Source organism: Cynocephalus volans, chromosome 4 (genome assembly GCF_027409185.1).
Source record: "Cynocephalus volans isolate mCynVol1 chromosome 4, mCynVol1.pri, whole genome shotgun sequence".
NCBI lineage: Eukaryota > Metazoa > Chordata > Mammalia > Dermoptera > Cynocephalidae > Cynocephalus > Cynocephalus volans.
Genome location: NC_084463.1, coordinates 35,388,864 through 35,460,952, shown reverse-complemented (window position 1 = coordinate 35,460,952; position 72,089 = coordinate 35,388,864). Strand labels below are relative to the sequence as shown.

Sequence of the window (72,089 nt, the reverse complement as noted above, 5' to 3'; positions counted from 1 at the left end):
TTTCCTGTAAGACCTACTTAAGGAAGTACATATTTTTAAAGCTGTAGGATGGAAGCCAGCCACACAAGGTAAAGATCAATGAATCATATCATTTGCAGCTGAAAAAGAAAATTAAATTGTTCCATGTGAAAAGCAGAGATTTAGGAAGCCGACATTGCCTCATAGATGAATGTGGGCCTAGGAAATAAAATTCTGATCCAGGAGAAGGCTGTCCTGGTAACCTTCTCATAAAGATCAGTGTTAAATCTCACATGTAGGGAGAGTCCGTGTGCCACACGTGCTCTCAGTTTCCCCATCAACAGATCTTTTCCAGCTCTAACTTCTCTAAACTCCAGAATCACAGCCTGAATTTCCGCACAAGCCACCATCCCTGGTGCTTGGAACTATCCGTCTTTCATGTGTCAGAAGTGAACACCCTGCTGGTTGCTAGAGGATAATAAGGAGGCTTTTTCCTGTCTCAGCTTTACTGTTTGATTTTTAGCAACTAGCTGGGGAAATTCTGGACTTAATGAGCCCTTCTTTTGTCCTTGGAAGAGTCACAGAATGCAGCTGTCAGGCAGCAAGAGTTGTACAAGAGTCTTACAGATCCTTCGTAATTCTTCAGATAACATCATATTTTACATTATCAATTGCGAACTGCCTGACAGCTGAGGTTCTACCGCTTATAAATTCTCCAACAAAGGAGGAGCAGATGTGTCTTCTTTATCAGCCACATTCTCCAGCACATGCTGAGAGGTCTTTGAAGAAAGCAAGATTTCCCTTTTTTTTTTTTTTTTTTTTTTTTTTTTTTATAAGCAAGGGAAGGAATAGCATGTATTAATGGACAGTTACCAGGAAGCACTTCCTAAGTATCTCCTTTGACCAGGCACTGAGCTAGGATCTATAGATCTGGTTCAGAAAAGTATAAATAATTCTAGGCACAATCTGCCTGGGTGAAAACAGCTCTGTGCAGAGGAGAGCTCTAAGCCTCAGGACATGTGTGAGAGCCTTTATTCTGACAGACCTATAAATGCCTAAATCAGGACTTTTTAGTAAGAATAAACATTTTACTGAAATGTAATGGTTAAAAAACATTCAAGGCAATAGTTTCAACAATCAGATTTTGCCTTATTCCAATTGAATTTATCTTGCTGTAATAAAGTCACGTAAATTTTATCTCAAATTCTTACTTTTTCAAGGTTAAACTTTTAACTGTATGTGTCTGGGGTCAACAATGCCATAGTATGTCTCTGTCATTCTCATTATTATAAAATATTTATGCACATCCAAGATTACTTGAAAGCTAACGAGATTATTGGGTAACTTCTGCTTTTTCACCCACTTTGTAGAGAAGCCCACATCCATTTGTTGTCAACCTGTTGATCATCTTGTCATTAGCAATCCAGGTGATATGATGAAGAACAGGTCAGCCCAGGAGAATCTCTCAAAGCAAATTTACACATCGATTCCCCGCTCCCCCTATCTCTTTTTGACCAGATTGGAGGCTTGTTGTGATCTAGAGACACTTGGGAGTATATGTCTTTTTCAAATAGAGAAAACCTCAAGTCTTTCACAAATATTTTTCAGGATAAATTTTACTCTTGAAACTTTATAGCAGAATATGCTTCTAAAAGAATAAATAAAATATTTTAAAATAAATTGTTTCCCTTCCTATGGACAAGAAAATGAGCTTCATGTCAGTGTTTTTATGACAAAGAAAATAGTTAAGAACTTTATCAGTATCATTTTCCATTTGTGCAAATTGCTACAAAAAGCTAGAATGCTTATTATGTATAATTTTATTGAAAACTCTGAAGATAGCTTACTACCACCTTCCCGAAATTTCAGATGTAATTCTCCTTCTTTCTTTCATTTCATTTTCTTTCATTTATTTCCTTTTTTCACAACCTTCCAATGCAGTTCTTACTGATTCCTAAGAAAACCCTAGAAGGCATTACCTTGGTGACTGATTTCTACTTTAGCAACAGAAAAATCAGAATAACAATGGTACAATTCCAAGTAAGGTCATATTTAATGACATATGTACCAATTGTGCTCATTTCCAAACTATCCGGTCTGGAATGAAGAAGAATGTGAATTTTCCATTGAGAATTTTTTCTTCGTACTTTAATAATTACCCTGCAACTCTTATTTTCTCAAAAATAGCTCCAAAATATTACTAGCTAGGGGTTTCTTTTGCATTCAGTTTCTCAAGTAAATGAGGCATGCTGCTGTCTAGGACATCTTTCACTAATGAGCTTCTTTACTTGGGCTGAAGCAATCATGACCCCCAAGTGGTGACAAGCAATGAAAATAATTGCTTGGAACCCAAACAGTGTGTCTGTATGCTTTTTCTTTCCTTCTGTATTCCCACCCTGCCAATATTTGCCATCACATATCTTTTTTCACACTTATGCCATATCGAGTCTTAAAAATTCTTGCAGTAGCATTTTAAATGGAGGTCTATGTTACTTAGCAAGATCTATCCTTTTCCACAAATAAAATAAATAAATAAATAAATAAAACCCAGTTCAAAGTTGTTATTTCAGGATATGGGTTGGTGGAAGGGGGTTCTTGTATTATTCTCCAGCTTAAAAATGTATGTATTTCTGCAGTATGAGGGGATTTAGTCTCAAAGCACGGTATTGCTTGTGAATTTGATTTTTAACTCAATCCTGCTTTAGTGAATTTATGAAATATGGTGAGGTTTTGAGAACAGGCACCAGTTAAAATTGCTTAAAGATTTCCAGATAGCTAAACTCAAATCCATGAGATTTTGTGCATTCACCTTAGAACTGGAGGAGCGCCTGTCTGCCCAGCAATAGACTGACATGTGTACAGAAAACACAGACTAAAAATATCTTGCATTTGGATGGCATGTTACAGTTTATATTTACATAATTCTTCACAGTTATATCTGCCTCATATTGCACCTGCCTTGAAAAGCTGCGTGGATTAAATTAAACAATGCAGTAAGTTCTCCACACATAACTAAGTCACAATAAATAGGCACTCTTTTTCTGATTACTCCATTTTCTTCACTGGGTGGCAAACATTTCTATTTTATCTATCTTCATAAATCTGTCAGTATTTTTTTTAAGTTAGTGTTAACATTAAATAATAGCCACCGACTTTTACTCACCTAGGGTTTTCTTTTTGAAGGGCATTGAGTAATTGATAGTGCTTGAACTCTTAGACTATATTCTATGTTTATACCAATTTCTTTTTTATTTCCTGACTCTAGATTTCACTAGGATCAATTAGAAATAATATTACATTGACTTTGTATGAACTTTTTAAAATAAGTTTTTAGTTTGTGTTTAGTTATCCAACTCATTGAAAACATATTTCCTCTTCCAGATACTTCCCTCTGTTAGTGATCTCAATTAGTCTTATTTTCCATAATTTCCCATTGCAAAGCTATAATTTTAATTTCTTTTAAAAGAGTTATTATAAGACTGTCACAGTGAAGAAAAAAAAAGTTTAAAAGTAAAGGAGCTGTTGCTTCTACGAGCTGACAGTCCTCCCTTCGGAGCAAGTATGGAGCACTTCTACATAAGGCCAAGAATCACAGATACAGGATTAATCTGGAGCTATGCACAAATTATTATTTTTTAAACAGGCTTTAAGAGAAGGAAAATGTTAATGTGGTCAGCAGAATAGCTTATCTTGCTAACTTTTCCCTACAAAATGTTTGCTTGATCTTTAGCTTCAAGCCACTACTTACTCAAGCATCTCAACTATCTTGAGAACATTTTCAATGGCATAATAACAACATCTACTCTCAGAAAGAAAATGTTGTTGACTGTATATATCAAAAACACTTATACTTTAATAGTGTAAATGGACACTAGTAGTTGGTCACACAGAATATTCCCCACAACCACCTTCTTCATTGCTCACAGAATCCTACTTTTGTTCAGCTCTTGCTCATAAAACTGCAATTTTTACCAGGTATCAAGTCCTCCATCAGCTTCAGTAGAGGTAGCCCCGCCTGTAGATCCAGCCCCAGCCCTAGACTCTGGGGGTGAATTGCAACTTTTTCAGTTTCTCTTGCAAGTGGTTGCTTTGTGCTGGAACATGTGATATTATAATTCAAGTGAATCAGGAAGGAGAGAAAGTCTGATGAGAAGATTCTAAGAAGAAATGAAAAGGAAGAGCTTCTCTTCTGTTCCTAGATGTTGTCATTTCTGCATCTTGTTAGGAAACTACAGCAGCCATTTGGGGACCATGAAGGAAATCAGTCAGCATGAAAGGAAATGCTGAGGTTGACAGAGTGGGAAAATGGAAGTAAAGTAGGATTTTGATGGTGTTGAAAACTCCTGAATTAACTAACCTTATAACTGCCTTATCTCTAAAGTTCTTGTGATGTAAGATAATGAATGGCCACACATTATTTAAAACATTTAAGTTGGGATTCCTAATAATCTCAGCCAAAATCAACCTAACAAAGCTACAGCGGTATCATTTTAAGAGATTCTTGCCAAGCACTATAACATGCCTAACTCTACTGCTAGGGCAGGAGTCTCCTTCCCTTGCTTGACAGCATTCCAAGATCTGTTTTCTATCAGCTTCCAACTCTGTAGGCATGTGTTGTTATAACTTAGAAAGGAAAGGTGATTGAAAGCATTGGGCAATTAACAGATTTGTCAAATAGGAAAGAGTGAAAGCAATGCATAACACTCACCAGAGAAGAGCAGTGATGGACAGACCTGAATCCATAGCTTTTGTCAAATTTGCCATTCTGTAACACCTATCCAGAATTAATGAATCCTTAGGGTTATCTGACTAGTTAGAGTAGCTATAGGTTCACAGCAAAATTTAGTGAAAAGTACAGAGTTCTAATATGCCACTGCCCACACACACTGACAACCTACCCCATTATTAACAGTCCAACCTCCTGCACCATCAAGCCTGCACTAGAGTGGTGCATTTGTTACAATACATGTCTACACTGACACATCATTATCACTCCAAACCCACAGTCAATGTTAGGGTTCCTCTTGGTGTTCATTCTATGGGTTTTGACATAGCTGTAATGACATGTATCTACCACTGCAGTATTGTACAGAATAATATCACTGTTTTAAAAAATCCCGTGTACTTCACTTATTCATCCTTCTCTCCTCCTTAATCCCTGGCAACCACTAATCTTTTTACTGCCTGTGTAGTTTTGCATTTTCGAGAATATTATTTAGTTGGAATCATACAGCAGAAAGACTTTCCAGGTTGGCTTCTTTTGCTTACTAATATTCATTTAAGTTTCCTTCATGTCTTTTCCTATATGGATAACTCATGCCTTTTTAGCACTGAATAATTTTCCTGAGTCTCTGAATTAATTTGAACTTGTAATTGCAGCCTAGTGAGAGTGTTTTACAAAGTTTCCTGACTACACAAACTCCACTTGATGATAACAGCCAAAGGGAAAGGCAGAGAAGACAGCAGCATGACTGGGAACCTCAACAGGAGCCCCAGGAAACCCCACCCAACAGAAGACAGAAATCAAGAAAGCAAGCCCATTTTCAATAATCACACATGCGCACATGCCCCCCCACAATATATATATACGTATATATATAAACGTATATATATATATGTGTGTGTGTGTGTGTGTGTGTATATATATACGTATATATATATATAGCAATCAATTTCACCAAGGAGGAGAAAGATCTCTAAAATGAGAACTACAAATTACTGCTGAAAGAAGTTAAAGAGGACACAAAAAGATGGAAAGACACTCCATGCTCTTGGGTTGGAAGTATCAATTTTGTGAAACTGTCCATAATACCCAAAGTGATCTACAGATTCAACACAATCCTCATCAAAACACCTATGCCATTCTTTGCAGAGAAAGAAAGAACAATTCTAACATTCATATGGAACAACAAAAGACCTTGAATAGCCAAAGAAATCCCGAGCAAAATAAATAAATAAATAAGAAGAAGAAGAAAGCTGGAGGCATAATACTACCTGACTTCAAATTATGCGATGAAGCTATAATAATCAAAACAACAAGGTACTGGGATAAAAATAGACAGTGAGACCAATGAATAGAGAAACCATAAATCAACCCACATACTTACAGACAACTGACCTTTGACAAAGGCAACATGAACATCCACTGGGAAAAAGAATGCCTCTTCAATAACTGGTGCTGGGAAACTGGAAATTCATAAGCAGAAGAACAAAACTAGACCCATACCTCTCACCATATACCAAAAGCAACTCAAAATGAATTAAAGACTTAAATATACATCCTGAAACTATAAAACTCTTAAGAGAAAACATACAGGAAACACTTCAGGAAGTATGACTGGACAAAGACTTTATGAATAAGACCCCAAAAGCACAGGCAACCAAAGAAAAAATATGCAATTGAGATTATATCAAACTAAAAATACTTCCACAGAGCAAGAGAAACAATTAACAGAGTGAAAAGGCAAAATATTTGCAAACTATGCATCTGACAAGGGATTATTATACAGAATATACAAGGAAGTCAGACAACATAACAGTAAAAAAACAGGTAACCTGATTAAAAAATGGGCAAAGGAGATAAATAGGCATTTCTCAAATGAAGACAAACAGATGGCTGACAGGCACATGAAAACATGTTTAACATCACTAATCATCAGGAAAATGCAAATCAAAACCACAGTGAGATTATCATTTCACCCCAGTTAGACTGGCCACTATCAAAAAGACAAAGAACAACAAATGCTGGCCAGGATGCTGAGAAAGAGGCACCCCCCTACACTGTTGGTGGGACTGTAAATTAGTGCAGCCACTATAGAAAACAGTGTGGAGGTTCCTCCAGACAACTACAGATAGAACTGCCATTTGATCCATCAATTCCACTTCTGGGTATATACCCAAAGGAATGGAAATCATCATGTCAAAGGGTTACCTGAACTCCCATGTTCATCACATCTCTATTTACAATAGCCAAGAGTTGGAACCAACCTAAATGTCCATCGACAGAGGAGTGGATAATGAAAATGTGGTATATCTACACAGGGGAATACTACTCTGCCATAAAAAAGAACAAAATTCTGCCATTCATAGCAACATGGATGAACTTAGAGAAAATTATGTTGAATGAAATAAGCCAGGTATAGAAAGAGAAATACAACATGTCCTCAATCATAAGTGGGAGCTCAGAAAATAAACAAATAAATAAAAAAGAAGGAAAGAAAGAAAGGTTCAACAATCACAATAATTTGTTGAACTTTCAAAAGGAGAGAACAAAGTGGAGGCCACCAGAGTTAGTAAAGGGGGAGAGGGAGGGGAGTTAGTGAGAAACTAGTAAAGGGTCGCAAAATATGATTACATTGTGTAATGTTGAAATTCGAATTATCCTGATTTTAGTACCATATATTGCACACAGGTATGGATATTATTATTATTATTGAATGCTGTATCCAACAGATATGTACAATAGATTATATTTCAATTAAAAAAGAAAAAGAAAAAAAATTTCCTTTTTCTGGATTTGCCATAGTTTATTCATCCACTCACTTACTGAAGGGCATCTTGGTTGCTTACAAACTTTGGCAATTAAAAATAAATCTACTGCAAACATTCACATGCAGGTTTTTGTGAGTTAGTTCCTATCGCTTCTTGGAACTTTTAAAAAATGCTGATAGCTGGGCCCAAAGCCAGACCTAGTGAAGCAGAATACTTTGAATTGAACACGGCTTCCTGCATTTTGTAAAATTCCACAGGCAACAGCCAATGATGCTGGTCTAGATTTTAGATCATTCAAGATATTCTGAATTTGGCTCTGAATACATCTCATCAGTGGGACATTATTTAGTTCTGGGAACCATAGTGTCTTAAGAGACATTTAAAAATTGGAGTGCAACCCAAGGAAGCCAGGAACGAGATAAGGAAAGCAACCTCGGAATTCACCTGTTAAAGGCCCTTCATTGTATAGATAACAATTGTGAATACTTAATGAACAACTACAATGTGCCAAACCTTTCATGCATGTTATCCCTAATTCCTACAGCAAGCCAGAGAGAACATATTGCTATTCTTATTATATAGATGAGGAAGTCAAGTTTCTCAGAAGTTGGTTTGACTTGCTTTATGTATTTAACTAGTTAAATGGAAAAGATTGCACCTGAACCAACGTCTTGCCAAGGCCAAATCCCCAATGACTTCTCAAAGAATATCTACAAAATAAACACTATACTCCTTGTATTGTATTCAAGATATTCTATGGTCTGTCGCAAACCTAAATTTTCAACCTTGGTTTTTAAAATTACCCTAATTCATTTTAGGATGCAATTCAATTGAATTACTTGTTTCCTGCACACAAGTTTCCAGGCAACAAGGCTTACATTAAAGCTGCTTCTTCTGATTCTAACAACCTTTCTTATTTTCTTCACATCTTCCTAAAACCTTAACTGTATTTAAGGACCAGTCCAAATCCTTCCTCCTCAAATCTTCAATGACGTCAACTTAAAACAAATTCTTCATCCTGAAAATTCTTACTGCATTATTCACTAGCTCTCCTGTATTATTTAATATTCTCTGCTTTGCCAGTATTATGTGTGTGTGTATGCTTTGCCTAACAACAATTTTTTGCATGTGTCCATTTCTCCCACTAAATTCTAAAATTCTCCCCTAAATCCTCCCGAAGTTGGATACAACACCACACACATGGTAAATAGTCAATATGTTTTGATCAAATAAATGAATGGGGAAAAAATAAACTTGAGCCACAAAGAGGTTCAGTGATTTTTCCAAGATCACAAAGATAATCTGTATCCCAACCAGAACCAGCCCCAGATCTTTTATAGAGCTTTTTTATTTGTTACTTTTAAAATTTTCTCATGAAGCAATTCTGCTGCACATTTAGATAACAGGAAACAAACAAAAGAACATGTGGACTGTTGATTCAGTTTCCAAAGGGTCAGAAAAAAGGGGGCAAAAATGTTTAGAAAAAGTTCTCTGATTTTCTTCTCTATAAAACAAAATAATACAAAAAAAAAAAACCCAGAAAATGTATTTGTCATATTATTGAATGATATTTTTTCTGAGATAATTAGAGCCAAGCTCAAGTACCTCAAACCAAGATCTGTCCATGCAGTTACTAAATGTATGGCTGCCAAAGTTCACAAATATCCAGAAACCTACATTTCTAATTAAGTAGATAGAATCATGGAGTTGAGAAAACATTCCCTGAACAAATAAATCTAGAAAATGCTGCTCTTATTCCATCATATTAAAAAAACAGCAATAAATCATTTTAACAGCTTCTCTACCATGTCATACATGGGAAGACAAATAAAATGTATTTTACGTAACAAAAGAGATACACAGAGAAGAAAGTAAAATCAGGGGACTTGGTAGAAAAACATAGCAAAAATATATAAATTATTGTGAAAGGTTATTGTTTTACACAAACTGATAATTTACATGAATGACCAGCACTATACTTGAAGTTAGTGTCAACATTTATAAAAGACTTCACAGCCCATTCCAGAGAGGAAATCATTTAGGCTGAAGAGCTGAGATACTCTAAGGAGCAATAAATTATGCTGAAAATACTTTCAATGACTGACTCAAAAAAAAAAATAAAATAGGAAAGTCATGTTATAAAGAAGCCCAATATATAAGAAATGCTAGTTGCAAAAAATAAAAGCAAATCTAAACATGTTAATGCTTCCAACTGTTCTTATAATAAATTCTGTATAAAATCACTGAAAATCAGATTTTTTATGAAAGTATTCCCTGAACACACCATGCTTTCTCTTTTGACACTGGCCTACCAACGGTGTTAACACATCTAGGAATATCTTTGTCAATTATTCCTCTCCACTCCCAATTCCTCTCCTTTGCCTAAATCGCACCCATTCTTTAAGTTTCAGTTAACTTATTACCCTCATGAATTCTTCCTGGAAGCCTCTTCAATAAATGGTGTTGAGAAAATTGGCTATCCATCTGTAGGTCAATGAAACTAGACCCGTACTTCTCACCATATACCCAAATCAAAATGGATTAAAGACTTAAATATTAGACCTGAAACTATAAACCTCCTAGAAGAAAACATAGATGAAACACTTCAGGATATAAGACTGAGAAAAGACTTTATGAACAAGACCTCAAAAGCATAGACAACAAAAGAAAAAATAAACCAGTGGGAATATAACAAACTAAAAAGCTTGTGCACAGCAAAGGAAACAATCAACAGAGTGAAAAGACAATCTACAGAATGGGAGAAAGTATTTGCAAACTATACATCTGACAAGGAATTAATATCCAGAATATACAAGGAAACCAAACAACTTAACAGAAAAAAAAATCCAATTTAAAAAATGAGCAAAGGAGCTGAATAGACGTATAATTTCTCAAAGGCAGACATACAAATGGTCAACAGGTCCATGAAAAAATGCTCAACTTCAGGAAAATGTAAATCAAAACCACACTGAGGTATCATCTCACCCCAGTTAGACTGGCTGTTATCAAAATGGCAGAGAATAACAAATGCTGGAGAGGATGCAGAGAAAGAGAAACCCTTCTATACTGTTGGTAGGACTGTAAATTACTACAGCTATTATGGAAAACAGTATGGAGGTTTCTTAAACAACTACAGATGGAAGTAACATGTGATCCCACAATCCCATACTGGGTATATACCCAAAGGAATGGAAATCATCATGTCAAGGGGATACCTGCACTCCCATGCTTATCACAGCTGTATTCACAATAGCCAAGAAATAGGAACAAACTGAATGTCCACTGATGGATAACTGGATAAGGAAAATGTGGTATATATAAGCAATGGAATACTACTCTGCCATGAAAAAGAATGAAATTCTGCCATTCGCAGCAGCATGAATGAGCTTGGAGAAAATTACATTAAGCGAAATAAGCCAGGCACAGAAAGAGAAATATCACATGTCCTCACTCATAAGTGGAGCTAAAAAGTTGAAAAGATGGAAGGAAGGAAGAGAGGAAAGGAGGAAAGGAGGAAGGGAGTGAGGGAGAGAGGGAGAGGGAGGGAGGGAAAGAAAGAGAAAGGAAAAGAAAGAATCCAATAAAAACTTGAATTGTCAAAAGGAGAGAACAGAACTATGGTTACTAGAGGAGGGAGAGTAGGAGGGGGAGGGAGCTTAGTGATAAATTGGTTAAGGGACACAAAGAGTGATTAAGTTTTATAATGATGAATATATTAATTATCTTGATCTGATCATTACATATTACACATAGGTATTGACATTCAACTCTGTACCCCACAAATATGTATAATCAATTTTTTTTGAGTCCATAAGAAATGTATATACATAGCAGAGCCAGCTGTGTGGCCAGATTCGTCTTGCTAGCTAATGATTCAGCTTGCTAGATTCTGATTTTCTAGAGTCTACAGAAACCTTGACACAATTAAATTTAAAAGAAAAATGTGTAATATAACTTAAGCCCATGGCTTAGGGGTTGACTGCCCTTATTCTTCTCAGGCAGAGAAAGTTGTCTGTGATGATGTGCATATGCCAACTTCACACACACACGCACCCATACTTTTCCTCATTTGTTTAATTTGATGCTCTCTCTGTATATCTGTATTACATGCCCTTGTTCTCATTCTGTTTCCTCCTGGCATTCCGGAAGCATTTTAGAGCCTAAAATTCTCCTGGAAACACTCTGGTTGATAATGGAGTGGAGAAATAGGAATCCACAACCACACCCACTTCACTTCTCAAACTGCATCATCTCTACCCACCTACCCACATACAAATGCATATGCACAGATTTTGTTAGAGTTCAGAAGAAAAGCCTTGAGAAGATAGATCATCTTAGTGATAAAAAATTCTCAGTACAACTCTGGGAGCCACCATAATTTTTAGGTGAGTTCCATCAAGAGTAAAAATAGCTGTCCTGAGCTACTCCTCCTCTGATTAAAGCTGACTTTTGGCATAATGCCGAGCAGTAAAGCTACCCTGTGGAAGCATTTTGTAGCAAGCCAGTAGCCTTACACACTGAACTAAGATCTGAAACAGAAAAACCTCCTCCACATCCTTACTGTTAAGAATCTTGGATGCCAACAGGCTTATTATAGATTGTCCTGGCAAAGTCTCCCGGATATAATGCAGACAGAGTGAATCAGACCTTGGAAATATACTAATGGTGCACAGAAGAAAATCAAGGAAGTAAAAATTTGATTTGTATTGGGGTTTCTTGCAGAGAAGTAAAGTTTGCAAGGAGCGATTGAAGAAATGAGGTGTGTTGGAGGAATGGGAAGGTTAGTAACTGAGTTTAAGCCCACAAAGGTAATCTTTATTCCACTTACGTGTTTTCTTTTTGAAAACTGAAAAATATACAATATGCAGATTTAACTGTTCATCCTATTTGTTAGTAATTATCACAGTTAATATGTTAAAAATTTGTATACACTGAAACGTCAAGTGTGATGTATGCAGGAGTGAAAATAGACCTTTTTCAAGGAAGATTCATTCTATTTAGCAGTCAGCAGTATATGAATAGCAGACACGACTGACCAAGGAGTTTTATCTGTAATGACTTTATAATATATCTTAAAATATGATCATGTAAATTCCTAAATATTTAACTGTTACTTTGAATTATTATAATAAAAAGAGATTTGAGGTCCCAAAAAAAACCCAAAAGGCTGGGTTATCATCTATTTGATACCTGTCGAGCTAGGGCTAGGGTCTTGAGCTCACAGACCCCTCAAGCCCATTCACAAACCCTTCACATGCAGGTTCATGGGCTAGGTAACCGGCAAAAAGGTCCCTGGAGCCTTGGTTGAAGAAGGAATAGTCTTTATTCAGCACACACACCACTATGCGCCAAGCAGTCCACAGAGAAACTCAGAAGCTCAACTGCTACCAGCAAAGTCCAAAGAAAAACTGAAACTGAGCAGCTGCCAGCAGAGTAAACATGCTCTATTTTTAGATGTGAGCTCTGCTGCCCCTCTGCTTCAGGAAAGGGAGGACACACAATAGCAATTAACTAGAAAGAAACATTGGTGCAAATGCGCACTAACTCCAACCACACACTTGTTTACAAGAAATGTTGAGGGAGCCTGGCCAAATCATCCTATTCTCCGCACACTACCCAATGTGTACATTGCTAAAATATCACAGTCTGTAAATGACGGTGCTTAACGTGGAGGTGAAAATGTTGAAAAACAAAGAGGCATATTTTCCTTACTGAATAGAGAGTTTGAGATATCATGCAAATAAAGATACCTGAGTCCAAATTAGAGATTTATCACTATGAGATTGGAGGAGCGGGTGGTCAGAGCTTTGTTCTGCCCCGCTTGATATCTCATAAGAAAGACAATAAAGAATATGAATCTGTAGGAGGCCAGAATGAACTCAAAGAGGCTGAGGATGAACAATTTCTGTGAGAAACAAAATTATTTCATACACAGAGGTATCCTAACAGGAGAATATCAGGATAGCTGGGATCTCATAGAAAAAGTACAAGAATTAAGACCATAATAGAAACCTGGCTGAGAAACAAGAACATGGGAATATGAAGTCAGGAATAAACCCACATTAGTGGGATCAGGATTGTGTCTCCAGAAAGGGTGATAACGTAGCTCAGGAGACCGATGTAGATAAAAAAGCTCATATAGCTCCTGTTGGAAAACAGTCAAAGGAAAATGAGGTCTGTAGGTGACACATCATTTTCTCTCCTCATGCCTTGTTAGTGTTGGAAGTAGTCTGGGGAAACCTAGTTAGCATGTGAGGGATGGGAACGCTATATTGGATATTTTTCTTAGACCAGTTGGTAAAAGCCCACTGAATTCCTATGTCCTAAACCTGGGTATTATATTATCTTAGATTCCTTTTCTTAGTATTTATGTCGGAAGATGCATTGCATGGGTCAAAGTTTGAGTCAGAGAAGGCCATATTCCAAGCTCCCTGTCCTTGAACATACACTAGCTGTGTGATCATGAGAAAATTACTTAATTTTCCTGAGCCTTGATTCTTTCATTTTTATAAAGAAAGTGCTGTGGTTTGATTGTGTCCCCTCCAAAATTCAGGTATTGCCAATGTAACAGTGTGTATAGGTAAGGCCTTTGGGCTGGTGGGTTAGCTCACTTGTGAGAGCATGGTGCTAGTAACACCAAGATTATGGGTTCAGATTCCCATACTGGCCAGCTGCAAAAGATCAATAAATAAATAAATAGTGATAATAGGTGAGACCTATAAGAGGTGATTAGGCCATGAGGGTTTCTCCCTTGTGAATGAGATTAAGGCTCTTATCAAAGAGGGTTCATGAAGCAGTAAGCCATCTCTTGCCCTTCTGCCTTCTGCCATGTGAAAATGCAGCAAGAAAGGCCCCCGCAGAAACCAAATGCTGGCACCTTGATCTTAGATTTTGCAGCCTCCAGAACTATAAGAAAATTAATTTATGTTCTTTATAAAGTACCCAACCTCAAGTATTCTGGTATAGCACACAAATGGGCTTGGGCAGATGGTAGTGATAATGGTTACATCAATAGCTATTGATACAGCACTGTGTCATGGTAAGTCAAATAAATATTATTTTCCTTTTCCTTCTCCCAAATCTCCTTATCTTTTTCATGATAAATATAACCTGTTTTCCTTCTGTTTCTATTTAGTCTGTGAGTTTTTTAAAGATAGTATCAAAATTCTACTCACTTTTGCATTCTCAAAGAGCACATCACAGATGTTCAGTAAGTGTTTGCTGAACATACACATTTCAAAGCGCTATCGTTGCTTAGAGCAATATTACAAATGGTCATTTTGAAAAGTTTTAAATTATTACCATTTTGGGGGGCTGCTCCTAGGGCAGGCTGACGTTGGAGCTGGGACACCCGTCGTCGCTGCTGCCTCTGCCGTCACCTCGTCCTCCGCCGCCGCTGGCCATCACCATGAACCCGGACCTGCACAGGGAGCGGGACGCCGCCAGCTTCATGCTGGAGCTGCTCACGCACGTCCTGGACGGCGGCCCCGAGCGCACCCGGCGCTGCCGAGAGATCGAGAACTTGATTCTGAACGACCCAGACTTCCAGCACGAGGACTTGAACTCCTCACTCGCAGTCAGCGTTACGAGGTGGCCATCAGGAAGAGTGCCATCATGGTGAAGAAGATGAGGGAGTTTGGCATCGCAGACCTGGAGGAAATCGTGTGGTTTAAAAAGCTAAGATAAATTGGTGGTGACACTGCTTCCTCGTCATCCCTCAAGAAGTCATGAAGATCAGTTATATGATATGTGTTTTGTACTTTAAGCTTTTCAGATGTACACTGTGTGGAAGAACAAAATAGGCCCCTATAAAATCAATAACACAGCATACTCAAGACTGACAAGTGTGTGTAATTTGTATTTTTACTATTTCATGGACCCTATTTTATGAGAAGGTAGTTGAGACTGGATTTCAATATGATGTAGAGTTCCCTTCATCTGGAATAATGTTCATTGACCATTGTGGTCAATTACCCACTTACCCATCTGTAACCCTGAAGACCTTTAGATGATTCTGCCTTGGATTATATACTTACTCTTCTGGATGTTTGCTTAGATTATCTAGGGAAAGACAGTTTTAATTGTTTTTCCTCAGGAGCTTTTGTTAACAGCTCTACAAATAAGTGTTCTGTGGACTTCCTTTCAATTTTCAAAACAAACAAGTGAAACCTAAAAATAAAGCAAAAACAAACAAAAAAAATCACCCATACTCTAAAAAAAAAAGTCGAACCAGTCAAACCAGCAAATAATACCAACAAAACCAAAAACAAACCAAAGGGGTTTTTAGTCTAAAACAGATAGAATTTACTTCCTGGATTAAGTGTAGAATTTTAAAAGGAGTTCTGGCCCTGAAATGGAGAAGGGATACCACTAGGTTCTGCAGTTGGCTTATTAGGTAGTTCAATGGTAAATTTTACGTTTAACTTTGTAAGAATGGGGTTTAAATTTTCCTAACCTTCATCCTAAGGGCCAAGGTTGTTTGGCAAGAATGGATGGTAGAATGCAGTTTCTAGAGTAAGGCTGAGATCCTTTTCTTTTCTCTCCTATAGACTACATTTGGTCAATTTTGTGGAACCTGTGGGCCTCAATTACTCCATGTTTCTTCCTACCTTGTTGAATCACGGCACCACTGCTCAGCAAGAGAAATGGCTGCCTTCATCCAAAGGACTCCAGATAATTGGCACCTATGCCCAGACGGAAATGGGCCACGGTTAGTCCACATCTGAGGGTCCGTGGGTAACCCACCTCAGGACTTCAGTTAACAGTGACCATTGGCATTTGATTTTTTTTCTGCTGCTGCGTATTTGGGATTTTATTTTTAAATTATTAAATCAAAATTCAGCTTCTTGTCTTCTGGGGGCATTTCCCTGTAAACTGGTCCAGGGCTCTGGCCTGTAAACATCACTCAGTGTTATTACTTAAAGCCTTTTATCATTGCTACATATACCCCCTTTTAACGGCTGCTGAGCAGTTAGGAAAGATGGGGATTAAAGTACAACAAAGCCCCCATTATGTTGGTCTAATTATTAAAGACTTTGTTGGAAATTCTTCAGAGCTTCAGTGCCTCTACAATATCTGAAAGATGCCTCTCTGCTTTAATGAAGTTAAGGTGTGGGTTTTAGGGGGCAGAGGGTGATGGCATCTGCATGTCATACTCTTTCATTGTCTACTAGCAGGACTGTAAGGCAGTTTGGAAAAAAGCCCATGATGCTGATCGTCTGACTTCAGCAGTCTTTTCATACATTTTTCCCATACATGTCTGTGGACACTCTTTATTGCCAATAATTCTTGGTAAAGGAGTTCCTGAATATCTGGGACTTTCCAAAAGTTTTGCCTTTGATCTTACTGTGAAATAAGTGTGTTTTTGTGGACAAAGCCATTGGCAGGTTCGAGTGTTTTGAATTTGAGCTGCCCAGCCTTATATCTAATTATCAAGGTGGAGGCAGTAAATAAAGGGAAAGAAAAGGGATGCAGGAATCAGGAAAACTTCATTTTGTATTTGGTTTGCTGCATTTTCATTTGTGAATTGGTTTAAGGAGAATGTTCTTTATCATCTCCATGGGAACTATAGATTCTGGTCATGGTCTGACATTACAGACACCTTACTAAACACTCAAGACTAGTTACAAGCCTGAGGAAAGGTTTCCTAAGAGAAGAAAGATAACATTTTTTATGCAGTTGTCCTCTCTTGGAGAAGGGGGTCAGGGGAGAGAGGGAGAGACTGTGTGTGTGTGTTTTGTAATCTCAAAATAACTTTGTGGTACAAAAACCTTGTTGTGTTTTAATATTTATCATTGTAGAATTTATTTGACTTACTAGTCATGCTTTTCATAGGGGCATAAGATGTAGAATATTCTGAGGCTAATGTGTTTGTTCTGTGTATCTCTTGTTGGTTAATGCTTCTGCCTCTATTTATGAAGTACTTGTACGTCACAAATAGTATTTGCCCTAAATATTGAAGGGAGAGAGGAAGAAACGAAGATTTAAGCTTTCCTTGTTTGAGGAGAACGGGAATTGAACTAAGATCCTATGTTGTTCTAGGCAGGTTTGCATTTATTAGAGTTTTCTTTCTTTTATCCCTAGTTTGTATTTTTCTTGTATTGAACTAACTTTGTCTTAATCTCTAGTTGACTTTAGAGAACAGTGTTGTAAGATTAGATCTTGTTTCTTGCTGGAATTTTGTTAATTCATGTTGTTCTTTGTTGACTGCTTTTCCGTGGAAGTCAATCCATTTGTAGGTCAATTTGTGTCATGTGACAACATTGCCTTATATACATAAAAAGTCCTTCAATGTCAAGGAGGTTGGCGGTAGAGCAGCTTGTTCAGAATGAAATCTAATTATTTAAATTTTGAAACTTTTGGAAATTGGTGAACAATGATTATCTAAAATGTTCTCACAGAATTGGCTGTAGCCAGTTTGAGACTTTTTCTTTTCTTTTCGCTGGCTGGCTGGTGTGGGGATCTGAACCTGTGACCTTGGTGTTTCAAGGGTGTTCTCTAACTGAGCTAACTGGCTAGCTCCAAGTTTGAGATTCTTTCATGTCTAGGTAGCCCCTGAGAAATGAAGAGACTCTTGTTCAGGCTCATTCCATGTTCCTTCAGAATCTTAAATTTCAATCACCTGCACAAAGTGTTGGTCATCAGTGTTATATTTTCCCTCGTCTAAAGACGTGAAGAAATCCCAACACACCTGCTCTGTGTTTCTGTGAGTCTTCAAGGCAGAGGCCTGAGCTGAGGAGGGGTTCCCTCCCCAGGGTTCTGGGGTTGAAGGAACAGCCTGTGGAACTTGGTCCAGCGTTATTATCCTGACCACACATTTCTTTAGGTCACAAAGCAGGTATTATGTTTGCTCTTCACACATATTTGATCATTTTAAGATGTGGCCACTTCGTAGGGATTCTTCTTGCCTTGTTTTCTATTATTAAGTATTTAGGAATATAGAGTTTATACAATACATAGCTATTGTCCTTGAAGATGGTATAGTATCCTCGCACATTCCCATCATTAATTCTTAAATATGAAACAAAGCACCTTTCCTCCTTTGAAACTTGAAGACAGGCAGTAAGCTTGATTTTGTGAATCATTGCCTTTCTCTCCCTGCATCTTCCCCACCCTCTTTCCCCACGCTAGCCAGTCTCCTCTTTTCCCAAGTGATTCTCTTCCTTGTCGGGGGTCTTCCCATGAAACATGTTTCGTGGACTTCCCGTGAAACTTGTTGCGCCGGGTATTTGGACTGTCCTAATTTCTCTACTATTATTGATGATAATATAAACTTCTATAAACCTCTTTATGAAAACTGTATTCTTTGGGGCTATATCTTTGGAATATTTTTCTCAGAAATGAATTACTACATTGAAAGGAATGAACATTTCATAGCTTTTGTTGCACAGTTTGAGACTTCCTGAAACAACAAGTTTACAATATATTTAGCAACTTCTCTACCTGTATCTCCATAGCCCCGTCAACATGGTCACTTTATTTTTGCTACTTTAACGTATATCTAAGAGTTAAAGTTTTAATTTTCCATTGCTAGTGAAGCTGGATGTTGTTATATGTCTTGATTTAAAGTTTATATTTCCTATGTAATTTGAGTACTGATTAAATAGGATCTTCATATTGATATTAGATGATAATATTTTATGTTTAATATTTTTTCCATTACCTTCTGTTTTGTTAAATGTTTTGGCCTTGTGTATTCAATGCATCCTTCCCTGAGTTGGCATAAATTTTCTCCCACCAATAATTATCTTCTGTTTTCTTACAATATTTTTGTTTGATTTATGTTTAATGCTTTAATTTGCATATGGAGTGAGAATGAATCCCAAATGATTTTCTAGATTTTTAATGTTTATTAACCACTGGTTCTTTTCCTATTGTTAAATTCTTTCTGTTTTGTCTTAGAGTTTTATAATAGTTTAAATTTATTTCTGAAACCGTAAATGTATTACATCAATATGTTTGTTTCTTTGTTTTTCTTCTAAATATCATAAATTTTGGCTCAATTTTGCTTTGTAAAATATTTTTATATCTGATAAGATAAGCCTATTGTCACATTTCAAGATATATGTATTTATATCATATGTATTTGGTATTCTTGCCTACTTATTCTTATAGATAAATTCTGATCTCAGTTGAAAAAAAAAACAACAATAAATTATTACCATTTTTTCTATAACTATCTAAATTAATTCATTAGTTAACATTATATTAAGCATATCTATTCAAAGTTTCTGTCCAATTTGATCAATTTATGTAGTTAAATTTATCATTATATATAAATATTTATTGCTGTCAGAACTATGGCTACCCTAACTTTTATACATGGTGATTTTCCTTCTGAAATGTACTACATTAATTAATTACTGCAGTGTGTATTTAAAATGACGCAAAATGTGAGTGATTTAAGTCTAGGTTTCCAATGATTTTAACCAAAATATTGATATTGCTCCAGGGGCATGTCACCATATGACAATATGTTGTTTTTCATGCCAAGTTTCTTTTTGTTTGAAGTGGCCTTGTCTTTTGGCTTGCCACCAGGATATTACAGCTCCTCACACAGGTGTTTGTTAGATATATTCAACTGACTTTTATTGTCCAGAATACGTTATATTTTAATTTTTATTCTCATACCAAATAAGTCCTGATGTAATTGTGAACTCATATTTTCTCTATTATGGAAGTTAGACTACAGTTCATGGGGGAGGGCGACAATAGGAAAACCCACACGCAGACAACTAAGGGCCAAAAGAATAATGAGTCTTTCTGAAGGGAATTCAGTCCCTTGACTTTAATTAATTTGAATTTAGAGAATAACTATTTATATTTTCTTCCTCCACAAAAGTTTTTAGATAATATTTATCAGTTTCTCTCATGGGAGTCACTGGGAAACATGCACATTTTCCCCTTTTGCTTTCTCTACTTTTCCCCTAAACTCTTCTTTGCTTTTAAAGAAGATTTTCTCTTTGAGTAGCTATCAAAATATGTAGCAGGCATCTCACCAATTCCCTTACATTATTAAGCCACATTAGTGCATGCATTTTAAATTTGGGGGTTTGAAAGTATGGGGGAAACCACCAATGTCTAAGATCCAGAGTTTCTATGAATCCGTGCATGCGTATGTGTGGGTGAGTACTTCAAAAGTTTCTGGAAAAATAGAATTAAAAGATAATAAATATTTTTCCACAGACTTTTTGGAGTATCTTCATATGTATGTATGTGTTACATATGTATGTATATATGTATTTCCATCAATTACCTGATTTAACTTGAGATGGAAACTGACAGGGTTTTGAAATTGCATAGTATATGTCAAATCCCTATACTGTACTGCTCTTGTATAGTCACGTCACAGAACCAAAAGAGAAAATCCAATTTGTTTTTGTTTATATTTATTTATTTATTTTAATTTATCAATATACAATGTACTTGATATTCATGTCCCTTTACCAATTCCTCTTTTTCACCCTCCCTATTTCCCCTCCTCACCCATCAACTCTATATCTGTTCACTTGTCTTAAGTTCAAGGAATTGTTGTGATTTTTGTGTCATCCCCCCCCCATTTATTTGTACATTTATTAATTTTTTTACATTTAGCTTCCACAAATAAGTAAGAACATGTAGTATTTCCCTTTCTGTGCCAGGCTTATTTCACTTAATATAATTTTCACTGAGTCCATACATGTTGCTGCAAATGGTAAAATTTCATTTTTTTTTTTTTTTATAGCAGAGTAGCATTCCCTTGTGTGGAGTAGCAATCCATTGTGTAGCTATATCACAGTTTCCTTATCCACTCATCCAGTGATAGGCATTTAGGCTGGTTCCAACCCTTGGCTATTGTAAATAGCTCTGCAATAAACAATGGAGTACAGGTATCTCTTTGGCATGGTGATTTCCATTCAACTGGGTATATTTCCAGCAGTGGAATAGCTGGGTTATATAGTAGATCTATCTGTAATTGTTTGAGGAATCTCCATACCATTTCCATAAAGGTTGCACCATTTTGCAGTCACACCAGCAGTATAGGAGGGTTCCTTTTTCTCTGCAAACTCGTCAGCATTTATTATTCTCAGTCGTTTGGATATTAGTCATCCTAACTGGAGTGAGATAGTATCTCAAAGTGGTTTTGATTTGCATTTCCCTGTTGCTTTGTGATGTTGAGCATTTTTCATATGTCTGTTTCATATATCGTCCTTTGAGAAAGGCCTGTTCAGCTCCTTTGCCCAGTTTTTAATTGGGTTATTTATTTTTTTGCTGTTGTTTGAGTGATTTGTATATTTTGGATATTAATCATTTGTCTGATATATATTTTGCAAATATTCTCTCCCACTCTGTTCATTGTCTTTTTGCTCTGTTAATTGTTTCTTTTGCTGTGCAGAAGCTTTTTAGTTTGATAAAATCCCATTTGTTTATTTTTCCTTTGGTTGCCTGTGCTTTGGAGGTTGTATTCATGAAGTCTGTACCCAATCCTACTTCCTGGAGTGATTCTTGTATGTTTTCTTTAAGGAGATTTATTGTTTCAGGACGTATATTTCTTTAATTCATTTTGAGTTAATTTTGGTATATAGTGAGAGGTATGGGTCTACTTTCATTGTCCTACATATGAATATTTTCTCAGCACCGTTTCCTGAAGAGGCAGTCTCTTCCCCAGTGTGTAGACATGGTGCCTTTGTCAAAGATCATATGGCTGTGGGTGTGTGGGTTGATTTCTGGATTCTGTATTTTATTCCATTGATCAGTGTTTCTGTTGTTATGCCAGTACCATGCTGTTTTGGTTTTTATAGCTTTGTAGTATAGTTTAAAGTCATGTAGTGTTGTGCCTCCAGCTTTACATGCTTCTGATGGGAGAGAGATATTTGTCTCAGTGAATCAAAATATGTACCCACCATTCCATAAGTACTAGTCATTTCTTTTATAAAAAAATAATTCTTCTTATTAAATAAATTCATCTTATACAATTTTCTGACATTTAATATTTTTTTCTTTTGCTAACTGTATGAAACAGTTACCATAAGTGTAATAATATTAGCTATTTCATGTGTTTTATGATGTTGATGATGATGACAACCCACCCCCTTCTGAATGATTATAGATGTCATTATAGTGCAGTTGACAGATTTATTCTTGAGCAAAACACCTCTACTAATTTAGCTGAAGTTCCAATGTATTTCTTAGGAAAGTTGGATTTACTAGTTCTTTTTACTTTTCCAATTTGGGAAATTTTTACTTTTATTTTAATTAGAATTTTTTTAAAAATAAATTATCCTCTGGAGGCTATTTTTCCACTTGAAGCTATGCCTCCAGGGAAGCAGCAGTAATGAACTCAGGCCTCCCTCCTGTTTCCAAATTCAAATAATCTGCATATGTGATCATAGAAATTTCATAGTTTTGAGTGTCTTCCCTAAATTGCACGTGGAGAAGACACATCTTTTTCAGGCAAAGTTCTTATAACTCTCTTATAGATATGTTTGTATTCTCCACTACATTGTTTTCTTACATTCCAAGGCTCTCAAAAGAGAGTAATCTATAAAAATGATTTCAACCATGGATAATGCCCAAATTGTGCACATTGTGAAGGAGTAATACTATGGAACCATAAACTTAAACATTCATAAGCATTCTGAGGTACACTTTATTGGGTAAGTAAAGAATTTACAATATTGTTCTCTTACAAATAATGTTCTTTGTTCACATTTCTTTTCATTTTTCTCCATCACTGTGATTTTCGTCTGTTCTTATTTCTTCTCCTTTTACTTATTGACTATCTCATGCAAAATTTTGGAATTGACTCTATGGGTCTCTGTTGTTTCCACTTATATGTTCAGCCTCTGCCTTTATCTGCTAGTGCCTTCAAGGTGCTCATCAACTGCCCACTTTCAAACCACCTATATATCAGACCACAGAAATAGCCCATTTGAGTACTGACCCTTAGTCCAAAACTACTTTTCAGTTCTCTACCAAATGTATCAATATTTTCTTTCTTTGGCATGATTATAAAAATGTAAACTCATTTCAGTCCTTCACACCATGTCACCATATTGACAAATTTAGTTCTTATTAATTAAAATACTGAATTCATGTAATTATATGCAGAAAAGACATTATAAAGAATCAGAAGAAACTCCAATTTTGATACAAGTTGTTTCTCTTCCTCATAAGTGCATAATACGCATGTGAGAAATTTGTCCATGTTTTCCTTGCTTCTTTGTTATGCAGCAAATATATAAAAATAAAACTGAATTAAATGATAAGTATTTGGGTCAGAAAAAAACCCGGCAAAACCTAAATCAAAGACACAAGGTTCTTTATTATTTCCAGCATTGACCCTCTCTGATATAACCTTTTAACTAGCCTCTGTCACATTCATCCATCTTATCTATTGAAAAGTAACAATAAAAATACCCGCTTACCTAAAATTGGCCTTTCAAACACCTGTCAATATAAAATTATGTGTATTGTTATTTGGGATTTAAAATCACTCCCTGATCCAAACCTATGTTCTTACCTTCAGTTGATTAGCTTTATAGTGTAATATACATACTCCAAAATATGAGCTTAGTGACTAAGTAGACAATCCTTCTCCACAATAAAAGTCCTGTATTCTCTGTGCTTCCGGCTTCTGATTTCTAGTGCAAACCGAACACTCTTAGGCTTCTGTTGCTTATCTTTAAAGAAGTCAAAATTCAGAAGTTCAGTTTTTTACTCCTCTTCCTGAGCATTTCTCTATCTGTCTGATTTCATGATGAACATATACAACAGAGATAAACAAAGTCATGTTTAATTTTTTTCTTTACTCTTGCAAGATCAATGAAAATCTCATTCACTAGGAAGTGTGATTCCAGATGGAGATTACATAAAGCTGACTTTCCTTTCTTTAGTGGCCAATTTGACAATGTGGAGGCTGGAGCCTGTAAGTTGGGGGTCATAAGCCTATTACGTGATCATGTGTAGTTTTTGTTTCAGTATTTTTTTCTTCTGATTGATAATATTATAGCTTGAAAAGACACTTTTTGCATGTATAATAATGTAGAATAAGACTTTATTGCAATTCTATCTGCCTGCACTATGAATAAATACTTTTACATCCGAATGGATTAAGGATGTTGTAATATGTATATTCCTAAGAGCACCCTGTATGCACCTGTTCACATGACTTGGGAACTGCTGGATCTTTTATTAGATTCTCTACACTGAGAGGACTCTCACAGGCCTTTCATAAGGACAATTGTCATAAACTTCCTGTGAGACTGATTCATCTCTTACGAGTGAATCATATCTTGCACAGTTCATGTCAGGAACTGTTTATATATACACTAAAAAAATAATTATTTGTTTTTACTCTCATCTCTCTATAAAAATAAAAGATAGTTAATTGACATAGGTAAGGTGCTTCTAGGGTTAAGATGCAAGTAACAAAATTAGATTTCTCTGACCAGGTGGAAGTGAGAACTTTATGGATCACAGAAACAAGACCAGAGTCACTGAATTCATTCTGCTGGGGTTTCAGAATGAGAAAGATGTAGAAATTATCCTATTTGCTGTATTTCTGCTTATGTACTTGACATCTATGATTGGCAACACCACAATCATCATTTTGGTGTGTTATGACTATCGTCTACACTCTCCCATGTATTTCTTTGTAGCCAACCTTTCCTTCCTTGAGATCACCATCACCTCTGCAGTGGTGCCTAAGATGCTGGCCAACACATTTTCCCTCACCAAAGCAATATCCTTTGTGGGATGTCTCACACAGTCATTCTTCTACTTCCTCCTGGGATCCACAGAATTCTTCATCCTGGCTGTCATGTCCTTTGATCGATATGTTGCCATCTGCAACCCACTGAGGTATGCCATCATCATGAACAAACAGACATGCATAATGTTGCTTCTGGGATCTTATGTCGGTGCATTTTTGTCAATTTTGGTACCATCAATCTTAACTGCGCCTCTGCCCTTTTGTGGGCCAAACATAATCAATCACTTCTTCTGTGACAGTGCTCCTGTACTAAGGCTGGTCTGTGCAGACATCTCTCTGGCTGAGCTGGCTGACTTTATTTCCTCTGCCGTGTTGCTCTTGGGTTCCTTGCTCCTGACAGGAGTGTCTTACACCTACATTATCATTACTATCCTTAGAATTCCCTCTGTCCAGGGACGACAGAAGGCTTTCTCCACCTGTGTTTCACATATCACCGTGGTTATACTTTATTATGGGAGCTCCATCTTTATTTATGTCCGCCCCAAAGAGGCCAATGTGATGGATGTTAACAAATTTGCCACAGTGCTGAACACTGTTGTGACACCAATGCTGAACCCTTTTATATACAGCCTCCGAAATGAGAAAGTCAGAAAATCTCTCAGAGATGGTTTCAATAAATATATGGGCAGGCTAAAAATTTTAAGATCTCAAAAATAATAACTACAAAAGTTACTCCTCATGTCTGGCAACAAAATAATTTTATTGTGTAACTATATAAAAATGTTGTTTTGTTTTTTCCTTTTTGTTTTTGAGGTTTAGGCTGTATTTATTTGTTTTTAAATAATTTTTATTAAAACATATTGATGGTATATTTTTATGGGGTGCAGAGTTATATTTCAATACATGAACACATGTATACTATGTTTTATAATCAGGGTAATTAGCATATTCATCATTGCAAAACTTAATCATTTCTTTGGGATGCAAATGTTTTATCTCCTTCATCTAGTCATTTGATAACACGCAGTAGATCATTGTTAATTATAGATTCCTGGGTCTACTGTACACAAATAGAATTTACATTTTAATCTAGCTGTAATTTTATATCCATGAACCAGCCTCTCATTTTCCCCCTCCCCCTCCCTCTTCCCTTTCCCACCTCTAGTAGCTGCAGTTCTTTTCTCTCCTTATAACAGTTCAAATTATTATTCTTATTTTAAGCCCCCATGTATAAGTTAGGACATGTGGTGTTTCTCTTTTTGTGCCTGACTTATTTCACTTAGCATAATTTTCTCCAAGTGAATCCATGCTGCTGCAAATGGAAGAATTTTGTTCTTTTTTATATCTGAGTAGTCTTCCATTGTGTATATTTAACACATTTTCTTTATCCAATCTTAGATCAATGGACATTTAAATTGGTTCCCTATCTTGGCTACTATGAATAGAGCTGTGATAAAAGTTAATGCTTCCATATGAGGAAGGAATTTAGGAGAACATATATTACTTTCTAATCCCTGTTCATTTCACTTAATAGAGGCTAACACTTTTTGTAGAGATTCATAGAGATCTAAAAACACATACATATATTTATAATACATACATACATACTGACAGGCAGATACATATTGTGAGGAAAATGAAGTAGTTTAGTCAGGCCCTCTCGCCTCAGGTCTGGTTGGGGGTGATGCAGTACATTCTTTGTAAACAAGTTGTGTGGGGGTGGAGTTAGTGCGCATGCACGCCTGTCTGTCCTTTTGTTTGCTGCTATTCTTGTGTGACCTTCAGAGTGTATGAGCCGCAGCTCTGAACTGCTAGTGGGCAGAGATCGTGTCTAGAAATAAAGCCTATTATTACTTGACCTAAGGCTCCAAGGACCTTTTTCCCCTTACCTAGTGTGGGGGAAATAGAATAATTTAGTCAGGCTCCCTTGAAATTTCTTGTTAACAAGTTGTGTGTGGATGGAGTTGGTATGCATGTGCACCCATGTATCTTTCCAGCTGTTGCTTTTGTGTGTTCTTGAGTTTTTGAAGCAGTGCTGGCCGGCAGAGCTGGCATCTAAGCATCTAACAATAGAGCATGTTTACTCTGCTGGCATCAGCTCGGTTTCAGTTTTACTTTGGACTTCACTGGTAGCAGTTGAGTTTCTGAGTTCCTCTGTGGACTGCATAGCTCATAGTGTTCTGTGTACTGAGTAAAGACTATTCCTTCTTCAACCAAAACTCCAAGGACTGTTTTGTCCAGTTACCTATCTCATAGACCTGTGTGTGAAGGGTTTTTGAATGGGCTTGAGGGGTCTGTGAGCACCAGACCCAGCACTAGATCTACAATTGGTCTTGTCAGCAGGACTATGCCACAATTGGCATAGTTGGTGCCGGATTCTGAGCAGGTACAGGAGCCAAGAAGCCCTTGGAGAAGGAGGAAATGTGGCTACTTTTGAACATGCTGTGCCCCATGGCCACTTTCCTGTTGACCGGGATCTGGTAGCTGCTTGCTGTAATGCAAGGCAGCATAGACCAGGCACTGAAGTGGAAAGCCCCTTGGGAGGGGGAGGAAATGTGGCTGTCTTTGAGCATGTGGTGCCCAGTGGCCACTTTTCTGCTGACCGGAGGCTGGCTGCTGCTCACTCTGCTGCAAACTGATCAGGATTTGAAGCAGAAAGCAGAGTTGTTGGAAGCGTGAATAAATGTTCTAGAGGATAACGTGTGGCGAATGGCCACTCCAGCTTCTCACACCAGGGAGGATGACGAACCTAGTGGTGAGTTGGGGAAGACGGTGCATCCCCAGGCACGACCTGTTGTGCACCAGAAAGTGAAATACGAGCAGCCTGTGGGACTGAGTGGGCAACCAGTGGGCAATCCACAGGTAACCCAATTTACCACCTATGTCCCATATACCCAGGTTGAGTTAGTTGACTTGGGGAGACAGTTTTGGCAGAAACAGGGGGAGCCCCTGGCTGTTTGGCTGTTGTGGTTATGAGACCTTGGGGTGGATAGTGTGATATGCTCTTTTGAGGAGATGGAAAAATTGGCCTCCATCATCATGCACCTGTCTGTGAGGCAGCAGCTGCAGAATAGTCACAGATATGTACAAGGGCCCGATAATCACTCCTTAATGGAATGGGTGAGTGCAGCTGCCCGAACCATGTGGGCAAATGCTGGAGAACTGCCCAAGATTGTTGGTAAATGGCAAACATATGCTGAGTTAGTTCAAATAATTTGAGAGCTGGGGATGCGGCAGTCCATGTTTAACGTGAACACTTGTGGCCAAGTCAATGAAAATTTTACAGGCAGCATGAGAGACATAGTGCTGAAGAATTCCCCATCAATGTCCTTTAGGTCACTGATGGCCATACTGGCCCCATACATTGGTCATCCTATGCATGAGGTAATGACCATGATAGCCAGCTTGGGTGAGAAGTGAGGATAGGAGACAAGCAAAATGGGTCCAAAAGGTGGCTAAGTCCAAACCCCCAAGAAATACTCAGGATTTTATCCCAAAGGGACCAATCAAGACTAGCCATAAGAAGATATGGCTTGACTTGCTTGTAGCAGAGGTTGATAGAAAGAAAATTTACTGTCAGCCAAATGCAGTTCTTTTTCCCTTGTGGCAGCAATTGCACTCTGAACAGCATTTTACTAAACGTCTGTAAATAGGTAGCAAGGTACGTTCAGTGGATTTAAAGGACTTTTTGGTTGCTACCGAGGAGGTGGATGAACTATTCAGTTTAGAATAGGGTGCAGGCCAAGGTACTCATCTTTTGAGGGTAGGTGAGGACAAGAGGCTTCATGTCAAATTGGCAATGATGAAGCTAAGGTAAGGTGGCTGGAGAGAGTTCTGGCAGCTGATGTGGCTGGGTGGTTATGTCGATGAATGCAGCATGCTGGCAGTAAAACCATGTGGGTGGCAGCTCAAAGATGGGCCCTGCCAATAAAATGGGAAGATGAAGTGAATGCCTTTCATGCTTGTGCAGTATATGCTCAAGAGTGCCCACAACCCTGGCGGGTGCCCCATACAGATTGGCAAATAACTCGAGGAAGGGTGCCCCTGACTTGATGGCAGGTGGACTTTGTCGGACCACTGCCAAGGTCAGAGAATTCCAGATACATCTTCACAGCCGTTGATACAGCTACGGGTCTTTTGTTTGTATGGCCTTGTAAGGCCCCAGACCAAGTAAACACTGTGAAGGCATTGAATAGCCTTACTGCTATGTATGGCTGACCTGTAGTTATAGACAGTGATAATGGAACCCACTTTACTGGACATGGGGTTCAGAGTTGGGCCTCCCAGTTGTCCATTCAGTGGAAGTTACATGTGTCATATCACCCCGAGGCAGTGGGAATGATTGAACGGTACAATGGTCTTTTTAAAAAGGGACTAAGGCTATCTGCCCAACTCCTATCCCTGAAGGGGTGGGCACAGCGGTTATGGCCGACAGTCAGAATTACAAATGAGACACCCTGAAAGGGTGGACCCTCTCCAGTGGAAGCTCTGTTGCATATGGCTGCAGCACCTATACAACTGTAAGTCACTACTAAAGATGAGTTTTTGAAGCCAGGATATGGTAAGAATGGAAATATTCTCTTACCGGCCCCAACCTGTTTGCAACAGGGACATACATTACAATGGGAATGGCCATGGAGAATAAAAGCCCCCATATACACTGGGTCGACTTAATAGGGCCTTGGGGAAAAGGATTAGAGGGATACTTGCAAGTTTCACCTTGGGTGACAAGTACCTGGCCTCCTCTAGTAAAGGCAACATGGCCTGGAAGAGATAAGTGCTCTGTTCCAAAGGGCACATTTGTATTATCATTATGGCCAATTATGAGTTCCCTTATAGTGTTACATGCAGAACCTATAGATCCCACAGTGTTAGCAGATGAAGTATGGTATCATAAACCAGGTAAGATACCTATTCCTGCAACCATCCTTTCTCAGGATGGCAAACTGGCATGTATCTTACCAGAGGGGTGAGAACTTCCCCTATTGGTACCAATAACCCTTCTGTATTTTCGCCCACAGTGTTCTGGCTGCAGACACTGCACCAGAGTTACTGGGTACGTACATGCATTGGCGTGATCATTACTGAATATGCACTGAACTTCACATCAGTATGACTACAAGGTTCCCATGGAAAATCACACCAATGATGACTACTTACCAGACATGTGCGACTAAAGGACAGAACTACTGGACAAGACTTAAGGGCAAGCCTTAAGACATATTGAACAGACAATAGATTGTATAAATAAAAGGGTCATTTATCCTCTCTAAGGGAACATTACAGAAGATTTTTAATGCATAGATTTTAGGGTGAAGGACTCTGAAGGGGTGGATTGTGAAGAAAATGGAATAATTTAGTCAGGCTCCCTTGACATTTCTTGTAAACAAATTGTGTGTGGGTGGAGTAAGTGTGCATGTGCACCCATGTATCTTTCTAGCTGTTGCTTTTGTGTGTTCTTGAGTTTGTGAAGCAGTGCTGGCCGGCAGAGCTGGCATCTAAGCATCTAACAATAGAGCATATTCTCTGCTGGCAGCTGCTCAGTTTCAGTTTTACTTTGGACTTTTCCAGTAGCAGTTGAGTTTCTGAGTTTCTCTGTGGACTGCTTAGCTCATAGTGTTGTGTGTGTTGAAAAAAGACTATTCCTTCTTCAACCAAAACTCCAAGGACCGTTTTGTCCAGTTACCTAGCTTATAGACCTGCATGTGAAGGGTTTGTTAATGAGTTCGAGGGATCTGTGAGACTTAGCCCTCGCTCTACACATGTAAATACTTACATGGTTACTGTCCCATTTTCCTGTGCCTCCATTCCTTTAAAAATCAAATTCTTGTACAGCTTTGTGATTAGAACTCAGACAAATCCAGTATTGGGTATCTCTGCTTTAGAGAGCTCCTCAGATTTATTGCAAAATTTCTCCTTTGTTTTCTTTCTTCAAATATTAATTTATCTTTTGTATTTAATGCATAAATAGTTGCTTTACAATAAAATAATATTAAACATGCTCTGACTCCCATTTTGAAATACTTCATATAATTTTTTTTATCTCATTAGTTATTTAAATTTCAACTTTAATTGTAGACTGAGTCACATGGCTTCATGTCCGTTGTAATCTACAGCAGTTATTCTCCTACTTCAATGCCATAAAGTGAGAGGATATATTTACCTGTGACAAAGGAATTCATTAGAACTTACAAGCCTCAGCTAATTATGCAGAGGAGGGATAGGTCACAGAATTACATCAAATTTGTCTATCCACAGTATTTTTCAAAACTAAAAAATTACCTCACATAGTAAACATTTAACATAAATTTTTTTATAAGAAGAATTTTTCAAAGGGCTAATACTAAAAATGACCTGAGAATTTCAACATGACTTAGTGAAATTGCATTATCTTTTCACTATTTGAAAGAAATATTAAATAAGTTAATTAATTGAGTGAGGAAGTCACTCCAAAGAACATACTCAGTTGAACATGAGGGATGAGCCACCATTGTTAATATCAATTATGTATTTTACAGGAGCCAAAATATCTCTTGTAAGAAACAAGTAATTTCAAAAGAATTCTGTTGGTATAAGAAATGTGGTCCAAATACGCAAATGATGAAGATACCCTTCTCATGTACATCATCATTTTCTGATCATAAAAGACTCTGTAAATGTTCCAGGCATGCCCTTAGTCTGTGCTTAAAGAAACTCGATATGAAGTTCTGCAATAGTATGTATTTGGTTTCATTCAATTTTTCTGTTTCCAATCTTTTCTGATTCCTCACTATTAATTTCTTATACCATCCTTCTATCTAATTTTATAATCTTGACTCTTTCTCTTCTAGTAAAAAAATGAATGGTCAATAATAATCTATTCATTGTGTGCATCTCTTTTCAGATAGCACCCCTTATATCCTAGCATTGTTTCTAGGGCATACTTGGAGCCCATTCATAGTGTTCAAATCACTACTGAATAGCAGAAGGAAAGTTGGAATTTTACTCCATTCATCATTGAAGTTATTATTGTTTATTTTGCAATATTGTCATGAATAAAACCTGTGAATGTAATTAGTGATAGCATGGGAGTGAACATGAATTCTCTCAAGAAAAACAAATCTACGGCATGGGCCAGCTTGCTGATCAGAAGGGATGACCTGCTAAGACAGGCTCCTGGCAATAGATCCCTTCTTTCCCATGAACAATCTCAGGTAAGGTAGACTTCCCATCACCTTTTCTGAGTATTGCACCATCATGGAGCTTCAACATCAAATGGTGTGTTTTCTTCTATTTGATCATGTATTGTTCTCTCTATTACAACTGGTTGATCAATTTTATTTTCTACAATACAGAGTTTATAGACTAGAACATTAGAGGGGCTGTTTTATTAATTTTTGTATTTCTAGTGCTGGCTTAGTATGTTTCAGTTAGTTGAGTGGGAGTGTATTTATGTGTGTATGTGTATATGTACACACACACACACACACACACACACACACACACACACACACACACACACACACACACACTAAGGTTTCAATGTCCCATCCTAAACTCATGTTGAAATTAAATTGCCATTGTGATGGCATTAAAAAGTGGAACCTTTGAGAGTTCATTAGGTCATGATAGTTCTGCACTCACAAATGGATTAATGCTATTACCATGGGGGTGGATTAGTTATCATGGGAGTGGGATCCTGGTAAAAAGATACATTTGGCTCCCATCCTATCTGTCTGGCCTGCTCATGTGTCCTTCTGTCTTTTGCCATGGAATCAAGCAGCATGAAGGCACTCACCAGATGATGATGCCATGCTCTTGGACTACCCAGCCTCCAGACCATGAGCCAAATAAACCTCTATTGTTTATAAATTACCTGGTTTGCGGTATTCTGTTACAGCAACAGAAAATGAACTGAGACTAGGTAATAGATCAATAGACAGACAGACAGACAGACAGACAGATAGATAAAATAATATTTAAAATTTTATTTCAGCTTTAAATGCAACTAAAACACTTCTCATACTTGTAAAATTACTCATATTTATTTGAATCTGTGAAACATTTTTTGTAAATGTAGACTTTTAGATTACTCACAATTTGATGTAACACCCTTGGAAGAATTTATAAATGTCCAAAAATGGATAAAATCTATACACATTTTTACTTACCAATGTTTCTATTTTCCTGAAACATTCAAGTAAAGCTTTAAAAAATGTGCAAACCAGAGTAAAATCATTATATTACTGCTTTACGTTTCAACTATTTGTCATCAGGGTAACCAAATGTCGTAGCTGAAAGAGATATATAAAATATTTTATTCAAACTCCTTATGTAAAGAAGATTAAAATGAGGCAAAAAAAGTTATGTGTGATGTCTAAGATCACAAAAGAAGTAAAAAGGAGTTTAGTGAAATTCAGATCTTCAATCACTCTTGTACTAATTTAATACGTATTTTTAGTCCTGTTAAATGCGAGATTAATTTGTAGATGCTAATGAAACACAATAAAGACAATCTAGATAAATGTTCAAAAGGACATGAGGGAGGGGGATAAAGAAATGATCAATGACAATAGACAGTAAAATAATCTTTCTGAGTTTCGGTGGTTTTTGTTTTTTGTTTTAGGGGCTTTTTGCCAGTAATCCCGCTACATTTTATCTGCATGTATACTCATCTAGAGCTTCTTAAATAAATATGTACGTATCATTTTATGCAAAAAATAAATCCATGCATGCTAATTTTATTGTGGTAAAATATATATAATATAAAATTTACATTTTCCTCTCCTTGAGTGTACAATTCAATGGCATTAACAACATTCACATTGCTGTGCAACTGTCATCATGATCCATTTCCAGAAAATGTACATTATCCCAAACTAAAACTCTATACCCATTAAAACGGTAATTCCCCCACTAACTCCTCTCCTAGCTACTGGTAACTACTATTCCACACTTTTTAATAATAATTTGGCTATTCTAGGTACTTCATATAAGTGCAAGCAAACAATGTTTGTCAATCAGTGTCTGCGTTATTTTCTTTAGTATAATTTTTTAAGGTTTACTCTGTTGTAACATGTATAAGAATTTCATCTCTTATAAGCTGAATAACCATTATGTGTATATGCCACATTGTGTTTATTTTATTATCTATTGATGAACACATATGTCATTCCATCTTTTGGCTATGGGACATAATGTTTCCATGAGCTTTAGTTTACAAATATCTGTTTAAATTCCTGCCTTTAATATTTTGTATGTACCATGATTGGAATTAATGTATTATACAGTAATTCTACACTTAGTTTTTCAGGAACTGTCATACTGTCTGGAAAAATGGAATTGAAGCCAACATGAACTCTGTGAGCTGCTTGAAGACAGACATCCCAGAGTTATCTCATAAGTGAGGAAAGGTAGTCAGGATATGTGTATACCAACTTATGTTAGTCTTTGGTGAAGTGCTGTTAACAGGGTATATTAGGTCTCTGATACCTCTGGTCTGCAACACAGCTGAGCTCAAGACGCTAGTAAAAGCACTCAGGCCAAAAATACAGGCATTTAAGTGAATATGAGCTTATACACCCTGAAGTGCTAAAATCTGGGGAATAAGAGTATTCACCAATGGTGACTACTACTTTCTGTAACCATGATATATTTTGGAAAAATAGTTTACAAATTTACAAAGAAAGTTTACTTTTAATTTGTGTTCTTAAATCATCCAAAGGAATAATAACAGAAAAAGGCAGAATGCTTATTCATCTCAGCCTACATTTTTTTTATTATATATACATGTGGGTTACAACGTTGATTTTCAATAAATGTGTAGAATGTGTGATGGTTAGATCAGGATAGTTAGCTTGTTCATCATTGCAATACACGATCGTTCTTTGTGTCTGTTGACCAGTTCCTCATGAGCCCCCTCCCTCTCCCCCTACCCTCCCCTTTTCCACTTCTAGTTTTCAAAAAGTTCAATTTATTACTGTGATCGTTGTTTCTTTCTTTCTCTTTGTCTCTCTTTATTGTTCATTTGTTTGTTTACGGATTCAGCTCCCAGCTGTGAGTGAGAACATGAGGTATTTCTCTTTCTGTACCTGGGCTGTTTCACGTAGGATAATTTTTTCCAGGCTCATCGATGTTGTTGCAAATGGTGGAATTTCACTCTTTTTTATGGCTGAGTAATATTCCATTGTGTATATTTACCACATTTTCCGTATCCAGTCATCCACTGATGCACACATAGGTTGGTTCCAAATTTTGTAAATAGAGCTGCAGTGAACATGGGAGTACAGGTATCCCATCAACATGATGATTTCCATTCCTTTTTATAGGTACCAAGTAATGGAATTGCTGATCATATCGTAGTTTTATGTGTAGTTGTTTAATGAACCTGTGTACTGTTCTCCATAATGCCTGCATTAGATGACAGTTCCACCAAAAATGCAGGAGGGTTCCTCTCTCTCCACATCCTCATCAGCATTTGTTATTCTCTGTCTTTTTGTAAGAGCCAGTCTGATTGGGGTGAGGTGATGTCTCACAGTAGTTTTGATTTGCATTTCCCTGATGATTAGTGGTGTTGAGGCTTTTTTCATATACCTGTTTTCAGCCTACATTTTAAGCTAATGTACACTTGTAATTAAAACAAAACAAAAACAAACAAAACAAAGAAATGAAAATATATTAGTTCAACAAAAGAATACTAAAAGGTAACTAACCTCATTGACATAGAGGTAAACATTATGATAAAAATGTACCAAATTAGAAATTGAAGTTTCTGGAAAGATCATACGTACAGTACAGATGGCTGTGTGCAGGAAATGCACTTGGTTTAATATTTATTTAAATATAAAATGTAATTCATCACCTTAACATAAAAGGATACAATAGAATATTAAAAAATCAAGAAATTAAAAAGGTATCAGTATGTTTTTTAACTGTATATTTTTTATTAATTAGCCAAGTAATACATAAATACAGTCTTATTTTAACGTTTCAAACAACACAGAGGATGCAAAAGTCTCCCTTGGCCACTTGCTCGCTTGGTCTCCTTCCCCTAGGTAGCCTGTCTTCAGTTGATGTAACTGTCAAAACATTAGCTTATCCTTTACATGCATATAAAATATATTTTTATAGATTTATTTTTCACTTTTAAGTAAATGGTCTTATATTGTACATATTTTTCTTTATTATTATTATTTTTTAAGATGACTGGTAAGGGGATCTTAACCCTTGACTTGGTGTTGTCAGCACCACGCTCAGCCAGTGAGAAACTGGCCACCTCTATATAGGGGTCCAAACCCGTGGCCTTGGTGTTATCAGCACCACACTCTCCCGAGTGAGCCTAGTAATTTTCCTACATAGTTTTCTGCAACATGCTTTTTTCTCATGTTGAAACTCCATTATTTTTCAATAGTTACAGTTTTCCATGGTTTGCATGTTCCACAGTTTATCTGACCACTTCTCTTGTTGATGGTTATTTAGGTTGTTTTTAGTTATCTGCTATTGCAGGCAATGCTACAGTGGAAAAGCTTGCACATGCCTCTGTGTGCATATATGTGAGCATTATTTCTCTAAGGGATCTATTGAAAAATGGAATTTCTGGTTTGAAAGGTATGGGCACTTAAAATTTTACTTGGTACTGTCTATCAACCTTCTATAAAACATTATTAATTTATACTTCTAATAAAAAGATAAAAAGATGCCAAGCCTCACTTATAATCAGGAACATGCAAATTAAAACAATAATAGGACACTATTTTTACTCATTGGGTCCACAAATTTAAAAAGATTGATGACACAAAGTATAGAAGGGAATAGAGACATTCATCCTCATGTAAAGGTTCTTTTTACAACCGGCATCTACACATTAGGGAGTGTTCCTTGGAGACTTATTAAAAGTGATTATGCTGCACTGTTGGGATAAATGAAGGACGTTTCTGTTACAGGATCACTGATTTCTATGTGTGCTAACAGCAGCCCTGCTGTTAACATGTACTCACTCATAGCAGTTTTATCAGGTATTGCTTTGTAATCACTAATTCTTTAAATTCATTTAATAGATATGAATTTCTCCTTTAAAAAAAAAAAAAAGATGACCGGTAAGGGGATCTTAACCCTTGGCTTGGTGTTGTCAGCACCACGCTCACCCAGTGAGCTAACCGGCCATCCCTATTTAGGATCCGAACCCGTGGCCTTGGTGTTATCAGCACCACGCTCTCCCAAGTAAGCCACGGGCCGGCCCAATGCTATCAGTATCTTAATGAGTACTGACTACAAAGTGTCTTTAAAATCATGAAAAGGGACATTTCCTAACTTGTTACATTTAATAGTTAAATGAGGAACACAAATATAAGCCCACTGTCACCACTCATACCTCCCATTTTCTTTTTAAGTCTAGCAGGCTTACCTGGGGTTGCCTGTGACAATAATAGAGATACAGAAGCAAGCAAGATCACTAACTTTCAATTGGACCAACAAGTCATGGCTTTGACCAGGAAAGATAATTCTGCCCAATAACCCAGCGAGGAAGTTATAATGGTATGAAAAAAGAGACATGGATACAGAGGTAAATAGGATGAGCATTAATACTATCTACCTCTGGTGCGAAAATCAATGTTTACCCCTTAATTAATTGCAAGGGGTCACCTTCCTGAATATGGGGAGGACAAATAAAGAAGATAGTTATGGGAACAGGAATACTGCAGACAGACGTAGAATAAATGGTAGCAAAGATTGCCTACTATAACTTTATATTCATTTTGTAAATTCAGATTCTTAACACTAACCTTTCTTTCAGAGTACCTCAAACCAACAATGGTAACCACTGGATTAAACTCATGCTGTACTCCTTATGAAGTAAAAGGTAACTTCTCATCAGTGTTGGCCATCCAACACTCCTTAGCAATTGTTTTACAATCTTTCTATTCCAAAATGCCATTAAAAATTTATGCTAGTTATGGCATATGTGTTATACTTCACTTTGTGAAAAACATTAATAAAATTTTTTTAAAAAAAGAATTAAAATACAAATTAAAACATTTTTTAAAAATATTATTACAGATTCTACAAATATTTTTGAAAATGTTAACAGCTGATGATATTAATGTTAATAAATATGACAATTTAGATAAAATGGATAATCCCTGTGCCTAAAATAACTCATAATCACTAGTAAAATAAAATTATCTTAATTTTTTCTGTATCTTTAAAAAGTATCCATAAGGAAAATCCATATTCTTTTGGCTTTATAAATAAACTTCTATGAATATTTAGGAAAAATAATATTAACATTACAAAACTGTTTTCATAACATGGAAAAAGAGGAAGCCCCTTTAAAATCTTGTTATCATCTGAAGAAACCAGAAAGACCAGTGTGATCTCACCTTATGGGGAGAACAGGGGGAAACAGAACAGCTAAACAACCTCAGGTACAGATCTGTGTACCTACTGGTGATAGCACCCAATCAGAGGTATGAGCTAACAGCATAGCCCACCCACTAAGCTGAGATGATAGTTCTCAGAGCGGTGGAAAGTACTATGGAGCCCAAAACCCTAGAAGGTCAGCCTCCAGGACCAGCCTTATACCCTAAACTAGGGCAACACTCAGGGAGGAAGATGGCAACTGCAGCAAATTTTGACAAAGAGCAAGTGCTAGATGTGCCACAACTGAGAGTTTAGAGAGTACGCAGCCCAGCTTCAAAATTTATCTCAAGGTCTTGTGTTAAGCAGGAAGGCAAACGTCAACTGCTTGTTTCTACTGAACATAGCAGCTGGTTTTGAACGCTAATGAATCCACCTGACTTTGGAGCACTTCTTGCAACACTGTCCTACTGCTGTTCTACAATCTGGGCAGGGAATATACTCAGTGGCCCAGTCTCATTAGAGACAACTTCAGTGCCCATCTAGTAGTTCAGGATAAGAGCATATTTAGCCAATGGTCTTGCCAGAAAGCAGAGCCATCTACCCCCATCTGCCAGACTCAGAGAAAAGGAAGCAGCCTAGACATCTAGAAAATACAAAAGCAAGCTCTGCCTTCCCAGAGTTACTATTACATAGCTGATCCAAAATCATAGGCTAGACTAATCAATGGAAATTTATCACTGCCAATGAGCACCTGTAAAAGCAGAAAAAAGAGGATGTCTTTTAAAATGCACAGTTGTCAATTTGAGGTCACAAGAATTACAGTCAGAAAATCATGACACCTCTAAGAGGAACTTACAAAGATTTAATGATAGATTCTGAATAAAACAAGATTTTTTTCTTTTGTATTTATTTATTTTAGAAATGAAAAGTTATTATACATATTCATGGGGTACAGAATGGACTATCAGTATTTGTGTACAGTATGTGATGATCAAATCAATGTTACCAGCATGTTCATCATTACAAATCATAATTATTCTTTGTATCCAATAACCAATTTCTCACTAGCCCCCTGCCGCTCCCACTTTCCCACGTTCCATGACCACAGATCTGTTCTCTCTTTCTGAAAGTTCAATGCATTATTATGGTCATGTCTTTCCTTTTCTTTTTTGTTCTTTCTTTGTTTTGTTTTTTTTTTCTTTCTTTTTTCCCTCCCTCCCTCCCTCTCTCCCTCACTCCTTTCCTTCCTCCCTCCCTCCCTCCCTCCCTCCCTCCCTTCCTTCCTTCCTTCCTTCCTTCCTTCCTTCCTTCCTTCCTTCCTTCCATCCGTCCATCCATCCATAGATCCCACTTATGGGTGAGGACATGCAACACTTCTCTTTCTGTTCTTAGCTTATTTCACTTAACATAATTTTCTCGTGCCTCATCCATGTTGCAGTTTCATTTTTTTATGACAGAGTAGTATTCCATTGTGCATATATACCACATTTTCCTTATCCAGTCTTCTGTTGATGGACATTAGATTGATTCCAGATCATCACTACTGTAAATAGAGCTGTGATGAATATGGGAGTGCGGGTATCCCTTCAACACGACTCCCATTCCTTTAGGTATATACCCAGAAGGACAATTGCTGGATCGTATGAAAGTTCTATTTGGAGTTGTTGGAGAAACCTCCATACTGTTTTCCCTAGTGGCTGTACTAATTTACAGTCCCACCAACGGTGTAGAACACTGTCCACATCCTCACCAGCATTTGTTATTCTCTGTCTTTCTGATAATAGCCAGTAAGCTGGGGTGAGATGATAGCTCAATATGGTTTTGATTTGCGTTTCCCTGAAGCTTAGGGATATTGAACTTTTTTTCATGTGTCTGCAGGTCATTTGTATGTCTTCCTTTGAGAAATGTCTATTAAGATCCTTTGCCTATTTTTTTAATTGGGTTATTTTATTTTATTTTATTTATTAATTTTTTACTCTTGTTTGAGTTCCTTGTATATTCTGGATATTAATCCCTTGTCAGATGTACAGATTGAAACTATTTTCTCCCATTCAATAGGTTGTCTTTTCACTCTTTTCATTGTTTCCATTGCTGTGCAGAAGATTTTTAGTTTGATATAATTCTATTTGTTTATTTTTCCTTCATGGACTGCATTTTTGAGGTCTTATCCATAAAGTCTTTGCCCAGTCCTGCATCCTGAAGTGTTCCTCCTATGTTTTCTTCTAGGATTTTTACAGTTTCAGGTCTTATACCTAAGTCTCTAATCCATTTTGAGTTTATTTTAGTATATGGAGAGATGTATTGGTATAGTTTCATTCTTTTACACATGGATATTCAGTTTCCTGGCTCCATTTATTGAAGAGGCTGTCCTTTGCCCAGTGTATGTTCTTGGTGCTTTTTTCAAAGATCAATTGGATGAAAGTACAAGGTTTGATTACTGTGTTCTCTATTGTGTTCCTTTGTCCCTTTGTCTATTTTTATGCTAGTACCATGCTGTTTTTATTATTATACCTTTGTAGTATAGTTTGAAGTCAGATGGTGTAATGACGTCTGGTTTATTTTATTTTATTTATTTATTTTTTTGTTCAGGATTGCTTTGGCTATTCAGGTAATTTTGTTGTTCCTTATGAATCTTAGGATTATTTTTTATATTTCTGTGAATAATTTTATTGGTATTTTGATGGAGATTGCATTGAATGTGTAGATTGCTTTGGGTAGTATGTACATCTCCACAAGGTTAATTTTTCTAACCCAGGAACATGGAATGTCTTTTCTTATTTTGGTGTCCTCTTTAATTTCTTTCAGCAGTGTAGTTCTCATTGTACAGATCTTTCACCTCTTTGGTTAAATTTATTCTTTTAGTAGCTATTGTAAATGGGCTTGCTTTCTTGATTTATTTTTCTGCTTGTTTGTTCTTGGTGTATACAAACACTACTGATTTTTTGAGTATTGATTTTGTATTCTACAACTTTGCTGAATTCATTTAGCAGCTCTAGGAAGTTTTTGGTAGAGGTTATGGGTTTTTCTCCATATAGAATCATGACATCTGCTCACAGGGACAATTTGATTTTGTCTTTTCCAAAATTGGATGCTCTTTATTTCTTTCCTTTGTCTGATTGCTCAGGCTAATACTTCCAATACTATGTTGAAAAAAATGTGGTGAGAGTGGGCATCCTTGTCGTGTTGCTGTTGTTAAAGGAAAAGTATTGAGCTTTTCCTCATTCAGAATGATGTTGGTGATGGGTTTGTAATATATGCCCTTTATTGTGGTGACATACTTTTCTACAATACCTTATTTGCTGAGGTCTTTATCACAAAGTAATGCTGAATTTCGTCAAATGCTTTTTCTGCATCTATTGAGATAATCATATGGTTTTTGCCTTTGCTTTTCTTTATGTGGTGTATCACATTTATTGACTTGCATATATTGAACCATCCTTGCATCCCTGGGATGAGTCCCACTTGGTCATAGTGTATAATCTTTTGATGTGCTGTTATATTGTTTGCTAGTATCTTGTTGATAATTTTTGCATCTACGCTAATCGAGGATATTGGCCTGTAGCTTTGTTTTGGGTTGTGTCTTTGCCTGTTTTTGGTATAAGGGTGATGCTGTCCTCATAGAGTGAATTTAGCAGAATGAGCTCTGTTTCAATTTTTTGGAATACCTTGAAAAGGATTAGCATTAATTCTTCTTTAAAAGTTTGGTAGAATTCAGCAGTGAATCCGTCTGGTCCTGGGCTTTTCTTTTTGGGGAGACTGATTACTATTACACTCTCATTGCTCATTCTTGGTCTCTTCAGGTTCTGTATTTCTTCTTGGTTCAATCTTGGTAGTTTGTATGTGTCCAAAAATTTATCCATTTCCTCCAGATTTTCTAATTTGTTAGTGTATATTTGTTCATAATAGTCTCTAGTGGTTCTTCATGTTTCTGTGGTATCAGTTGTAATGTCTCTTTTTTCATTTCTGATTTTTGTTATTTGGGTCTTCTCTTGTCTTAGCCTGGCCAAGAAACTATTTTTATCTTCTCCAAAAAAAATTTTTTGTTGCATTTACTTTTTGTATCATTCTTTTGGTTTCTATTTCATGTAATTCTGCTCTGATTTTAATTATTTCTTTCCATCTACTACTTTTGAAATTGCATTGTTCTTGGTTTTCTAGTTCTTCAAGCTTTAATGTCGGGTTATTTATTTGAGATCTTTCAATTCTTTTGATGTAAGCACTTATGGCAATAAAATATTTTGGCAGTACTCCTTTTGAAGTATCCCATAGGTTTTGGTAAGTTGTGCTTGTATTTTCATTTATTTCAAACAATTTTTTTGGTTTCCTGCTATATTTCTTGTTTGATCAAGTGGCCTTTCCAGGTCATGTTGTCCAATTTTCATGAATTTGTATAGTTTCTAAAGTTTTATTTGTTGTTAATTTCTGATTTTATTCCATTATGGCCTGATAATATACTTGATATGATTTCAATCTTTTTAAATTTGTTGAGACTTAATATATGGCCTAACAAGTGCTCTATCCGGTCAAAAGATATGTGTGATGATGTGAAGAATGTATATTCTGTCATTGTTGTATAAAGTATTCTGTATAAGTCTGTCAAGTCCATGTGGTCTAAAGTACTGTTTATGTCCAATATTTCTCTGCTGATTCTTTGTCTACAGGATCTGTGCAATTGTGAGAGTGGTGTGTTAAAGTACCCAGCTATTACTCCTTAAATTGAAAAACAGTTGCTTTAAACAATTAAGTGCTCCAATGTTGGGTGCACAGATGTTTATTATTCTCGTATCTTCTTGATTCATTAATTCTTTTATCATTATACAGTATTATTCTTTGACTTTTTATAGTTATTGGTTTGAAATCTACTTTGTCTAAGCATGACAACTCCTGCTCATTTTTGGTTTCCATTTGTGTGAAATATCTTTTTCCATCTCTTCACTATTAGTCTCTGTATATCTTTATTAATGAAGTGAGTTTCTTGTAGGCAGCATATAGTTGTGTCTAAAATTATTTTAAAATCCATTCAGTCAGTCTATATCTTTTGAGTGGGAAATTTAGTCCATTTGCATTCAGGGTCGTAATTGAAAGTTATTGCCTAATTTCTGCCATTTTATTAATTTCTCTGTGGTTGTTTAATATATCTTAGGCTCCTTTTTATCTCTTTATCCCTGCTGTTGGGTTGTTTTGTTGTTTTTTGTTTTGTTTTTGTAGTGATAAAATAAGTTTTCTTTTTCTCATTTGTGTATCTCTTCTACTACTGATTTTATTTCTTTCTCATGTTTTTATGGTGATGCATATCTCTCCTTTGATTCCAGATGTATGACTCCTTTGAGTATTTGTTTAAGGGCTGGTGTTTTGGTGGTGAATTCCCACAGTTTTTGTTTGTCTGAGACAAACAATATTTCTTATTCATTTCTTTTTCTTTTTTATTTTTTGAGTTTTGCAATTCTTTAATTTCTCTTACTAGAGTTTTTACAGTATTCAGTGTAGAGATATTAAATACCTTTCATTAGCTTTCTTCCTAGAGGTTTCATATTTTAGATGCTAATAAGTTGTACCATTTCATATTTCATTTTCATAGTTGTGTTGCTGATATATAGAAGTATAATTGATTATTTATTTTTTATTTTATGTTTTTTATTTTTTATTATATGCATATTAATATTACAAATCATGATTTTTCTTCATGCACATTACCTAACCCATCTCTCCCCCAAACCCCCCACTGGCTCCACCTCATCTTTAGTATCCTTAGTTTTGTTTTCTCCTTCTGAAAGTTCAACATATTGAGCTGGTCTTTTCTTTCTTTCTTTCACTTTATCTATCTATCACTTTCCTTCCTTCCTTCCTTCCTTCCTTCCTTCCTTCCTTCCTTCCTTCCTTCCTTCCTTCCTTCCTTTGCACCCAATTAAAAGTGAGAACATGTGGCATTTCCTTTCCTTGTCTGGCTTATTTCACTTAACGTCATTTTTTTGACTCATCCATGTTGCTGCAGATGGCAGAATTCTATTTTTTTGTGGCTAAGTAGTATTCCATTATGTATATATACCATATTTTCCTTATCCAGTCATCCACTGATGCACATATAGGTTGGTTCCATATTTTGGCTGCTGTAAATAGAGCTGCAGTGAACATGGGAGTGCAGGTATCCTATCAACATGATGATTTCCATTCCTTTGGGTAATACCCAGTAATGGAATTACTGGTCATATGATAGTTCTATCTGTATTTGTTTGAAGGACCTCCATATTGTTTTCCATAGTTGCTGTACTAATTTATAGTCTCACCAACAGTGTGGAAGAGTTCCCCTTTACCCACATCTTTCCCAGCATTTATTGTTCTTGGTCTTTTAAGTAACAGCCAGTCTAACTGGGGTGAGATGATATCTCAATGTGGTTTTGTTTTGCATTTCTCTGGTGACTAGTAATACTGAGCATTTTTTCATATACCAGTAGGCCATTTGTATATCTTCCTTTGAAAAGTGTGTGTTCATCTCCTTTGCCCATTTTTTAAATTGGATTTTTAGTTTTTAATGTATAATAGTTTGAGTTCTTTATATATTGTGGATATCAATCTCCTGTCAGATGTATAGTTTGCAAATATTTTCTTCCATTCTCTATGTTCCCTTTCTGTTCTGTTGATTGTTTCCTTTACTGTGCAGAAGTTTTTAAATTTGATATAGCCTCATTTATTTATTTATTTTTCTTTTGCTTCTTATCCTTTTGGGGTCTTATTCATAAAGTCTATGCCCAGTTCCACTTACTGGACTGTTTTCCCTACGTTTTCCTTTTGTAATTTTATGGCTTCTGGATTTATGTTCAGGTCTTTAACCCTTTTTGAGTTGATTTTGATATACAGTGAGAGGCGCAGGTCCAATTTCATCTTCTTCCTATAGAAGTCCAATTTTCCCATCACCACTTATTGAAGAGGCAGTCTTTTGCTCAATATATGTTCTTGTTCACATTGTCAAAGATCAGTTGGCTGTAAGACTGCGGCTTGATTCCCAGGTTTCTTAATATGTTCCATTCATCCAATTGCCTTTTTTTATGTAAATACAATGCTGTTTTGGTAAAAATTGTTTTGCAATATAATTTTTTATTTTTACTTTTATTTTATTTTATTTTTATTTATTTTTTTTTAAATTTTTATTTTGTCGATATACATTGTGGCTGATTATTGCTCCCCGTCACCAAAACCTCCCTCCCTTCTCCCTCCCCCCCCTCCCCCCCAACAATGTCCTTTCTGTTTGCTTGTCGTATCAACTTCAAATAATTGTGGTTGTTATATCTTCTTCCCCCCCCCCGGTTTTGTGTGTGTGTGTGTGTGTGTGTGTGTGTGTGTGTGTGTGAATTTATATATTAATTTTTAGCTCCCACCAATAAGTGAGAACATGTGGTATTTCTCTTTCTGTGCCTGACTTGTTTCACTTAATATAATTCTCTCAAGGTCCATCCATGTTGTTGCAAATGGCAGTATTTCATTCGTTTTTATAGCTGAGTAGTATTCCATTGTGTAGATGTACCACATTTTCCGTATCCACTCATCCGATGATGGGCATTTGGGCTGGTTCCAACTCTTGGCTATTGTAAAGAGTGCTGCGATAAACATTGGGGAACAGGTATACCTTAGACTTGATGATTTCCATTCCTCTGGGTATATTCCCAGCAGTGGGATGGCTGGGTCATATGGTAGATCTATTTGCAATTGTTTAAGGAACCTCCATACCATTTTCCATAGAGGCTGCACCATTTTGCAGTCCCACCAACAATGTATGAGAGTTCCTTTTTCTCCGCAGCCTCGCCAGCATTTATCGTTCATAGTCTTTTGGATTTTAGCCATCCTAACTGGGGTTAGATGGTATCTCAATGTGATTTTGATTTGCATTTCCCGGATGCTGAGTGATGTTGAGCATTTTTTCATATGTCTGTTGGCCATTTGTATATCTTCCTTAGAGAAATTTCCAAAGACATTTTTCTCAGAAATGGAAAAAACTATCCAGACATTTATATGGAACAATAAAAGACCATGCATAGCCAAAGCAATGCTGAGCAAAATAAATAAAGCTGGAGGCATAACACTACCTGACTTTAAGCTATACTACAAAGCTATAATAACCAAAACAGTATGGTACTGGCATAAAAACAGACACACTGACCAATGGAATAGAATAGAGAATCCAGAAATCAACCCACACACTTACTGCCAGCTGATCTTTGACAAAGGCACGAAGCCTATTCACTGGGGAAGGGACTGCCTCTTCAGCAAATGGTGCTGGGATAACTGGATATCCATATGCAGGAGAATGAAACTAGATCCATACCTCTCACCATATACTAAAATCAACTCCAAATGGATTAAGGATTTAAATATACACCCTGAAACAATAAAACTTCTTAAAGAAAACATAGGAGAAACACTTCAGGAAATAGGACTGGGCACAGACTTCATGAATACGACCCCAAAAGCACGGGCAACCAATGGAAAAATAAACAAATGGGATTATATCAAACTAAAAAGCTTCTGCACAGCAAAAGAAACAATTAAAAGAGTTAAAAGACAACCAACAGAGTGGGAGAAAATATTTGCAAAATATACATCTGACAAAGGATTAATATCCAGAATATATAAGGAACTCAAACAACTTTACAAGAAGAAAACAAGCAACCCAATTAAAAAATGGGCAAAAGAGCTAAGTAGGCATTTCTCTAAGGAAGATATGCAATATAATTTGAAGTCAGGTAGTGTTAAGCTTCCAGCTTTTTTTTTTTTTTTGCTCAGGATTGCTTTGGCTCTTTGGGGTCTTTTTTAGGTCCATATGAATGTTAGGATTTCATCTTTTATTTCTGTGAAGAATGGCATTCATATTTTGATGGGGATTGTATTAAATCTTTAGATTGCTTTGGGTAGAATGAACATTTTCACTTTGTTTATTCTTCCCATTCAAGAGCATGTTATGTCTTTCCATCTTTTTGAGTCCTCTATAATTTCCCTCTTTAATTTTTTTCAGTAGTGATTTGTAGTTCTCCCTGTAGAGATTTTTTGCGTCTTTGAATTTATTCCTAGGGGTTTTTTTTTTTTTTTTTTTTTTTTTTTTTGGTGACTATTGAAAATAGGCTCGCTATCTTTATTTCCTTTTCTGCTAGTTTGTTACTGAAGTATAAAAATGCAACTGATTTTGGGGTGTTAATTTTATATCCTGCAACATTACTGAAATTGTTGATCAGCTCTAAAAGTTTTTTAGTAGACTCTATAGGTTTTTATATATATAAGATCATGTCATCTACAAATGGATAGTTTGAATGCATCCTTTACAATCTGGATACACTTTATTTCTCTTGCCTGATTGCTCTGGCTAACAATTCTAATACTATGTAAAATAGGAGTGGTGAGAGTGAGTGTCCTTGTCTTGTTCCTGTTCTTAAGGAAGAAGCTTTCAATATTTCCCCATTTAGGAAGATATGGCTGTTATTGTATTGATATACTTTCCTTCTATAGCTAATTTGCTGAGAGTCTTTTCATAAAGGATGTTGACATTTGCCAAATGCCTTTTCTGCATCTATTGAATTAATCATATTTTTTATATTTTTTATTTTGTTGACCTGGTGTATCACTTATTATATATTGCACCATCCTTGCATCACTGGGACAAATCCCACTTGAATATAATGTGCTTTTTTTTTTTTTTTTTTTTTTTTGGTGTACTGCTGTATGCTGATTGCTAAAATTTTGTTGAGGATTTTTGCCTCTAGGTTCATTAATAATATTGGTTTGTGATTTTCTTTTTTTGCTGTATCTTTGTCTGGTTTTGGTATCAGGGTGATGCTTGCCTCGCAGAATGAGTTTGGGAGAATGGCTTTTGTCTCAATTTTGTGGAAAAGTTTGAAGAGAGGTGGTTTTAATTCTTCTTTGAAGGTTTGATAGAATTCAGCTGTAAATCCATGTGGTCCTGGAATTTTCTTTCTTTGTAGATTTTTGATTACTGCTTTAATAACTTTGCTTGTTAATGGTCTGATCAGTTTTTGTATTTCCTCTTGGTTCGGACTTGGAAGTTTGTATCTGTCAGAAAGTTATCCATTTCCTCCAGGTATTCATATTTCTTGGCATGTAGCTGTTATAATAACCTCTGATGATTCTTCACAGTTCTGTGATGTTAGTTGAAATGTTTCCCTTTTCATTTCTGATTTTCATTTGGGTCTTCTCTCTCAGTCTCTCACTTTTTTTTCTTTTTTCTTTTCTTTTCTTTCTTTCTTTTTTTTTTTTTTTTTTTTTTTGTGAACCAAGCTAATGGTTTGTCTATGGACTTATCTTCTAAAAACGATATTTTGTTTTATTGATCTTTAGCATTGTATTTTGGGTCTCTATTTCATTTATTTCTGCTCTGATTTTTTTCTATTGATTATGAATATTCATAAAATACAAAGCTGATTGTCACCCCTCATGCCCAAGATGTGGGGGCCAGATTCAACTGGGCTGTATACCGATTGCCACAAATTTCATTCGTACCCTGTGTCCCCTGCCTGATTATCCCAAACCTCCCTCCTCATCCCCCTAACCCCCCACTCCACTTTGCAGCCCACAGAATATTCTCTCCCTCTGTAAGTCCAATGGCACCATAGTGGTCTTTCTTTCCTTCCTCCTTTCTCTCTTAGCTCTCACTTATGAGTGAGTACATGTGGTGTTTATCCCTCTGTGCTTTGCTTATTTCACACAAAATAAGTTTCTCCAGTCTCATCCATGTTGTTGCAAATGGGAGTATTTCGTTCTTATTTATGGAGGAGGAATAGTCCATGGTATATATATAGCAGTTTCCTTATCCAATCATCAATCATCAATGTTATTTTTATATATTTTTTCATCTATCATTTTTAGTTTCCTTAGTATTACCATTTCAGATTCCTTTTCAGGAAATTCATCAATTTCCTGGGGTTTGGGATCTGGTATTGGAGAATCATAGTCCTTTGGAGGAGTCATGTTTCCCTGGTTTTTCATGCTCCTCATATCTCTGCATTGATATTTGGGCTTCTGGTAGTGTAGTGACTTCTTTTCAATCTATGAGTGGCTTTTGGAGGGGAGATTCTTTCCTGTGGAATTATTCTATATTGACAGTTGAGTTGGGCATTTTTAATTTGGATCTGAGTAGTGCATTCTTCATGTGACTTCTTCAACTGTATTCATGTGTTTCTTGTGGGAATTTGTTATCCACTGTTGTTCAGTGAGCAGATTTATACTGTTGCAGCAGTTCCTTGCAGCTCTGTCAAAGGCAACTTTCTCATCTGTTGAGCCTGCAACACACCTGTGTGGATGATGCAGGACCCAGTGGCTCTCTGGAGGTGTCTTCTTAGAGGAAAAGCTGCTACCCAATCAGCTATTGGTTTGGGAGTAGGTGTGCACAGCTGTTGCAGGGCCTGGCAGCTCTGTAGGTAGCTGCCTGTTCAGCTGCTGAGGCTGATGGAAACGTGAAAAGGTGTAACTGAGCTCTGCAGAACCATACAGTCCTGCCTTGAGGTATTAGGGTCACTACCTGGTTCACTGTTGGTCTTGAAGCAGTTATACACTGGGGCAACATGTCCTGGCCTCTCTAGCTGAATCAGGAGAAGGCCACTGGTACAGTTCTGAGACTGGAGTAAAGCTGCATTGATTTTGCAGGATCCAGTGGCTCTCTGGATGTATGCTTTAGGGATAAAAATCTGCTACACAATCAGCTGTCTAGAGCAAGCCTGTACAGATGCTCCCTAGAGCTGTAGATGGCCATGAGGGAAGGAGGGACCACCACTGTGCTGGTTGTCTGCTTGGTCACCCATGGACACAGCAGGACCAAGATCTGTGCAGGGCTGGTACATGCAAATGTAGGGAATAACCACTTACTAGTAGCTTCCTTGCGCGAATGGTAAGCATACCACATGAGGGGAGGAGATAGAGAGTCACATTGTCTCAGACACTGAGATCTTGGTCACTCTGTTTGGTCTAGGCTCCAGGCAGGTGGGTTTGTGGTCCTGCCAGTGTTGGTGAAAATATGTGGAGGACTGTGGGAGGGAGGTTTTGCTACCACTGAGCTAGCTGTGCATTATTTGGGCACTTGTGGATTTGGCCCTCACAGGCCTTGCAGTGTGGGCCATGTACCATGGCGAATTTTCAGCTCAGCAAGACTGCCTACTCACCTCTGTGGGAAGGATTTCTACATGGGTTCAAACACTGGGGTCTCAGTCTATCTATCTGCCTTAGGTTCCAGGCATCCTGGGCCATGGTCCCACAAGTACCCAGTTAAGCTCAGTAGAACGCAGATACATCCTCTAGACAAAGGAAGTTAGAATTGCTGGTTCTGGTGTAGGGGTCTAGACTTCTGATAGTTGGGATTGTGGTCATGCTGGCCCCTGTGAAAGATTGTAGAGGGTTGTGGTGGGAGGTGATACTGCCACCAAGCTAGGTGTGGGCTATGTGAGCTCCTGTTCAGTTCTACAGGCCCTGAAAGGTGGACTGAGAATGTGGGGAACTGCTGCACCTTGGCAGATATTCCACTCAGTCCATCTGCCTGCCCATCCGGAGTACTGTGGGTGCTGCATAGGTTCTGATGCTTGGGTCTCAGTCTTTCTGTCTGTCCTAGGATCCGGACAGCCTGTGCCATGGAGTGCCCATGTGAGTGTGGTAGAATGCAAGCAGGCCTTCCAGACAAAAAAAGTCAGACTTGCTGGATCTAGGGCTGAGTGTACTACTGCTGTGGTAAACATGGTAGAATGCAGGCATGACCTGCAAACAAAGGGAGTCAGACTCACTGGACCCAGGGCAGGGCACACTCCTGCTGCAATTTTGGCTCCCAGATGGTGTTGCTTTGAGGTGTTCAAGGCAGGAGATGTTTTAATCTCCTTCAGCTTTTACTATGAGACTGAAAGCTATGCTAATTCCCAGCTACTCTGCAACTGGGCCTGGGTTCCAAAAGGATTAGGAGACTCTCTTGAGGTGGGAATCACTGGCATTTGTGGTGTCAGTAGAAACATCTGGGGTCTTTTCCAGCTTACGTTCTCTCCACCTAATTCCAGGTTGGTCCCTGAGATCAGGCAGAGCATGGGTGCCCTACTCTGCTCTCTATGGTGTCATTCCCTTCTTCCATACTTCACAAGGATTAGTCACTCTCCTGGTGCTCTGCAGTGTGTTTCTTCAGTTGTTCCAGTTTGTCTATTATTTTGGTCTCTTTTTATGGGGAGGGGACTAGTGCCAGACTTGTCTAGTCAGCCACCTCAGGAATCCTGGCTAAAGAAAAAAGATTAAAAAATGACAAAAAAGGACTTTACAATAATTTTCTTAAAAAGTTCTGTGGGTTGCAAGAATATATGAATAAAAAGTTTTAAAAAATTAAAAACAAAAACACAAACAAAACAAGAAGTTTGGCAAAGAAATAGAAACAATAAAAAAGAAAACCCAATAGAAATTCTAGATATGAAGAATACAATGATAACTTAACAATGCAATAAAAGCTTCAAGAGGAGAGATGATCAAGCCTAAGAAAGAATCAGTGAGTTTAAAGATAGAACAATCACAATAATATAAAAGAATAAAAAGAGCCTATGGGAATTTTTGAACACCATCAAGAGACCTAACATAGGCATAAAATGAATTACTGAGGGAGGAAAAAATAAGAGCTAAAATGCATATTTAAAGAAATAATGGGTGAAAATGTTTCTAACCTGGGGAAAGAGGCCAGCATTTATGTACAGGAAATGCGAAGGTCTCCAATTAAATTTAACCCAAAGAGGGGTTCACCAAGACACATAATAATCAAACTATCAAAAATTATGAGAGAAGCAAGTGATAAAAAACACACCACATACAAAGATTGCCAATAACACTATCTGTGTATTTCTCAGCAGAAATTCTGCAGGGCAGGAGATCAAAGAATAATATATTCAAAGTGCTAATTGAAAAATGAAAGTGCCAAAAAGAACACTTAACGAGTAAATATTAACTTTTAGAAATTAGGGAGAAAACAAACGTTCTTTAGAAAAAAAAAAATGGTAAGGAAATTCATCATCACTAGGCCTGCCTCACAGTAATTGCTAAAGAAATAACTTTTTTAAAAGCAGAAACATAAAGGCTGCTAATTTATAACATCAAACTTACAAAAACACAAAACTTAATGGTGTAAGTAATGCAGAGTCATATTCTGAATTCTCTAGGAATATAACATTATGTACAAGCAATTTTATTCGTAGTACAAGGGTTAAGTGACAAATTATTTACATAAACTATAGCAGAATAAATTGTCCAGGGACACATATTACAAAATAATGTAAATTCTGACATCAACAATATAAAATATGAGGATAGATAAAGTGTAGAGTTGTAATATGCAAATAAAGTGGTTACAAGCTTGAAATAGAATTTATAAGTATAAAATGTCCTATGAAAGTTTCATGGTAACCATAAAGCAAAAATTTATAATAGGTGCTACACCTCCCCCCAAATAGAAAGGACATAAAGCATACAAATACAGAAAATTATCAGACCACACTGGAAGACAGCAAGAGAGGCAGAAAGAAGCAAAGAATATACAGAACAGCCAAGAACAACTAACAAAGTGGCAGCAGTAACTTTTTAACTATCAAAGATTACCTTAATGTAAAATAAATACTCTAATAAAAAGACATAGAGTGTCTTGATCGATTTTAAAAACAAAAAGGACCTAACCTTATGCTGCCTATAAGAGACCCACCTCATTTTTAAGGACACACATAGAATAAAAATGATGGGATGGAATAAATTATTCCATGAACATGATACCAAAAAGAGCAGGATAGCTGTACTTATATGAGATAAAATAGACTTTAAGTGCTGGCTGTTTAGCTCAGTTGGTTACAGTGCAGTGTTACAACAGCAAGGTGAAGGGTTAAGTCCTCCACACCAGCCAGCCAACAAAAAATAAATAAATAAAATAGACTTTAAGTAAGTCAAAAGCTGTAAAAAGTGATAAAAGAGGGCATTATATAATATTAAAAGGGATCAATTCATTAAGAATATATAATAATTATAACTATATATGCATCTAATATTGGAGCAATTAAAATTGTAAAGCAAATAGTAAAGGATATGAAGAAAGAGATAGATTGCAACACCATAATATTAGGGGACTTCACACTCAACTTTCCACAATGGAAAGATCATCAAATAGAAAATTAATAAGAAAACATTGGACTTAAACAATACTTTAGACCAAATGCCTCACAAAAATATGCAAATCCTTTTATCCAATAGTAGCAAAACGCACCATCTTTTCAAGAACACACAAAACATTAATCATAAATGATCATATATGAGGCCACAAGACAAGTCTTAGGAAATTAAAAATAATGAAAATCATATCGAGTACCTTTTCCTTTCATAATGATATGAAACTAGAAATCAATAACAGGAGGAATTTTGGAAAATTGAAAAATTCATAGAAATTAAACAACAAACTCCTGAACAATCAATTGGTCAATTAAGAAATTAGAAGAGAAATTTTTAAGTCTTAAGACAAATTAAAATGGAAACACAAAATAACAAAATTTATGGGAGGCAGCAAAAGCAATGCTAAGAGAAGAGTTTATAACAATAAATGCCCATAAGAATTAGAAAAAAAAGTATTCCAAATAAATGACAATATTGCACCTCAAAAAACATAAAAATAAGAACAAATTCAAACCCAAATAAGCAGAATGAAAAAATAATAAAGAACAATGCAGAAATAAATGGAGATTAGAAAAACAATAAAAAATTCAAAAAAACTAAGAGTTTGTTTTCTGAAATACGATTGGAAAACATTTAACAAGACTAAGAAGACTCTGAAAAGTAAAATCGGAAATGAAAGAAGAGATGATGCACCTGATAAAACAGAAATACAAAATTTATAGAAGACTATTATAAAAAATTGTGCATTCCCAAATTAACATAACTTATAAAAAATGAATAAATTTCTGGACATATAAAACCTACCAAGACTGAGTCATGAAGAAATTTTAAAAATTTAACAGACCAGTGACATGTAAAGAGATGCAATCAGTAATAAAGTTTTTACTTTGAAAAAAGTACTGGACTTGTGGTCTTAATTACTGAATTTTACCAAACATTTAAAGAAGAACTAGAGCCGCTCACCTGAACGTGGCTGTGATGGGCCCTTCTAGAAGCCACCAGCTGGGCTGGTGACTGTCCCATACCATTTGCCCCCTTTTTGGGGGGCGCTCTGAAGCAAGGAATGACACCAAAGAAGATATGTTTGTACAGCAGATGGCCATGAAGAATACCTACTGGAAGTACTTAACAGTGCAAGGTGTGGAAACCACAGAGTCTGAGGCTGTTAAAGGAGAAAAGGGAATGAAGGTGGCTGATCTTCATCCCTGGTTGGAGTTTCAGTTGAAAACAATGTGAAACAGACCATGACCCAAGTTATTCACGTTGTCATGTCCTCCACTCTATAACCAACAGAATTACCAGAATATCAGGGGTGGGCCAAAGAACAAAAGATTGGAGAAAGTTCCAGAAGTCCATACTGGAAAACATCATCCCTACTGCAGAAAGCAATTCCACTTTAATACACACAAAGTCTAAGGGCATTGACCAAGTAATTGAGGGTGCTGACAATCAGGCTACAAGAGAACAAGAAGACCAGTGAGACAGATATTTGTCAGGGCTATAAATCACAATTCTGCAGAGGCCAGGTCACCTAGACAGCCTAGAGAAGATGGCAATAAAGAAGATGAGGAAATTGATGGAGATGAGGCCCGCTGCCAGTGTCCCCCTCAGTGTAGGCACTGCCACAACTTCAATTACCTGTGGAGATATCTACAGTACTGTAAGTCATTTTTACAGAGACAAAAGCAGCCAACTCACCCACTGAGAATAAATCTGTTCTGAATGCTGAAGAAGGCAGTGCCAAGACTACCATCATCAGGTCAAATTCCAGCAATAAAAAATAAACAAAAGAATGGAACCACATACCTCAAGTGCTTGCCTTCTGTCCACTCATCAGGAAACTGGAACTGTCTATATTATCTTTTCAAAGTGGGAAGTTTTATTATTTTTACCTAGAGAAATCTCTTTTTAGGAATGACTGTTTTTTGAAAAGCCTGTGTTTTTTCAGTATTCATGTAAATGTTTTAAAATTGTTTTCTGTCTGGTCAAGTTGGGATTTTGTAAAACTTCATTTTAATCTGTAGTAAAACTTGATGACTTGCTTTTCCCAAAAGTTAACAAACTATAAGTACAAGTTAATAAAGCTCTTATTTAAAAAAAAGTATGTTTTCTAAATTATATTCCATGAAATCATTGTGTAGGAGAAATATTTTAGAGATGTGATATATCCAAAAAAGCACTTATGATTAAAGAGGTGTGGAAGAGAGGAGAAGGGGAAGAAGAAATATTACATCCTACGTAACTCATAATAGTAATAAAAATAGGTTGGAGAAAAAACAAGAACGAGGCTTCTGGTCAAGATGGTAGAATAGACAGTCCCCAGCTCCACTCTCTCCCACAAATCAACCAATTTACAACTATAAAAAAGTAACAACAGCAAAACTGGGGCCACTAGAGCTCATGGGGAAGAGGAATAGAGACCTACAGAGTGCATGAAGGTGTGAGAAGCCACCGTGAGAGAATGAAAAAAAAGTCATGACCATTTCATGCCACAGCCACTTTAAGACTGGAGCTGCTGAGCACATGGAGCAGGAGCCAGAAAAAGCTGCAGCTGTGCCTTTCGGATAAAGTTGCATGGAGGCAGCTTGGTGGCCCCCAGGCCAACAAGGCCACTGATAGTGTTCCCGTGGACCCACATAGGAGTTAGGAGTCACAACAACTGAAAAAAAAGGAGCCACTCAGAGGCCGGTGAGTCATTGCAAGGGACCAGTGCGCAGCCCATCCCATGGGAAGTGTTTGAAGCACGGGCGGTGGAGGAGATGGGCCCACCAGGGGAATACTGGGGCACATCAAGGACAGCTGACTGGCACCCCCAATGAGTGAAGGACTACTCAGAGGAAACTGGTCAGGAATATAGAATTGCGTGGGGTGCAGTTTGATGAAAAGACTCAGGCCCAGATCAGTTTCTACACAACTCAGGTGCACCAGGTCTCTGGAGAGCCAGAAATACCTATAAGGTCAACCATTAAAACCTGAACTGCACAAAAAGCCCTCCCTCGGGAATCAGTAGCAAAGCAGAAATTTAGCTCAACCACAGAGCTCAAATATTGGTCCCCACAGGAAGTTATCCTATTTTAGAAATAAGCAAAGGACAAAAACTACTTTCAGCCCATGCACACTGCCAGTGCCTTGGGGCACAAACAGGGAACTAAGGGATGCAGCCAAGGACCAGACCCCCTCCCACAACCAGGCAAGCTGCCAGTGCCTTATGGCCCACCTGGCATCCAGAGGCATGGATCCAGGGACCAAACCCACCCCAACCAGGCACACTGCCAGCACCAAAGAGCATGCCCAAAACATCACCTCCATGTCGGTGGCCCACCACAACCACCGCAGTATCCATGGCTGCTGCAAAAGTGACTAGATGACACAACCACCATGCAGATGGTCTGCCACACACTGGAGTGCACTGACAAAAGGTTTCACCAGCAGAGACCAAAGAAAAGAAGAGGATGTCTCTCCCCACAAAGCCCATTCCAGAGAGACAGAAGAAGCATATGTCTACGATAATATTAGGGGACCTGAACACACCTCAAAGTATTGGACAGATCATCTAGGCAACAAATCAACAGAATAACCATGACTCTTTCAGAGGGAAAGAAGAAATCTATGGTTTTCAGAGGTTGAAGGGGGGATAGAGAGAGGATAGGGAGAGACTGGATAAGGGGCATCAAGAATAAGTACAATTTGTAACAATATATATGCTAGTAATATTGACTTGATCAACATACATCGATGTTGAACCTCCCAAATATGTATAATCAATTATGATTCCATAATTTTTTAAAGTTTTATTTCATTTTTAATTAACAAATAATAATTATATATTTGTAGGTCACAAGGTGATGTTTTGATACATGTATACATTGTATAATACTGAAATCAGGCTAGTCAGCATATCTGTCACCTCAAATATGTATTATTTCTTTATGTTGATAACGTTGAAAATCCTCTCATTTAGTTCTTTTGAAATATACAATATTAACTAGAGTTGCTGCTCTGTGAAAAGTACCAGAACAGTTACCCTTTCTGTCTAACTAAAACTTTGTACCCATTAACCATGTCTTTCTTTTTTCCATCCTCAGTCCCCCCAACCCCCCACCAGCCTCTGTTAACCACCATTATTCTCTCTACTTCTATGCATTTGACTCTTTTAGATTCCACATGTAAATGAGATCCTCCAGTACTTGCCCCTCTGTGCCTGCCTCACTTCAGTTAACATAATGTCCTCTAGGGTCAGCCATGTCAGAAATGACAAAATTTCTTTCTTTTTTTTTTTTTTTTTAAGGCTGAGTAGTATTCCGTTGTGTGCACATACCAATTTTTTTCAATCCTTAATTTGTTAATGGACGTTATAAAATTATTTATAACTTTTAAATTTTAATTAACTTAAGCCCATAGTTATTACCATTCAATTTTTCACCTGGGTAGAAATTTAGTTTTTAAGTCATAATTGTATACAGTTGTACTTCATGCTTTAATACTTAATTTATATTACACATGTATTTCAATCTGCCCAATTCTAATACCAAAACCAAACCAAAAGAAGCAAGCAAACCACAAAGATTTTTACCCTGTAAGAAAGGAATTTTATTATACCTTAATAAGGTAGAAATTGAGGTTCTCCCAAGGGAGGAAAAGATAAGGAATTGGTAACAGCATCAGATTATCTATTAGGAGGTCACAACCTATTTCAGAAGTGGAACTGTACAAGTCATGTTGTAGATTTTTTTTTTCTTTGATGCTGTTTTCATCAAAGCTCCTATGAAGTATATTGATAATGGCTAAGGCTGTAATGAAGACTCCAGGAGTACATCTGACTAATTTTATATCACCTCAAAATGATAGCGTTGAATGTTAGATTTCATCTGTACTTGGTCATGAAAAATAACCAAATATAACAATGGATGTTTAGAGGAAAAGGTGGCAGACATAAGGAGACAAAATTTAATAAGTTTTATATGAATGAGCAGACTAAGGATAACCCAGAGCTCCATCTTCTGGCTAGGGTGTAAGTTTGAGATCTCATCAGGTAATAATTAAAGGTGCATCATTTCATTGTAGAATTGAGGCCAGGCAGTGTGAGTTTTCCCAATCGGGGCATGAAGAGACAAAATTCACAATCTAAGGTTGCCTTCCGTGGTAACAGGAACACCTGCCCCATGATGTATAAACTTTCAGGTTAATGACTGCTTCACAGGAGCATAAGGGCAAATGTGTGTGTTTACTGTCACTTCTGAATGTTTGTAGTAAATATTGAAAGACATAAAACAACCACAGGGTCATGTGTGTCAATGAGGGTCTGCTTTTTCCAAAGCCTCACCAACCCAGATCTGTACCTAATGACACATTGTCCATGGATTAGAACACTTAATACTCAGTCAATGACATTGATTGTAAAATATAGATGAAAATGCAAAGTTAAAGTATATCAAGGGACTTTAACTCTTTCCAGTAACTGAATCAGGTGAAGAATTTTAAAACTGTGAGTAAGTCCCTGGAAGGGTGTGTATTTCTGGTTTATGCTCACAATCACATCGGATTGTTTATACTTACACTTTTGTTCTCCATTTACCCTTATGAACATTTTAGTGATTGTTCCACATCCTCTTTCTGTCTCCTAAAATGCCTTCCTGGATTCTCAGCATCTCAGTTAATACTTCACAAATAGGTGGGTTCTTTTCAGAAGAAAGATTTCAATTCCAAGCCCACATTCATTGGTTTCTATCTGACCCCTGATTTTGATCCTATTTTTTTTGCAATTACGTGTTTATCTGAGGTTTTCAAGAACATGATGCATTCTTTTTGTTAGTTTGCCCAATTTCTCTTTGTTTCTGGTGCGACTATTTGTCTCAATCATCTGCACCATCCTTTTTGGAACCACATTTCCCCAGCGTCATTTTTTTTTCTTTCTACTTCACTCCCTGGTCCTTTACGGAAACGTGTGATGAGTCGTCATCTCTTTCCCCACTGGAAGTGTGGCAGTGCCCTGTTGCTCAGGGCTTTTAGGCATCTTGTGGTCTTCATCAGTATTCTCACTCAATGTGTTCTTTTTGTAACAATGTTCTCACTCAGTGCATTCTTTTGTATATCTCTAATATGCGTGCAATGGACTCCCTACTTTCAGGCTTGATTTTCCCCACTACGCTCTCTTCCTCAAACACCTCCAAAGACTTTTCATTAAACTTAGAACAAAATCTGAAGAATTTATAGCTTATAAGGGCATCTGTGATCCTTGGCCTACTTCCTACCCAACCTGACTTCTTTCCACTTTGCTCCTACCCCTCTCCTTCTTTCATTTATACAGTCCTAGAATAATGAGGTCATTTTTTTACTCAGGGTTTCTTCACTTACCAATCTTCTTTCTGAATGATTGGTCCTCACATATCGAGAAAAGATTTCTATGTTTCCATGAGCTTTTTGAAGTACTTTTGTATGAATACTCAGCTTCTCTAAATGTCCACTCACATAATCTCAATATCAGAGAGACTTTGATTGACCTTCATCAAAATTGGTATTTTTTATTATTCTTTAGTTTTATTCAGACTTACTCTAATTTGTAAGGAAAGTAGAAAATGTTTAGTCAGGATCTCTTGCCTTACGTCTGTTACAAATGGGCAAGAGTCAGCACATTCACTAGAAACAAATTATAGAAGTAGTGTAACTGAGCACGTGTACCCGTTTACTGATTCAAAATGATTGTGGCAATTATGTAATACTTGACTTGTGGCTGCTATCGTGTACTGAGAGTATAAAGGTTAATGCTTTGAACCGCTGGGTGGCAGACCTCGTGTCTGAGAATAAAGCATGTCTGTGAAGCTCATATCTGAAGAATAAAATACGTCTACCTTGCATAAAGCTGCCAGAATCTTCTTTCTATTATCAGACATACGACCTGCACAGGAAGGGGCAGAAGGATCGGAGATCCCTGCCCTATATGCTTCATAGCACGTATCATTAAATTGCAATATAATTATGGTGCATGTATGTATATATACGGAGTATTTCCCCATTAAAATGTATGATTTATGAGTAACTTCTTGTATATTATCATAACTTTGTCCCCTTTCCTTAAAATAGTGGTTGGAGCAAATTTGATGCTCAAATACTCCATTTTTTGAGAGGAAATGGCTAACAACAACAAAAACCAAACCACGATCATTTTCATTAACTTATAAATTGCTAAGTAAATTCTTCCCATATGTAATTCAAATTAGTTGCAGTTGTTAATTGAGGCACAGCCATGTGTTTTATCTAATTTTATGAAGAGAGTTCCTTGCCACAGCACTTACCTTTTAAAAATGGTGTACATCTGATCACAAAAGACTTAACCACACTTAAGCAATTTAGAATTATTTAAAATAAAAAAAAACATACCCACAGATGCATTAACTGCAATTCCTAATCAATCTAGATTATAGAATCTAGTCTATAAATTTGATTTATAAGTACATGAATGTCATCACTCGAAGTGAAAACACTATGCTCTATTACTGTTCTTAAGATCAAACATGTATGAACAAAACACTTAACATTTTCATTTGGCAACTGTGAATTATCTTTGTCAAATACTCGTACTTTATATATTCATACACTCATATTGATACAACTTGTTTCTATATCATCAGAATGAATATGATCTCTTGCAATGAGGAAAGATGTAAACAGACAACATTGAAAAGGAAAATTGAATTTACCGAAGACTTTACAAAATTTTAGCTAAAAAATTTCTGCATTTAAAAAAATGTTATATCATTAACACATTACTTTTAGAACTTCCAAATTGAAATGTTTCTCTCGGAGAATCAATGGAGTTAACAGATGTCACATTAAATGGGAAATTATAAATTGCTTTCATGAGCTGTCTGCCATTAGAGTAAGTGGAACATAAATTATCTTGTTTTTCTTTCTTATGTGAGGTTAACTGGTTCCCTTTGGGATCCAACTCAAAACTTCTCCTCTGCTAATATATTTTACTCAACTCACTGACATATTTCGTATGGATTTATAATGCCTGAATACAACTCATTTATTTTACCCAACCTTTTTATATCCTAAATGTTATACAAAGTTGAAATGAATAGGAAAAGTAATACAGAGAACAGCGCTAACTTCTATACTAAAATTAATAACGTAAAATCAGGAAAACAGGCTTTGCACATTAGTAGCCATAGTTATCTCATTCTTTTCTACATAACTTCCATGGATCCTCAGAAGTGCATTGTCAAGAAAAGAAAATTTCTGCTTGTGTTAAATATAGTGAGATCTACTGGTCTGGGTTTTCATGCCATCTGTTTTAGATGAAGATTTTATCATTTGACCCTTTTCAGTAAAATTCATTTATCATTACTGATTATAGATGAACAGGTTTCCTAACATCAAAAACTGGCAAGTATGTCAACTGCTCTTCTCTTCATAAACTCACTCACTTCACAAGTTAGAGAATTGAAATTCTGCCTGCAGGTTTGCTCGTGCTCGCTTGTGCTCTCTGTGAAGGCAGAACAAATAGAAAGCACTGGAAATATGAGTTAATAGAGTGAGCAGAGGTCGTGTACAATGAATGTATGTGAACCTCAGGCTCCACGATTTCAGTTCTAAGTTCTGTGTTTAAAAATATTCTCATAAGCATCTGTTTGTTTTTGTTTATTTTTCACACAGTTTTGCTGCTTTTTAAATAGCAGCTAGCATTTCTGAATGTGTGTTGTATAAGATGTCCTGCTCTTTATAAAACCAGCCTATATCTTTCAGGTCACCACAAGCTAGTAATTTAATTCAGATTTTGTTAAGGAGTACAGGAAGTAATAGTGCTGTAGATATGTGTACATGTTTGAGTCATAAACCCATAAAGGCGTTCACACTGTGCTTAAAATGGTCACAAAGCCTGGCTTTGAAACCAATATATTATTTCTCTAAGATCATTACTAGACAGTTGGGAACTCAATTGTTTGGCAGATTAACTAATTATTTTTACTAATATTGAGGTAGGTAAAATAATCAAAATAATTAAATTAGGTGCCATTCCACTTGCAGGAGATGATAACTTATTTATCTTATGGATCAGGAAAGTAAAAAAAAAATCAAGCCTTTTGTTTTTCAGAATGTAACCTATAATATCATTCCTGATTTTTAATGTAATGGAGGCAAATGGAATTATTTTCAAGCTAAATTTTTTCTGCTTGTGATGTTGGGAAATTTGCTTTGTTTTAACAGAACCTATAGCTCATTTTTAAGAAATGGAGGATAATATTTGATTAGCCAAAATATAAAGGAGTACTGCGTAGTATATATGATATAATAAGTATAAGTGGGTGAAATTCTCACCTTGAGACCAAAAGCTTTCTGTAATTTATTAAGACACGGTAATCATATGATGAAGACTGTGATTTGGACACCTTTATGTCCAAGAAATTTTTATAATAATTTTTATTTCAATTTAAGATACATTTATCATCAGTATTAAAGTTGATGTAAATGGGAATTGATTTGACTTCAGAATTTTTATATAAGACATTTCTTTCTGCTTCCTCTTATATGAACAGGCATATTTCAATGGCCAAAATGGAACTTGAGAATTCCAGCACCATCACTGAGCTGGTCCTGGTGGGATTTTCCAATCATCCGCAAACTGAGTTTCCCCTCTTCTTCCTGTTCTCTGTGGTCTACTTAGCAAATTGTTTTGGAAACACAGCTGCTATCATATTAGTAATTCTGGATCCCTCTCTCCAGACACCCATGTATTTCTTCCTCTGTTATCTAACCTTTCTCGACATTTTTTTTTTAGCACAGTTGTGGTCCCCAAGATGCTCTTTAACTTTCTTGTAAGCAGAAAAGTGATCTTACAACTTCTGTCTTGCTCAGACCTACATCTCTTCATTCCTGGAGGCAACTGAGTGCTTCCTCCTTGCAGTGATGGCTTTAGATCACTATGCAGCCATTTGTTACCCACTGAGATATCTGCTCATCATGAACTCATCTGTGTGTGGCACCGGCTGTGGGAACCTAGACCACTGGCTTTCTTGCTTTAGTGGTTCCCCTCTACTTCACAATCCTCCCACTCTGTGGTCATTATGTTGTTGACTATATTTTCTATGAATTGCCCATCCTTCCTCACGCGTTCTGTGTGGATACATCCCTGCAGGAAATTATGATGATCACAGGAGGTGCTGGAACAGTATTGTCCCCCTTCCTCCTTATTATTGTCTCCTACCTTTGTATCTTGATGGCAGTGATGAGAATAGACTCAGTTCAGAGCATGAAAAAAGCCTGTTCAACATGCACTTCCCACCTGAATGTGGTGACCATATATTATGGAACAGGTTTGATCAAGTACATGAGGCCCAAGTCCCTTTACTCAGCAGAAGGAGACAAACTGGTCTCCGTGTTCTATGCAGTCATCAGCCCTGTGCTGACTACTTTCATTTACAGCCTGAGGAACAAGGAAGTGAAGGGAGCCATGGGAAGAGTTACAGAAAGACACACCAAAAAAATGACGTGCTAGAATCTTTAGAAATTAAAGACATTTGTTTGTATTTTCGACATGTGCACATCCCAATTCTGTGAGACTATAATCATTACAGGAAATTCCAATTTAGCAGACAGGCAGAAGGAGATGGTCATCACATTTTTACAAATCTCCCCAAGTGTTTTCTAGTCAGATTTCTCCTCTCTGTGAATAAACATATGTAGATGTTCATTTATTAAGTGTTAAAACATTGCTATGTCAGCTTAATCAAATACTATGTTAACATATCTGTGAACTTCCATGTCAACAATATTGTCATTGCCTGCAGTCGCGACCTCTACAGTATTTTATTTTATTTTATATTTTAGTATAAAGCATAGCATGATGTTAAGTCATTTTACTTTTGTACATACATGTTGCACTTCTTACTGATAATGGAGAAAATTTTCCTGCATTACACTGTTCAGCTAAGTTGCACCCATCCCTTTAAATGGCATGAATATCAATGTCGTCATCTTTGTTGTCAGACTTCACAGTGACAACTTTCAGTTCACTGGCAGACTTCGAATTCACCATCTGAATGTTCTCATCATCAACATTTTCTTCACCAGCAGAGAATTATCTTCTATTTTCTATTCATTTTCAAGACTTTGAATTATGATGAGGTGCCCGTTCCTATCCCACTCTTCAGCTGCTCCTTGTTGAGAATGTCAATCTGGAGATGAGTCTGAGCTCTTTTCAAAGGTAAAAGAAAGTAAAAACAATGTAAATTATGAAATACATAAATTACTAAATCATACAAGTGGAAAATATCTTAAAATAATTAATGAAAAAATTTTAAGGGAATGTAGAATCCTGGTCTAATTTTTCTATATTTTGGTTTTGTATTTATGTAATCTTTTGCCTAAGGTTTTAATAATTTTAGAAAAAGGATGTGCTTTTTTAAAATTGAAAAAACTATTTTTAATTACTTGAATTTCAGTTTGCTCCATATACAGGACAGCTCATGTAAATAAATACTAATGGTTACTTCATCTATTTACTCTATGGACATTTAGATATATTGACTACAATATATCTACAACTGTGGTATTTCAATGGATTATATACTAATTAATTTAATATTGCTGAATTTGGAGTCAGGCTGCAAAGTTAATTTCAGGTTTGACGATTTATTTGCTCTATGCCCTTTATCAAATAATTTTTCAGTGCATCAGTTTCCTACTTGAAAAATCAGGAAATGTATCATATAGCTGTCGTAAAGGTGAATACGTATTATATACACATAACATAGTAAAAGCTTATTCACATTAGATGCTGTCATTTTCCATCTACTATTGAGTGAGAACGATTTCATCCTAAATTTAAAAATAACATTTTAAAAAGAGAAATGCGTATCAATTTCACGGAATAGACAATCTTTCAGACTGTCTTTACTAATCACTTTTTGAAATTGATGTTCCCATAAAAGTGGAAAATCCTCTTCGTGCAGCCAAGTAGTACACTTAGGATATAAGTAAATATGGGGTAAATGTGAGGCCCAAAGACTTAACATCTCGGGCCGGCCCCGTGGCGCAGCAGCGCTCCCGCCGCGGGTTCGGATCCTATATAGGACTGGCCCGTGCGCTCACTGGCTTGAGCGCGGTGCGGGCGACAGCACACTAAGGGTGGCGATCCCCTTACCGGTCACAAAACAAACAAACAAAACCCCCCCAAAACAAAAAACAAACAAAGACTTAACATCTCCAGTTAACCTAATGCATACCTGTGTCTAGGGGATGACTGCAGCTTCTCCATGTGTGCATGGCCTCTGACTTCTTGTGAAAAATTTAGTGCTAAAATATCAAAGAATCTGTATTTGTTCCTCTGTCATATAATGTTACTATATTCTAATATACAAGAGAAAAAAAGAAAGTAAATCTTAGCGTGGAGTGTGACCGTAGGTGCACAATTCATAATATTGCCTGCAATATCTATGTCTCCATTACAACATTGTGCAAACATGCATGTGGATATTTTTCTGTGCCCCAAATTCTATATGGTCATTTTGCAACAGTAATATTTTAGTGACTTTTGTGAAGGCTGCACTGTCACCGCCATGATCCAAAGCATTGCCATTTTACAAGCATAAGTACATGTTGGCATCACAATCTGCTCTCATAATCATTGCTCCAGCAAGTAACCATTCTGAGAAAATGGTTTGAAAGGCAAAAACCTTTGTGTATAGAATCAGAAGGCCTGAATAAAATCCTAACTCAAATCAAATTTTGTAAACCATCGGGCCCATTTTGTTTAACTTAAATTTGATGACCAGGCTATCTTTAGTTCATTGCAAATTGATCATTTGGTAATTCTAATGATTCTTTCCCTCACGATTTACAGTCAGCAAACAATGCAAGAATGTTCTGTGAGATTGTGATAGTGATTAAGTAAATCTAGAGCAAACATATATGCAGTAAAACCAATGTGTTCCTTTCTGTTATTGTGTAAAATAGCAATATATTTGGTTAAATGACTTAAATAACATCACATAAATGTGAATTAGTAGACCTTGTCTAATTGAAATCAATACTGACCCAGGTTGTAAGTTATTTTTTTCAGAGAGTCCCTAGAGGACCCATCTTTTCCATTTTAATCCCATGCTCAGTGTTTAGCTACCTCTAAATGAAAAGTTACCGAGAGCAAGCATTTTGTCTATTATCTAGTGATCTCCATTATTTGTTACTATTCTGGCCTTATATAAGGAACACAAAATAAATCATTTTAATATCTTATATAATCTCTGTTAAAACCTTTGGGAAACTTTTGAGTTTGTCTAAATTTTTTACTTCATTCACTATCTGATTGACTCACTCTTATTTTTGCTTAGACCAAATTTTACCCCCATATCGTAAATGAATTTTGGACTGGCTGCCAGTTACATATGGTTATAGAAAATTTAAACTATTTTGCGAACAAGTCTGTTACTGAAAACCAAAGGCAAGAATACAGATGGACAAAGAAATGCAATTATTGGAAGATGTTGTATGAAGTCAGATTCCCTAAGGATTAATTATGAGAAACTTTTTTGTTCAAGTAATGATAGCATAGTTGTTCCAGAAATCTTAATGAAATCACATTAGGGAAAGAAGTTTTTTAATTTTTGCTCAATACTACTACACGCATAAATGAAGACAACTTTCTAGAAGTTTAAACACAAGTCTGAAAGTTCAACATATGTTTATGGTCTTTTCCTCTCCTCTCTCTCTCTCTCCTCTCTCTCATTTCCCAGCTATGAGTGAGAGAGAACATGTGGTATTTCTCTATCCTTGTCTGCATTATTTCACTTAAATTAACATAATTTTCTCCAGCCTCATCCATTTTGCTGCAAATGGCAGAATTTCATTCTTTTTTATGGCTCAGTAGTATTCCATTGTGTATATAAATCACATTTTCCATATCCAGTTGTCAGAGCAAACCTAAGGATACTAGAAATAGGGATAGTGATAGGATGGGTAAAGGGCACAAAGAAAAATCATGATTTGAAAGAATGAATATGCTAATAAAAATAAAATAAAAAAATAAATACACGTCTGGATCTTAAAATACAGTTTGACTATTTGAGATGAGCTGACTGTTCGAATAAATTAAATAAATTAAGGGCCCACTAAATTGTTTTTCTGTCACCTACAAAGAGGGCCAGCTAGTGTGTGTGTGTGTGTGTGTGTGTGTGTGTGTGTGTGTGTGTGAAAGATATGTGCTTAATAATTCTTTGTTGTGACTTCTAATCAAATAAAAATTTAATACATTGCTGAGTATGTGGACGCAACAAATATTTTAGTCTTTTTCAGCATTGCACCACAAATTAGAGTTATCTTCTTAGTCACAAATATTAACAATGTTTAGTCATACACAAAAAAAGTTTTATATCTAGTCCTTTTTTATTTTACATAAATATTTTATAATTTTTTCTACTTTAACAGGTTATGCTTGACAACTAAAAATTACATATATTTACTTTATACAACATTTTTTAATGTATGCATGTATCATGAACTGTTTCAGTGAAGCTATTTAAGGTATCCACCACCTTACATATTATCTTTTTGTGGTCAGAACATTTATGATCTACTCTCAGCAACTTTCAAGTATACAGTACATTATTAGTAACTTATAGTTACCATAATTATCTATAGATCTCCTGAACACATTAATCCCATCTAACTGAAAGTTTTACCATTTAACCAGTGTCTCCCCATTTTTAACCCCTGGCAATCACCATTCTACTCACTGCTTCTACAGATTCAACTTTTTTAGATACCTCATGTAAGTGAGATTATGTGGTATTTGTCTTTCAATGCCTTGCTTATTTCATTCAGCATAATGTATCCCATGTGCAAGCATGTAGCAAAAGGCAGGCTTTTAGAGCTGAAATAGTATTATATGAGATCATATTTTCTTTATCAGTTCACCTGTAGAAGAACACTAAAACTGACTCTCCATTTGGCTATTGTGAATAAAGCTAATGTAAACACAGGAAAGCAGATCTTTCTTTGAGAAACTGACTTCATTTCCATTCGATATGTCCCCTGAAGGGAGATTGCTGGATCATATGGTAGTTCTAATTTTAATTTCTTGAGAATCCACCACATTGTTTTCCATAATGATTGTAATAATTTACATTCACACCAACAGTGGACAAGGATTTCTTCTACTCTACATCCTGGCCAACATTTCTTTACTTTTTTTGATAATAGCCATTCTAGAAGGTTGAAGTCATATCTCATTGTGGTTTGTTTTGAATTTCCTTGACGATTAATGATGCTTATCGTTTTTAAAATGTACCTGCTGGTCATTTATACGTCTTCTTTTGAGAAATGACTATTTGGGTCCTTTGCCCATTTTTTTTTCTTGTGGTAAAATATATATAACGTAACATTTGCCACATCAAGCATTTTTAAACATACGATTTTGTGGAATTAGTTACATGCACAATGCTGTGTGACCGTCACCTCTGTCCAAAATTCTTCGTCATGCTAAATGTAAATTCTATACCCATTACACAATAACTTACCATTATTTCTTCCCCCTAATTAGTGACCTCTAATCTACTTCTGTCTGAAATCTTTCTTTCTTATTAATGTATTTCTTCTTAATTGACCCATGGTAATTGCATACATTTGTGAGGTACAATGTGATATTTGGGTAAATATATACAATGAGCAACCATCATATCGAGGTAATTAGCATATTTGTCACCTCAGACATTCATTACCTCTTTGCATTGGGAACACAATTAAAAATTTTCTGCACTATCCACTTGAAGTTATAGAATGATTTGTCCCAGTATTGCTACAGAGCACTAGATCTTATTCTTCCTGTCTCTCTACAACTTTGTACCAATTGACCAGCTTCTTCCCATCCCCCTTGTCCCTTCCATTACCAGTCTCCAGTAACCACAATTCTACTTCTATGAGATCAACTTTTTTAGCTTCCACATATAATGAAACATGCAGTATTTCCCTTTGTGTGTCTGGCTTATTTCACTTAATAGAATTTTATCCAAGCTCATCCATGTTGCTGAGAGTGGCAGAATTTCATTCTTTTTTTATGGCTTAGTGCTTATACCACATTTTCTTTATTCAGTCATCTGTAATGGACATTTACATTGTTCCGTGTATTGGTTATTGTGAATAGAACCCCAATAAACATGGAAATGCAGGTATTCCTTTGACGTGTTGATTTTTTCCCCCTTTGGATATATACCCAGTAGTGGAATTCCTGGATTGTATTGTAGATCTATCTGTGGTTGTTTGAGAAACCTCCATACTAATTTTCATATTGGCTGTACTAACATACATCCCCACCAACAATCTATCAAAGCTCCTCTTTCTCCACATCCTCACCAGCATTTATTTTTGTCTTTTTGATAATAGCCATTCTAACTGGGGTGAGATGGTATCTCATTGTGGTTTTGATATGCATTTCTATGATGATTAATGAGGTTGAGTATTTTTTTCATATACCTGTCGATCATTTCTATTTATTCTTTTGAGAAATATCTATTTAGTTCATTTGCCCATTTTCAAATCAGATTATTATTATCATTATTATTTTTATTATTCAGTTGTTTGAGCTCCTTGTAAATTCTGGATATTAATCCCTGTCAGATGCATAGTTTGCAGATATTTTCTCCAATTCTACTGGTTATTTCTTTGTGCTGTCGATTATTTCCTTGGTTGTGCAGAAACTTTTTAGTTGGTATAATCCCATCTGTTTATTTTTCCTTTTGTTTTCTATGCTTTTCAAGTCTTATTTTTAAAATCTTTGCCCTTTCCTATGTTTTGAAGTGTTTCCCCTTCATTTTCTTCTAGTAGTTTTATAGTTTTGGGTATTGCATTTAAGTCTTTAATTCACTTTGAGTTTATTATATGGTGAGAGATAGGCATCTAGATTTATTCTTCTGTACATGGATCTCCTGTTTTCCCATCATTTGTTGAAGAGATTGTCCTTTCCTCAGTATATGTTCTTAACTTCCTTCTATAATATCAGGTTACCATAATTACATGTGTTTATCTCTTGGTTCTCTATTCTGTTCCATTAATTGGTTTGTCTGTTTTTCTGCCAGTATCATGCCATATTGATTACTGTAGCTTGGTGGTATATTTTGAAGTCAGGGAATGTCATGCCTCTAGCTTTGTGCTTTTTGCTCTGGATAGCTTTGGCTGTTTGGTATATTTTGCTGTTTCATATAAATTTTTGGATTGCTTTTCTATTTCTGTAAATTATGTCATCAGTAGTTTGATGAGGATTGCATTGAATCTGTAGATCATCTTGGATAATATGGTCATTTGAAAATACTGATATTTCTAATCTATAAGCAGAAGATATCTTTCCATTTTTTGTGCCTTTAATTTCTTTAATCATTGTTTTATTGTTTTCCTTGTAGAGATCTTTCATGTGCTTTTTAAAATTTATTCCGAGATCATTTATTTTCTTTTGTAACTATTGTAAATGAGATTACTTTCTTGATTTCTTTTTCTGCTAGTTGGTTGTTATATATAGAAATGTTACTGATTTTTCTATGTTGATTTTGTATTCTGCAACTTTACTGAAGTTTATTATTAAGTCTAGGAGGTTTTTGGTAGAGTCTTTAGGTTTCTTTCTGTATAAAACCATGTCATCTGCAAACAAGGACAATTTGACTTCTTTTTAAATTTAGATGCTCTTTCTTTCTTTTACATTAAGACTTCCAGTACCATGTTGAATAAAACTGGTGAGAGTAGGAATCCTTGTCTTGTTCCAGAATAATGTTAGCTATGGGTTGTCACATATAGCCTTTTTTGCATTAACATACTTTTCTTCTATACCTACTTTGAGAAGTCTTATCATGAAGAGATGCTGAGTTTTCTCAAATGTTTTTTCTGCAGCCATCAATATGGTCATTTTTTTCTCTCTTTCATTCTGTTGATGTGATGTATCACATTTATTGATTTGCAGATGTTGAACTATCCTTGGATCCTGGAATAAATGCCAATTTATCCTGTTGTATAATCTTTCTGATGTGCTTTTGGATTTGGTTTGCCAGTATTTTATTGAGAATTTGTGTATCTATGCTCATCAAGAATATTGGCCTGTTGTTTTATTGCTGTTCTTGTTGTGTCCTTGCCTTGTTTTGGTATCAGCATAATGCTGACTCCATAGTAAGAGTTTAGAAGAAATCTGCTCACTTCCATTTTTTAAAATTGTTGGTAAAGTAGTGGTATTATTTCTTCTCTAAATTTTTGGTAGAGTTCCACAGTAAAGCCATCGGACACTGGGCTTTTCTTTGTTAGGATAGATTTTACTACTGATTCGATCTCTTTACTTGTTATTGGTCTGTTCAGGTTTTGTATTTTTCCTTGGTTCAGGGTTGGTAGGTCATATGTATCCAGGAATTTATTCATTTTATCTAGGTTTTCAAATTTATTGGCATATAATAGTTTCTAACAATCCTTCATATTTTGTTGGTAT

The 72,089-nt window shown here is 36.4% G+C and overlaps 1 protein-coding gene and 1 pseudogene across 1 annotated transcript; both read left to right on the top strand.

Annotated features, from left to right (window-relative positions):
* The first annotated feature begins 24,898 nt into the window (after nucleotides 1-24,898).
* Nucleotides 24,899-30,219, top strand: LOC134375972 (olfactory receptor 6M1-like). The gene is made up of 4 exons (XM_063094685.1): nucleotides 24,899-25,808; nucleotides 27,834-28,003; nucleotides 28,157-28,261; nucleotides 30,163-30,219. The coding sequence occupies exons 1-4, from the start codon at nucleotides 24,899-24,901 to the stop codon at nucleotides 30,217-30,219; spliced, it is 1,242 nt and encodes a 413-aa protein (XP_062950755.1).
* A 32,974-nt stretch (nucleotides 30,220-63,193) lies between these two features.
* LOC134375971 (olfactory receptor 5AR1-like) lies at nucleotides 63,194-64,133 on the top strand (annotated as a pseudogene).
* Nucleotides 64,134-72,089: the final 7,956 nt, after the last annotated feature.

Coding starts and splice junctions, on each gene's coding strand:
- LOC134375972 (XM_063094685.1), top strand. CDS start 24,899: ATGGATCACAGAAACAAGACCAGAGTCACTGAATTCATTCTGCTGGGG. Junction 25,809..27,833: donor CAGAAAATCTCTCAGAGATG/GTTTCAATAAAT, acceptor TAAATGTTCTAG/AGGATAACGTGTGGCGAATG. Junction 28,004..28,156: donor AACCAGTGGGCAATCCACAG/GTAACCCAATTT, acceptor TCTTTTGAGGAG/ATGGAAAAATTGGCCTCCAT.